The 64,196-nt window shown below is 38.7% G+C and overlaps 2 protein-coding genes across 2 annotated transcripts; both read right to left on the reverse strand.

Moving 5' to 3' along the window:
• Positions 1-28,771: 28,771 nt before the first annotated feature.
• LOC125313965 (protein FAR1-RELATED SEQUENCE 3-like) lies at positions 28,772-30,341 on the reverse strand. Its single transcript, XM_048275366.1, has 2 exons — positions 29,860-30,341; positions 28,772-29,418 (listed from the first exon to the last, which is right to left on the reverse strand). Exons 1-2 carry the CDS (start codon positions 30,214-30,216, stop codon positions 28,957-28,959), a joined length of 819 nt encoding a protein of 272 aa, XP_048131323.1. The 5' UTR covers positions 30,217-30,341; the 3' UTR covers positions 28,772-28,956.
• A 6,167-nt stretch (positions 30,342-36,508) lies between these two features.
• On the reverse strand, positions 36,509-40,258 carry LOC115731423 (serine/threonine-protein phosphatase PP1 isozyme 3-like). The gene is made up of 4 exons (XM_048275403.1): positions 40,031-40,258; positions 38,340-38,899; positions 38,009-38,227; positions 36,509-36,843 (listed from the first exon to the last, which is right to left on the reverse strand). Exons 1-4 carry the CDS (start codon positions 40,203-40,205, stop codon positions 36,784-36,786), a joined length of 1,014 nt encoding a protein of 337 aa, XP_048131360.1. The 5' UTR covers positions 40,206-40,258; the 3' UTR covers positions 36,509-36,783.
• Between the last annotated feature and the right edge of the window lie 23,938 nt (positions 40,259-64,196).

Genomic DNA, 64,196 nt, shown 5'->3' on the forward strand with positions numbered 1-64,196 from the left:
TAGCCGGCAATCGGCGGAGAAACAAGGAAAATGGAAAAAGGGGGAGGGGGGGGAAAGGAAAAGAAAGGAAAAGGGGAAATTTAGAAAATTTGATAAAGATATTACATAAATAGTCAACGTTGACGCCGATCGTGCCATGTAGGGCAGGTGCTACTAACTAGACCACTATTTCAGCGATCTCCAATCAAAAGTGATTGGATTGATTAAATTGATAAACATGAAAAAAAATTAGGATTAAACAAAGGATTAAACCACAAAAAATCTAAAACAGGTACACATGTGATAAATTTACAAAAAATTATTTTTTTGATCACAAAAACCCAAACTAATGCATTTGTGAAAATTTTACCCCAAACTAATTTTTTGACTACGAAAAATCTCAAACTAGTACACCTATGATAAATTTACCCCAAATCAATTTTTGACCATGAAATATCCCAAACTGGTACACTTATAAAAAATTACTCTAAATTAATTTTTTGACCACCAAAAATCTCAAATTGATACGATTGTGAAAAATTCACCCTCTGTTAATGTTTGTTAAAATGGGTTGATATTGCGAATAAACCCAAACCACTATACTTGTGACCAACGGAAGGTAAAACCCAAACTAGTATAGCGTCAACTCCTACATGTCATCAAACTCAGCAATTTGATAGTAAAATTAAACGAAAACTAATGGAGGGTAAATTTACGGGTATATCGGTTTGGGGTTTTGCATGGTTATAACATTAGTTTGGGATAAATTTGTCACATGTGTATCAATTTAGGATTTTTTGTGGTATTAACTCTTAAATAGAAAAAATTGAACAGCACACTATTGGTCGCCATACAATAAGTTTAGAATTTTTTGGATAATTATTCCATTGCATGTGTATACCTTGAACTTGATAACGAAACGGCAAAGGAGCGATGGGTGAAATTATTCTTGACCCCGCCATTTTCGGATGGCCCAAACCGGGTCAATTCTTTAACCCTTTTTCTTCTCTGAACTTTGGTCAAGATGAAAACGTGCTCGGTACTCGTGATTCCCCGTCCCGCATGGACAAATTCTCGTACGCATCGCATGTGAATTCATTTTAACTCCACCATCAAATATTGTCGCTCCACGTGAAATCTACATAATTTAATGATTGAAAACGAGTGAGCTTTCGATATTTCATTATATTTCAATTAGACGTATACCTCGAACTAACAGTTTAGAATTGCTCTCACAAGTCTCTATTGGTGAAAAGTTCTTGACCGACCACCGTGAAATCAATCGAGTTTGGTCACTAATCGAATCAACACATAAAAGGTTCAAGTTACAATATGTTACATTCAACAAGTCTCCAGCACGGATCATGCTTGCCCTACAAATTACCCACATAAAACCCTAAATAGTTCAATGAAGGTTCGCAAATGAATCCAAACCACAAGGAAATAGAAAAAAATTATAATCTGGAGCATAAAAGTTCAACACATCCATGAAATGCAACACGATCGCCTAATCAACGAATATCCAACTTTTGTGCTCAATGAGTTGGTGCCAAAAAGGAAGCAGAGACAAGCCTGAATCAAGAAGTAGATATGCTAATCCCATATCAAGCCCTTCTACGGGCGATTATGAGGGATTTGCCTATTAGCGTCTAGATCCATTCTTAAAGCTCAACCCTCAAGACATTAGATATTTCTGATCCACAGATTCCACAAATGCATTCTGAGAAGAGGATTCCAGGTGAATTTTACAACCTCTAGACCGATCGGTGCAATTTGTACGAGTGTGGCAAGAATTCATTGAAGTGGCAAGTGGAGAGCATCTTGAACCAAATCGTCTTGCTAAATTAAAAAGAGGATTCTAAATCTGAGGAACATTGTTTTGAAGAGAGAAGGAGAAAATTTAGTGACTCATGGTCTTGAAATGACACTAATATTTCCGAAGGAAAGGTAGTGAGCAAGCTTTGCCGAACACATTACATGAGTGGGTGTTTTATAGGCAAAATTACACATAAGATGACAACACACCATATACATAGAATGCTCAGATAATTGAGATCCATTAGTGGTACATAATTGATCACACACATGACAAATAGGTCATACTGACCTTCTAACAACTTTTGACCACAAGCGGTCAATTATTGGAATAAAAAACATACATAGTACACGCGTGACCGACATGATGATCGGGCAGAGTGGACAACTCATTATGAAGGATAATAATTTGCATTATCGCTGTCCGAACTATCTGGGCCATCTTCCCGTTGTTTGAATGCTCTCCATAATTGTGCTTCTTCAAACTCAGATATTTTCCTATCAAGTTCTGGATCATTAGGAATTCCACTGAAACTAGATGGAATATCTCTTGAGCTGGATGGAATATCTTGGCTGGGCATAATTGGCTAGGGAAAATCATAGGGGTCCTGTGACGGTGGTCCACCCCATGGATCTTGAGAGCTTTGAGAGTCCATATCCATTGAGAAGTCTGGTTGATTTCTTCGAAATTCTTCAAGAGCTTCAAAAGTACTAGGATGTGTGCTAGGTCTATCCCGTGAAAAATTGGCTGTATATGGCCAAATTTATGAAGGAATGACTTTGTTCTCCTAGCATAAAATTCTCTAGAGTTCTCTTTACTCATGCGGGATCTGCACAATTGATCTTGGAAGAGTTTGATGAATTCGAGCACCTTGTTCTTGGATGTCAAGCTTGATAGTTGAAGTACCAACTTGAGCCGTGTCCGTCCGTTTATCACCTAAAGGTCCTATGAAAAACCATGGCTTGTAAAAGATCACAACCGTGCGTCTCTCTGATTCTGGTCTACCAATTCGCCGCTGCATTCTGAACAAATCTCTCCATGCTTGGAGTGGTTGGAACCATGTGAGCATGTCCATCACATGTCTCTGGTCATGAGTTTTGTAATCTCCAAAAAGTGCTTGAGAAAACCTTAACGATATTATCTATTGAAAATTCTATGGCAACGTGATAAAGATTGAACATGTACCATAACATCCACTTAAGTTCTTCTGGAAATTCAATATATGGAGACCATTGGAGAGGATGGATAAAGAGATGATTATAATTAAGGTCTGGTTTTAACATTAAACCACCATAATCTCTAAAGATCTAATAATGGTAATGCCAAAATCTGGAGGAGAGGTTTGTAGTGAACTGGTTGTGTTGGGTCCGATCGGGAATATCGGGAGGATATTGGTGTGAAGGCCACTAGTGTTCTCTTATATTAACAGTATGGAAGGTGTTGTCTCAAGCTTGTTTTCTCACATACATGTTAATAGAGGAAGTTGGTTCTTTGGGTCCGGAAAGAAAATCTATAAGAACATTTTTCTTTCTTGAAATATGTTTGGCTTCAAAAGAATATTTGGAAAACCATTCAGCCCATCTCAAATTTGCATTTTAGGGAAAGAAGACATATCCATTTCCACAAGAAAATGGTGGCCGATGAGATGGAATTCAAACTTTTTTATTCCATTTTTAACTGCCAAAATCTCTTTGAAAGTGGAATGATAATGCATTTCTGTATCAATGAACCGTCCACTCTTATAAGTACAAATTTTCTGCTTACCTTTAAATTCTTTAAGTGGAATAGTTGCCCAATATTTGTTACTAGCATCAATCTACAAAATTCTTTTGCCTGTGGAAGGGATTTGTAGAGGGGGAAGGTTCTAAAGGATCTCCTTGTTGAGAAAAATCCCTATATAGTTTTGAAGTTGACAAAACAATCCAAGTACTCTTGTGTTTTGAGATAATGCCGTGATTTGCTTGTTTTGCAGATTATCCTTTGGTGCGGGAATGCACGGGATTGAATCTGGCAAAAGGATTTGGCTCGGATGTTGTTTCTGAGAGTCTCGGATGCTGGTTCGAGCTTAGACAATGAGCGGGGATAGCTCGGACGTTGGAATGACGCTCAAGCTCCGAGAGGAGTACTTCACAAGCACTAATCAGAACTTCAAGAGGAATACAAATTGAGCTAAATTGATGCATATCAACGGACGCCATCGAGCTGGATCATTCTTGAAGATTCTCCGTGATAGAGATCAATCAAGGATGTGGAACCAAGAAGACAAACAAGGACTTTCCAAGTGAAAGAAACCATCTATGGAAACCCGAGATCATAATTGTACGGGCGATTTGATGCAAGCGGGGAAGATTTTCCTTTGGCAATCCCCAACGGCTAAGAGATCTTCTTTTGGCAAACATCTCGTCCAAAAGGGTAGATTTGGAGAGATCTCTTCTGGATGCCTTGCAACGGCTAGATTAAAGACGAAAGAGTATAAAAGACATCTCGAAGGCGAAAGGAAATGAGATCGGCGTAAAGAGGGAAAAATGTTCATAATTCCTAGATAGAGTGTACTCCATTTTAAACACACTTCTTGATCCATCCATTGTAATTGTGAGGAGGTGTACACACGAGTGTTGAGCATTAGGTGTGAATTCCTACGTGTCAAGGAGATCACCGATTTGTAACCTCCGAGCAGCTTACTAGTGGAATCCGGCCGATTGGTCGTTAGCCGAAGAAGTGGACGTAGGCTTAACCAAAGCCGAACTACTATAGTCCCTCTATGCAGTTTTTCTTATCTCTTACTCTGATCATTCTAAATATTTTGTGATAGCTAAAGCGCACACGAACAACACGCATCGATCCTATTACATATCCCGCATCAACCGAATTGCTTGAGCATCCGAGATCTCTATTTTACGTTGTGTGATCTAAATTCTGTCATTGGGACCAAATGGGTCTTCCGGAATAAGTTGGATGACAAAGGAAAAGTAATCGGGAACAAAGCAAGGCTTGTTGCAAAAGGCTACTCATAGGAAGAAGGGATTGATTACGATGAAACCTACGCACCAGTAGCAAGACCGGAGTCTATCAGATTGTTACTTGTTTACGCTTGCCATCATAACTTCAAGTTGTACCGGATGGATATTAAAAGCGCATTTCTCAATGGATATATCAAGGAGGAAGTTCATGTCAAACAACCTCCAGGCTTTGAAGATCCAAAGAACTCGGATCATATGTACAAGTTGAAGAAAGCTCTCTACGGACTGAAACAAGCACCTCGAGCCTGGTATGAAAGGTTAAGTAATTTTCTTACTGAAAAAAGCTTCGAAAAAGGTAAAGTCGATATAACTCTATTTATCAGAAGGGAAGGTAAAGACATTCTACTTATCCAAATATATGTTGATGTTATTATATTTGGCTCATCTAACCAACATCTTTGTAAGAACTTTTCTCGGACCATGCGGAATGAGTTCGAGATGAGTATGATGTGAGAACTCAAATTCTTCCTAGGATTTCAAGTAAATCAGACTAATCGGGGCACATTCATACATCAAGAAAAATATGCCTTTGATCAAAATAACCGCAAGAAAACAGAATCCCCAATGTCTACCTCATCCAAATTGGATAAGGATGAACAAGGCAAACAAAGTTGATCGAAGCTATACGGGAGCATGATTGGTTCCTTGTTACACCTTACTGCTTCTCGACATGATATTATATTCGGTGTGTGCATGTGTGCGAGATTTCAATCTGATCCTAAAGAATCTCATATGTCTGTTGTCAAAAGAATCATCAAGTATATAGGAAATAATCCAAATCTAGGATTATGGTATCCCAAGATATCAAATCTTGTATTACATGGCTATTCGGATGCTGATCTTGCAGGTTGTAAGTTGGATAGAAAAAGTACCTCAAGCACATGTCAACTTCTGGGATCAATGCTGGTGTCTTGGTTCTCCAAAAAAAAGAACAACGTAGCTCTATCAACTGCAGAAGCCGAGTATGTTGCACTAGGAAGCTGTTGCGCTCAAATCATATAGATGAAGCAACAACCGAAGGACTTTGGTGTTGAAGCTCACAACATGGAAATCAAATGTGATAACACAAGTGCTATCAACCTCACAAAGAATCCAGTTTTGCACTCGCGAGCTAAGCATATTGAAATCAAGCATAATTTTGTTCGTGATCATGTGCATAACTGTGATGTTAAAATTAAATTTATTGATTCTAAACATCAATTAGCTGACATATTCACTAAGGCACTTGATAAAACTACATTTGAGTACATTAGACAAGAATTGGGTATAACCATGATTCCCATTTGAGCTGAGATCTAGACAGGAGAAATTTCCTCGGAACTTGAAAGTATCATCTAAAGACCTTCAGCAGCTCCAGAGCTTGAAAGTATCTTCTGAAGGAACTTAAGGATCTCGGAACTTAGAGAATCATCTAAAGACAACATCTTCTGAGCATATACGACAAAAGATTTGATCGTTTGAAATCTTGGCGCATAAGTCGTTTTTATTTTTGGCAACAAATAAGGTACGCATCAACACAATCTTCCTAAATATTCGGCAAATATTATGTGATTGTGTTGATTGTTCCGATTGAATATTTGACTGCTTTGATTGAATATTTGATTACCTTGATTGAAAATTAAATTGATTGAGTTAAAATATTCTCAAATCATTTTCAATAGAATTTCCTATTTTATCAAAATTTGGATCATCTTTTATGGAATCTCTCTTTCTTTCTCGAAGTCATCTCTTCAAATTTAAAAAGGGGTGGTCTTCACACTTATTTTCCTCCAAAGCCTTCTATAGTCTTCCATAATCTCATATTCCTAAAACTATCAATGCCCTTCAATCCTCATGGATCTCAAAAACATCCCATTCTCAACCAAATGCTCTGATCTTTCTCAAAGTGATCTAGAGAATGATGATCACCTTTCCCTCAATGAGTTCATCGAAAAAGTCGAAAAGAAAGAACAAGTAGTGATAAAGGCAAAACATGGAATGCTGGAAGAAGAAGACATCTATCATAAAGAGATGTTGGCAGAATACCATGACACTCCGGTTGAAAATCGCGAAGAAGAAACCGCTGATCCAACGCAAGCGACTAAAAACCAAGGAGAAAAATCTCGGGGGAGGATATGGAAACGAGAACCGGGCATAGGAAGAAAAAATGAGTCAGAATAATGACTACGGCCTGTTGGAGGATGTCATGTACTACCAGACCGAGATGAAGTACCAAATCACTGGAATATACAATTTACTCTTTCGGGACATAGAGAAATGAGAGAAAGGCTGATAGAAGAGTTCAATGCACTGGCACGAGACCTCTCGGAAAAAGCAAGACAAATCCTCTTCAAAATCGACTGATTAACCACGATGGTGGATACACTTTGGGACTCCATCAACCAAAGGCTGGAAGAATTCTCAAAGCTGGTGTTGATGAAATTCCCACAAGAGTTCATACTATCCACAGTACCACCGAGCTTCTCACAACCAACGGGGAAGGAATCGACCCGGCGTTCTGAATCGGTAAGATTTCTCCTTGCTAAAAGGGCTGCTTTTTATCTTGAAAGGAAAATAAGGGTAGCCAAAGTTGTTCGGAAGACAATTCTTACGGCTCGACAGAAAGAAGATGATGAAGAAACTGTGAAAGCTTTGATAAAACACAATGGGTTCGTCTACGAGCAATAAGTGATCGAATATGCAACCAAGCCAACCAAGGAAGAATTAAGGAAGGTCTCACCGCAAGGAGTTTAAAGCGATAACGAGTTGAATCCGAATGATTTCCACGTTCATGATCTTATTTACTTCTGCAAGGAAAATGAGCAAGACTTTGCTCGAGCGAAATGTGCAAGAGCAGTGGTGGAAGAATGCAAATTGGATCCAAGCTACATCTTGACCGGAATACAGGCTCTTGAAAAGCTATCTGTGGAGATGAACGGGGATATCGTCCAAAAGATTCAACAAGATAAACATGATCACACTCAAGGAGATTGATGTCACTACTAGGAAACAAAGAAACCAGAAATCTCTGACACGGACAAACTATGGGATATTCTGTTTAAGCGGGGTAAATGTAAAGATAATCCGAGGAAGTTCAGCACAGAATTCAACATTGAAATGACTACGATCAAAGAACAACTGAGTTTGAAGGGACAGACCCTCAAAGAAAATATCAACAACAAATACCATCTCACGGGCCTCGAACTTGAACAAGCTGAAAAGAATCTGCACAAGATAGCAATCGAAGTCAATGAAAAGTTGTCTCAAATGACATGAGCTGTTGTGTTTCGGATCTACTAAAGAACCCTCCAACACCATAAAAATCCCTTATCCTAGACTTCATCTTGATCTCGTTGCATTGAATAAAATCCTCCTCTATCATACTCCATCCAATCCATTTCTTTTCCGATTCACTTGATTGAATGATTCACCATTTGAATGCTAGCATGTTTTGAGTTTATCGCATAGATGATCCGAATAGGTATTGAATTCAGGGGGAGCAATGTTTTATCTCTACAATTTAAATCTGACTATGCGGGTTACTCCCTTTTGCTGATGACAAAAAGGGGGAGAATGATATATAATGGCATAATTGTGTTGCAAGTGTTATAACTTGTGATGTTGTGATGTGATATGTACGATATATGACTCAGTGATATGTACAATATATGACTCAAAAGATATGTGATGTATGAATCATGTGAAATCAATCGTAATATCTTTGGCAAGTGAACAAGTACAGGATTTCAAGATAAGCATGATCCGAGGAAACATTATCTGAGAAGGAATACCTTTTCCTAAGCCGAGCAGGTGAATAAGTTTCTTTCTTTTAAGATTACATAAGTTTGAAATCTTTGGTTAAACGGGATAAGCTCCGAGCATCTAACGGAATGTGATGCTCTGAAGAGTTACAATTTTCATACTCACATCATATTTGAAACTATCGCACATCTCAATAAGTAGACGCACTTAGAATACAAACTCATCGATTGAGATGGCACAAGTTCTGAGACTGCTCATCATAGTATATAAATACATTCCTTTTCAGAATTTATTCTTGCTAAAAGTATAAAGAACAAATCGCTAAAATTATTCTTTAGCAAGATCCTCACTAGAGTAACTTTGCTGAAGTTGCTCACCTTTTCTAAACTCAATTACTCATTACTATTGTAGATTGTTTTGTCATCATCAAAAAGGGGGAGATTGTTGACAAAAATCCCTATATAGTTTTGAAGTTCACAAAACAATCCAAGTACTCTTGTGTTTTGAGATAATGCTGTGTTTTGCTTGTTTTACAAATTATCCTTTGGTACGGAGATGCACCGGATTGAATCTGGCAAAGGGATTTGGCTCAGATGTTGTTTCCGAGAGTCTCGGATGCTGGTTCGAGCTCGGACGATGAGCGGGGATAGCTCAGACGTTGGAATGACGCTCAAGCTCTGAGAAGAGTACTTCACGTGCACTAATCAGAACTTCAAGAGGAATACAAATTGAGTTAAATTGATGCATATCAACGGACGCCATCGAGTTGGATCATTCTTGAAGATTCTCCATGATAAAGATCAATCAAGGATGTGGAATCAAGAAGACAAACAAGGACTTTCCAAATGGAAGAAATCATCTATGGAAACCCGGGATCATAATTGTATGGGCGATTTGATCCAAGCGGGGAAGACTTTCCTTTGGCAATCCCCAACGGCTAAGAGATCTTCTTTTGGCAAACATCTCGTCCAAAAAGGTAGATTTGGAGAGATCTCTTCTGGATGCTTTGCAATGGCTAGATTGAAGGTGGAAGAGTATAAAAGACATCTCGAAGGCGAAGGGAAATGAGATCGGTGTAAAGAGGGAAAAATGTTCATAATTCCTAGATAGAGTGTACTCCATTTTAAATGCACTTCTTGATCCATCCATTGTAATTGTGAGGAGGTGTACACACGAGTGTTGAGCATTAGATGTGAATTCCTGCGTGTCAAGGAGATCACCGATTTGTAACCTCCGAGCAGCTTACTATTGGAATCCGGCCGATTGGTCGTCGACCGAAGAAGTGGACGTAGGCTTAACCAAAGCCGAACCACTATAATCCCTCTGTGTAGTTTTTCTTATCTCTTACTCTGATCATTCTAAATATTTTGTGATAGCTAAACCGCACACGAATAGCACGCATTGATCCTATTACATATCCTACATCAACCGAATTGCTTGAGCATATGAGATTTCTGTTTTTGGCTGTGTGATCTAAATTCCGAAATAAAATCATAAAATCACACTTTATCACCTATTCACCCCCTTTAGGTGAAATCACTAGCCATCAACACTCCTTGAGATACTTGACGGTTTTAGTTTGCTTGGGTCCCCATAGTGGTGCCTATTTCTTTAGCATTTTTTTTGAAGAGGATGTAATACCTTTGAGACTTTAGGTACAAAATCTCTAAGGTAATTGACAATACCAAGAAAAGCCTGCACCTGGTTGATCGTAAGATTATCATTTGGAAACTTCTATAACATGAGGTCCCGGGCAATAAGTTCTATCTTTAAGATGCATGCCAAGGAATTCAATTTCTTTTTGGGCAATGATAATTTTCTTCTGAGAGAGCATGATGTCATATGCTTTGACAATTTCAGCGAACCGAGTGAGGAGTTTACAGTGAGATTCCTCGTCAACAGAGTAAAGAAGGATGTCATCAATGTAAATCTGGGCATTAGGCAGAATCGGTTGGAAATTTATGTACATAGCCTTTTGAAACAATGAGGGAGATGTTTTTAGTTCAAAAGGAAGGACTTTCCACTAGAAATGCTGATTTAGAATGCAAAATCCGGTTTTGGATCTATCTTTCGGACTAATTCCCAATTGCCAAAAACCCGCTTTGAGATCAAACTTGGAATAGATTTTTGCTTGGGCAAGATTGGAAAATAAGGAGTTTTTATGAGGCAGTGGGAACTTATTATCCTGAAGAAATTGATTCGGAGGCTGTAATTTATGACAAGCCGAAGCTTTCCACGATTTTGCTCCGCTCTTTTGTTGACATAAAAGGCTTCACAAGCCCATTGTGAATTTAATGGCTCAATGAGTCCTTGAGAGAGTAACTCAGAGCATTCTTTCCGGATGAGAATAAGATGTTCGGGATTCATTCCGGAATGATTGGCCTTAGTAGTATTGATATCCTCATCTTTCTTGAATGGAAGGTGGACAAAGAAGTCAGAATTTGTCCAAAGAGGATGGGGACAGTTTTGATAAAACTGGAAATGGGAATATGTACAACAGGATAGGAGAGATTGGGTGATTAGATCAAGGATTTTAGGCTGTATGATAAAGAGTCTTTGAATATCCACAAACTCTTTGAAGTGATCTTTAAATTGAAGTCCATTAGGAACAATTTTGAGTTGTGGAAGTTAGGCTAAAATATTCCAACCTATAATAAGATCTTTATCATGAAAGGGACAACCAAGAATTTTAGTAGTAATTGAACACTGGGGAAAAATCTGAAGGGTGATCGCTTTACTGCGGACTTTTGTGGCAAAAGTATCACCGTAAGCAGAGTTGAAATACCTTGTATAATGCATCCAGAATTCTTCTAGAAGAACTTTGATGTCCATGAGGGATGCAGAAGCACCAGTATCTATGAGTGCAATCACTTGGATGGGTTTCTCTCGTTCAAGAAGGAAGATTTGGACTGGGACGTATGGGGAATGGAAAATAGTGGTCTTGATGTAGAGAGAGTCTGAGACCAGGTTTGGGAAAATGGCGAAGATGTCTCATGGGGATTCATCAGAATAAGAAGAATAAGCTTTTATAGCACAAAGGGTTTCGGATGAGGGTTCATCTTCAATGGAGAAGGTTGATTCAATATCCTCATCACTGATAGAGATTCCAAGACTCTGGGTTATCTTCCGAATCATGTAATTTCCTTGGTGCTTTGCTTGCGGGCAATTCTTTGCAAAGTGTCCCTTCTTGTTATAGATGTAACATATGTTTAACTTGGGCTTTCTTCTGTTCTTGGGAGAATGGGACTTCTTGCGTAAGAATCTCCACTTGCTCTTGCCTTTCCCTTTTCTTCTTGCAAAGGAGAACTTCTTAAAATGGTTCTTCTTTTTGTGACCCGAACAAGATGGATCACCGCAATCCTTCAAGCATTTGATCTTCAAGTATGATTTATCACTATTCTTGTCAAGATTACGATTTTCTTGAAGAAATTTCTTGAAAAGTTACTTTCCGTGGCACATCTCTTCTATGGCTAAATGGATCGCTTGTTGAATCTCTCTAAAAGTGGCGTCTTTGAGTGTATTTAATCGAGCTTGCAGAATCTTTTCTACTTCTTCTGCGATCTCTTTAGGTATGGAGGCCAGGAAAATAGGTTTGAGGTGAATATCTGCTCCAAGGTGGTAAAAGAGTTTGATCATATCATGAAAGTTACGATCAAGGTCTTTTTTTTGGAGATTGAACAACATTTGCGTTCGAAGAATTCTTTCTTTTTGAGTTCTTTGGTGTTTCCAGGTTGGCCAATGAAGTATAGATGTATGACATGAATGGCTTGGGCAAAATTCATTGTTAAAAGAATAATTTGGTCTTGCTCGGATGCCGAATTTCACTAATCTCTTAATGACCCCGTGAGTCTACTGGTAAACTCAAGGATTACCTCATAAGTACTATGCTATTTTAAGTTTCTAGTAGTCATCCAGGCATGAAATTCTTGGAGTCTATTGGGCCATTTGTAGAAAGGAATGTCATCAAAGGTGAAAAACGTCTTAGAAGTTGAAGAAGATGTGTGTTCTGGTGGCATAGTTACATATGGTTCTGACATATCTTCTTCTTTGGGTTCTGTGGGGTTTGCCATCATAATCTCAGTAGGAGATGACTTATCGGGTGGAATTTAATCAAATGAGGAAGAGGAACAAGACTCGGAGAAATCCAAAGGATCCGATATGGATTTGGATCCGAGTTTGATGATTCTTTTGTAGGGTCAACCGAATTGACAACAGAAATGGAAGGAACTTGATTTCTAAGAAAATTTTTGTGACATTCTGAAATTCCCGTCCTTTTTGAGATGTATGAATGAGGAATGATCTATCGGTGTATTTCAGTTATATTTCACTCGGATTTGATCAATCATGAGTTAACCGACCAAAAAGGGAAAGGCTAACGCGACAAGGTACGTGGACCTAGGAAACTTAAATAAGAATTGACATTTTGACCATAAGGATTGTAGAGGAGATATTTAGAGCCAAGAAAGGGCGATCTAAAGACGATTATGGAATTCATTGCTAGTATTGTATGATTGGTACGTGGGTGATTCCGCTTAACCAATGTATAATTTGCGAGCTTTTCCTAAATCGATTTCTGAAGATCGAAACCTATGGACTAGTGATAAACCCTCGCAATTACATGACAACCAAAATGGCCATGACTAGAGTATACCTAAGAGTGATGAAAATCACCGAGTCGATACGCGTAACGTTGCTGTAAAAGCCGCCCGTCGGTTTGAAACAAACTGAAATTTCAATTGATAGAAAATGAATCAAGAAATAAAATCTCAAAATTTGGACAAAGGAATTGAAGAATTCAAATTTTGGTTTTGGATTAGAAGTCGCCTCATTGAAAGCAACTTGTGGTGGAAAAATCAAATTTTCAGCCGACTGAAGTAAAATGACCATTTTGCCCATAGAGTATTAATTTTGTTTAATGTACAAAGAAGGGCAATATGGTCTTTTGGGAATACATCTTAGTCGAAATTACTAGAAAATTAGGGTTAATAATGACTGAAGTAATTTATGTGGTGGGGTATTTACTTGCCAAGTGTCAAATGGGGGTGGTGTGGTATTGACTAATACTTTCTTGAATCCAATAATTTAAGAAATTAAAGGATAATAACAAAGAAGAAAGCTGCTTCAGCTGAGAACCTCCCGTAAGCCTCCCTTCCCCTCCAATTGCAGCTTCTTATTCCCCTTCTTGCGGTTGTAGGCAAACCAGAAACCGCTTCAACCGAACCAGTTTCTGATCACTCCTTCCATCGGTCACTACTCACTCCCCGGCAAACCACTAGCCACAAGCCGACTACCCCCCTGAAATTTCAGTCTCTTGCCGAACTTCTCCAACCAGAAGCACCTCATTTGGTCACCGGAACAGTTCTGGCCGGCAAAAAGAAAATCGGTCGACGGTTTTGGAGTCAGCCGAGGGTAAGTGGCATAACTTCTTCATTTTAGCTCCGTTTGGCATGAAATTTTCGACTATGGCTCAAAGAATGAAAGGACTAGGTTTGGATGATTTAAGACTGCTATGTTATGTTGGAAAAAATTAGAGTTATATAACTGAATTGGAGCTCATTACGCAGTAGTTTTCTGGCCGGTTGATGCTTACCGATTGCTGAACTGTTGGAGGTCCCAAATTGAAGTGAATTGTTGCCAAATTTTTGGTAGACCTCATTAACATGTAGAATGAGGGTTTGGCAAATGCAATTAGTGAAGATTGAGTGATTAGAATTGTTAAATGGATTGAAATTGGCAGATTAATGCAAAATCGAGAATGTCCTATTTCTAAAAAGGAGAAACCGAATTGTTTAAGGGCCAAATTGAAGTCTTTTGGTCTTGAATTTGATTGTGGGATGTCTTAAGATAGTGATTAAGGTGTGGTTAAAAATTGGACGCAAATGGAGTTCGATTTGATTAAGTTTTGGATTGATTTCCATAGGCGCGACTTGAGTTGTTGCTGGCCGGTTAGAGGAAGAGGGAATCCATTTGGCTTGGGCACTTGGAACAATAATTGTGAGTAATTCTTACCCTTCCTAGAACATAGATATGTTCATGGACGTAATAATTGTTGGAATGTAATACAGTGTGATGGGATTTGTGATTGAAATTACTAGATTAGTTATGTATTGTTTGGGCCAATAAGGTGGCATGGGGGACATGAGGTGTAGAATGCGTAGGTTCCACGAATCATTAAGCTTGAGGCGTGTTTACGCGGGCGAGTTTATTGACATTGAGATCATATAGCCTGAGACGTTTTGACGGGGTTAATGTATTGAATTTGAATTAAGCCTGAGGCGTTTTTATGCGGGTTAATGTATTGAAATTGAAATGTAATGCCCGAGGCGTGTTTACGCGGGCAAATGAGAGTGAAACCGATATGATGCCCGAGGCGTTCTTACGCGAGCAACTTGATTTTGTTATTGAAATTCGTGTGATGCTAGTGCGACTACTTAGGTCTTTCTTTTGATAAATTGTTATATTTGAATGACAGTCATGCCGATTTCTCCGAATTGCGTAAAGTTACTAAAGTTGAATTTTTTGCTATGCCATGCTATTACATTTCCTTCTTTTATTTTGTCTTTGAACTGGTGGTCTAGTTAGGGTTAGGATTTACTCACCGAGATGTTAATCTCACCCCTTTGTGGGACCCCCCTTTCTAGAACCCCGACATTGAAGATGGTTCTAATCAGATTAGGTGACCCAAAGGAGAAGACGGTAACTTTTGAGGAGTTTCCAAAAAGTAAAGGTGTAGTATATGTTAGAAAGTGTACTAAGGTTTGGGTAGACTTAAGAGCGGGACAGATGCAGCCTCATCCATTTGAGTCTTGGTTCCTCCACTTGGGAGATGGCGACCTACGGGGTCCTCTCCGACCCGAGGACGTTCCAATAGAGGTTGTTCCAGAGTGGTGCCACCCGACTCGTCCCGAGATACAGATAGGCATGGAGATATCCACGGCTGGATCTAGGAACATATCGTAGAGGAGCCCTACTGCAGTAGACGATCGGCATGTTGTGGTGATCTCGGACTCGAAGGATGAGGAGGACACCGATGGTGAGACAGAGGAGGAGATTGCAGAGACAGACCCATATTATGTACCGACGACCGCCGAGGACGAGAGTGGCGAGGTTATTGGGAGTTCTTCCGTCTAGCTTGGATATTCCGGTTCGCTTTGTTAGATCTTTTGAGGCCCAATGGTTTTCTTTTGGGGCTTGTTCTCTTATTCCTACTTTTGAGCTTTTGTGGGTGCTGCATCCGGTCTCTCTGATGTTTATCGCTTGACCGACGTTGTATATATATGTGAATATTTGGTTCTACTCTTTTGTCCACTTGTTCTCTTGTCGGGGTTTTAGTTACCTTCTGTTTGCGCATTACATGTTTATCGTATGCCGTATGTGGTATCCTGGGTTAGTATTTTACGGTTTAGGTGGATGTACGTTCGAGGAGGATTGCGGGACGTGACAAATTTCCAAAGGATTGGATACCATGTATGAGTGAGTTTGATGAGAAGGAGAATCAGGTAGTGATTCTTTTGGTTTGAGAGGGGCTAAAGGAGATGGAGGAGATTTTCTTTTTTCTCTGGATTTTTCTTTTTCTTTTTCAATTTCTCGCAACTTTGCTTTAAGGGCCAAAACATTGGTCTTAGGCAAAGGTGGTGCGCTAGCAAGAGCAGCAGCAAAAGAGGAAGAAGATCCCGAGAATTTAATTGAAGATTCTGGAACAAAATGAAAGGGAAAGAGTTATGGAAAGAAAAGGCTTGGCTGTGAAAAACAAGATAGAGAGGATGTTCCGGATGAGCTTTCTATTCTTCAAGAAGCTTGATCTGCTTTTTTAGCTTTTTAATCTTTGGTGTTTGGTCCTCCAAATAATGATGTGGGATATGTTGGGTTTCAAGCATATAGAGCCTTTTCTAGAAATCTTCAAGCATCTTCCTTATTAAAGTTGTGGACTGATCTACCCGTTCAACTCAAGTAGATACTTTGTCGAGTGCAACATTTTGAGCCAGGGCATTTTCGGTTTGCCATTTTAGAACCGTCTTTGCTGGAGTTGGATCTTTTCTTCTATCATGTGCATCAACATCATGAGGAGCAGGCACCTTAGGTGCATGGTAGTATCTTTGTTGTGGATCCGAAAATTTCTCCAACATAGGGAATTGAAGGATAGAGGAACTGGACTCGGGCCTCACAGTCTGGAGTGGAGGAAATTCTTTAGGTTGAAACATATAAATGCTTGGTAAAACAGGAGGTGGTACTATTTTAGGAGCACATGTATATGGCTTTGGGAGATCAATTGGGCAAGATGGGTTTTTCTTTACCCATTTCTGGATTGGTTTGTAAAAAGGAGAGGTAACAGGTGTCTTTGGTGGTGGTGGTAGAGGTGCTGGTTCATCCGGTGCACAAGGTGGTGGTACAAAGATCCGGGGAAGTTCAAGCATACTATACTGGACCATGTACTTCCATCCGCCGCCATCTTCACCAAAAGGTCTGATAGTAGGATTGCCGTCGAGATACCTCCGGTATAAGGATTTCTTCTTCTTGTTCTTTTTGGAAGAAGGCCTATCTTCTTCATCTTCATAACTAGTGCAAGTGGGACATGCACAGTCAATATCCTAAAACCAATGTCCAAAAGGGTCCTTATAATAATAGATGGGTTGACCATTGGAATCAAAGGACTGGACGAATTCTTTAGAATCTAGACATTCCATGATAACCGTTTCAGCGGGACACGGAGTAAAGTATAGAATAGTTGGAAAAGAGGGAAATGAATAAGTGGAATCTTCTTTTTCTTTGACAAACTTGACGATAACAGTACCATCCTTCTTTTGTATGAACTGAGGTTTAGAAGACTGACCATATCGAGAATTATGGTGAAGCTTTTCATAGTTGGTTACCCAACTATCCGGGAGAAGCTTAACAAGCTGGTCTCTAGGGATTTGTCGAGGAACATGAACACAAGAAGTTTGGTCATGATCTATCGAGATGATCAAAGCTTCATCTGAAGTGGGAAGATTCAAATCAATAGCATGATTTTCCCGACCCTCGGTGAGGCCATTGTTCCCTAATGAGTTGTCCGGCAAATGATCGTCGTCAGCCATGCGCTAAGGTAGCGCATCATTGCCTCCTACAGCACTTGATGATGCCACAGAAAATCACGGAAACGCTTCAGCTGAATGCTTGTGACTTGCTCATTTTAACTAATACATAATTACGTACATATATTTTAAATACAGGGCCGGAGGTTTAAATGAGGGTGAGAGGGTGTGGAAAACATCGATTATAAGTAGACCTGAAGATAAGGAAGCAAATCTATAGAATATCTTGGATTGAATGGGAAGGGCAGGCTTGCCATGGTTAAATTTTATCATATTTATGTCATCGCTACATGCAAAACAAAAATTGTTCTCCTCAAAGATGGTGACGATGATGACCATTGCCATTGTTAAGCCTTTTATACCGAGAAAATTGTTTGAAAGGGCTTCAACAATAAAGAAAGTAGAATGAAACCTTAAAGTAAACATTAAATAATCTAGAAGGAACTCTTACTATATTGCAGGTGAATCTGATTCACTGTCGAATCAGTGTTTTCATCATTCAGATCCTTGATTTCCTTATGTTTATTATCGACAAATACCTTGAAACGCCCATCAGTTCATCCCAAATATAGACTTCCAATAAAACAATGTATAGAAACTAAAGGTAGATATCAAATTCCTTAAACTCAGAGAAACGTAGAATCACCTCCAATATTGTTAACTCTGTAGCTCTTGCGCTCGATTGAACTCGGGAAAATTTCCCCTTAAGCTCCATCAAAATTACTCCAACCTTTTCATATTCTCCGATTTAGTGGCAGATGCACGCTTCAACATAATTCTAGGAGCAAAAATTGAAAGAAAATGATTTTCACTTCTTTATTTCAAAATTTCGTAAACAAAACAAGGAGACACTAGATTTGGATTAAACTGTAGGATTTCATGGAAAGACACACACTTCAGCATGAAGTCAAGAAAATCCAATCGCATTTTTTTCAATATAAATTGGGAAAAGAGGAGGAAGCGTATTGTAGAACATTACCTATTTGAAAACGAACTCTCAGAGGAATTGTCAAAAATGATGTAGCATACATAAAGAGGATTACTTAGGAAAGGTAATTCAATATAATAAGAAATGGAACATAACAATGGAAAAAGATTTTTTCCCTGTCAACTCCAATGAAAAAGATTTAACCTATCCATATAATGACAGTTACCACACAAAAAGCATGAACATTGTACATTACTTAGAAAATGTGTGGTCAAAGATGTTAAAGTGTTTGACATCGATCATACATAGGATTTTAACATGTCTTATATTCATGTAGTATCCCACCACCTATTGTTTATACATAGGATTTTATTCAAGTCTTATATGAGACGACTCCCCGTTTGTCAATTCTACTTGTTGTTCTTGGTCCGGTTTGCGTGTGAGAATGGGTGTTAAAGTACTCCACATCGTATGTCTAGGATTTCGATGACCCATATAGTCATCTTGTCTCTAGCTACCTATCACCTTAAATTTTTATTTAAACTATTTACGAAAGGGTTAAAATTTTCTTAAGTGGTTGGTCAATAAGTCATGTGGTGGTATTTCTCATTTGGGATAAACAAGTTCGCTTGTGGGAAGTTTAATTTCATGAAATCCAATATATGTTGAAAGAGCTGTAAAAATGCCAATAAGCAAGTGGATTTTGATTATGTTGAATTATATATGTTTGGAGTGGATTTTCACCTCAACTATATTAAGCACCTAATTTGTTTTTCAGCGCATATAAAATGAAATGCAAAAGTACATATTACCACCCGATAATAGTCTACGTATTTAAAAATTTATTAGCTACTATTCCCGAAAGCAAGAATCGCAAGATTTAAGATCTTTGTCAGCTTGATAGCAAGACTCTAGAAGACAGAACAAAAATAAGCATAGAATCCATGATTTTACGTACGAAATGTGTATTTTATTAAAATCTAAATCGGTTGTCTAATTGCTAATGTTTTCCAATTGTTCCTTTCGTTGAAAAAAACTTAAAATGTCTTTCAACTGATAACAATAAAATTATAATTTCCGTCTCTCACCTTTCTTCTACTCCATCTAATTGTTTTTTCATTGACTTCTGAGTACAAGTTTTTATTTTTTTGCACAATTTTTTTTTACTTCTAACGGTGCTTATTAGTAAGTGAAGGAGCCTATAATGGGTACTAATAAAATGCTAGAGCAAACTAGGTGTTGCTTTGACCAAAAAAAAAAAAAAACAAGGTGATGCAAGTAATTCCATATTTTTTTGGATATTGTCACGTTTGTAAGAAATGAAATGAAATTATGGAACCAAACAAAAGTATTAGCATGTACCTCTTTGAACACATTGATTAGGGACGGCTGATTCTTCGACAGCATCGGCGACATGTGTAGGACGTGCACAACAATCGAATCGTCCATTTCTTACTCGAGAATCAAAGACATTTCACAATCCTTTTATTGTTCGAGTTGGTAGAATTTAACGAAGGCTTTGACTCATGAACTTGGAGAAAATTTCGTCTCCTACTAAATCATTGAGTTTATAAAAATATGATAGATCGTGTTCTTCCTCAACATGAGTTTTGTTTTTGTCCATCTCCACCAAACTATTCGCACATACATGGCACAAAAAACAATAGCTGATTTTCTTAGATCCAAAACATAAAGCATGTACGAAAATGTGCCATTTAAATAAATGAAAAGCCAAAAGTCATCACTAGATGATTAGTTTCGACAGGTGAAGTTTTCAAAACAAGTACGAAGTCAGAGAGGTCAAGTGTTATGTATTTGGGTGAGATAGAGAAGGGAACCTGAAAAAAATCGAAGTCAAGAAAGAGAATGAAGTCCTTCCTTGAGTTTTATAAACATGATTAATTTAAATAAGCAGATTTGAGTGTACATTTAATTTGATAAACATGACAAGTGTTCCTATCCTCAAAAAATGATGTGCATGAATTTTTCTTCTAGTGATCTGTAATGTTTTATGTCAATAAGCCACTCTCAACTCACTTGTTCTTTGTCAATTATGTCGGGTAAAAGGAAAAAAGAGTAGAGTGGCTGTTCTTTTCCTTCATCGTTTAAAGTTTAGAAGAATATAGGAAATGAAAAGGTTGAATGTGAGAAAGGATGATTTTCCACTCTATACATAGAGGGCCGAAGAGAGGTTTTAAAGTACTCCACATCACGTGTCTAGGATTTCGATGACCCTTATATTTGCGTTGTCTCCAACTATCTATCTAATTAAACTTTAATCTTGAACTTTTTACAAAAGGGTTAAAAGTTTCGTAAGTGGTTGGTCAATGAGTCATGAGGTGGTTTCTCTCATTCGGAATAATCAAGTTCGCTTGTGTGAAGTTTAGCTTCATGAAATCCAAGATATGTTGAGAGAGATGTAAAAATCCCAATAAGCAAGTAGATTTTGATTGGGGTTAATATTACGAAAAACTCCAAATTGGTACACTTGTGATAAATTTACCCCAAACTAATTTTTTGACTACTAAAAACTTTAAATTGATGTACTTGTGACAAATTTACTCTCTCTTAATTTCCGTTAAATTTTACCATCAAATTACCAAGATAGACGACATGATGCGCTTGAAGGGTATATTAGTTTAGGGTTTTTCTTGTCTTTCTGTCACATATATACCAGTTTGGGATTTTCGTGATATTAACCAAATTTAACGAAAACTAATGGATGACAAATTTGTCACAATACCAATTTGGAGGATTTTTGTGGTCAAAAAATTAATTTAACGTAAATCTGTCATGGGTATACTATTTTGGAGTTTTTCGTGATATTAACCCATTTGATTATGTAGACTTATATATGATTGGAGTGGGTTTTTACCTCAACAATTTGTGGTTTCTTGAAGTCAGCAGGTAACTCCATTCTGTTCAACATCGGCAATGTGGGTGGGAATTGCACAACAACTAAATCATCCATTTCTTGCTCGAGAATCGAAGACATTTCATTAGTCGTGTATTGTTCGAGTTTAGAGAAGTCAATAGGGGGTTGGCTCAAGAAGTTTGAGAAAGTTTCGTCTTCTTCTAAATCATTGAGTTTATTGAAGTACGATGGATCGTCTACTTCCTCAACATGATTTTTGTTTTCATCCATCTCCACCAACCTATTCGCACATATATATCACAAAAAACAACAGCTAATTTTCTTTACGATGAGTGTAAGTTTTTTATCTTTTCCAGAATCCGAGTCATCGGAATCAATGTTAATCTTTTTCAACAACAAAAATTAATATCAAATCATTTTCGTGGACGAAGAATATTTTTTTTTCCTTCATTCATCTTTATAGGATTTGGATTCCCTGCCATAGTTGCTCAATGTCACAGTCACAAGGTAACATTAAATGAATCTACACCATCCATTATTATCCGAGGCTCAATAATCCGCCACGTCATCTAAAGGAGGGGGAGGCAAAAATTGGGTGGCACTTTTGAAATATGGATATTCTCTCTCTCTCTCTCTCTCTCTCTCCTCATTCCTTTTCCTCCTCTGCCCGAATTTCCTTTGCTCTCTCCTCAATTCCTCTCCCAAATTTCCTTTGCTCTCTCGTCGAATCCAAAACGAAATTTCCTCTCTCCTCTTTGCACCTTCACGCTCCGTGTCGCCTCACTCCTCTATCTTCGCCGCTCGCCTCCTTGGCCTCCCTCACATCGTCCATCATCTCCACTTGACGCGTCGCGGCTCTCCACTTCAAGTCCCCCGCCTCCAAGCCGAGATTGGATGGGATCGGCTTCGCCATAGCATTCGCCTGTGCTCCCTCCCGCCGGCGAACATCCCCCATCGCCCTCTACTCACCTCGACACGTCGTGGCTCTCTACTTCAAGGCCGCCGCCTCCAAGCCGAGATTGGATGGGATCAGCTTCGCCTTAGCATTTGCCTATGCTCCCTCCCGCCCGCGAACATCCTCATCATCCTCAACTCCCCTCGACGCGTCGTGGCTCTCCACTTCGAGGTCGCCGGCTTCGTTTTAGCTTGCCCTCTTGCTCGCGTCGCCTCAGCTTGTGTGGTAAAATTTCTGATTTGAGCCTCGATGGTTTTACATGTGCGTATGAACTTGCCCGAGCTTGAATTATATGTACTCCCGAGAGAGAATCGATGGGCCAAAAGACTGCATTCACCTTCAAATCGCCCAATGAATAGCAGAGAAAGATTGCTGCAACAAGAGTTCGATCCTACCAATACTTATACATAACTTGTTTTCTGTCGGACCAAGGAATGACGAAGCCAATGAAAACCTAGCAAGGCTTGAGAGAGATCGCTCGCATCGCCTCCGCTCGCCTCGGCTTCTGTGGTAAAATTTCTGATTTGAGCTGTTTGCCCTACTTTTAAGCTTTGTCTGCGTGCACAACACTTTAGGGCTGCCCAATTTTTTATTTGAGCTTCGTGAGGAACTGTGATGAGGGTTCTTTGTAGTTTTCTGAGAGAATTTGTGCTTGAATTTAGGCCCTGCATTTTCCTTCTATGGAGAATATAGATGGAATGCGATTACCAACTTGTAATCCTTCACTAATCACATTCTGTTTTAATCAATGAGAAAAGCTGCATTTGTGTTACTCCACAAAGAATTTGAAGTGTGTTGTTAACGTCTCCTGTTCAAAGACACACTCATCTACTAGGAGTAGACCTTTTTAAATGAACGAACTGGTTTTTAACTTGGACCCCCACTTAGGACTGTTGATATGATGAATGTGGAAATTAGTGGAATCTTTAGATAAGACAATAAGTTCATAGAAGTGTTTCATCTTCAGTATGTTTCATCTTTTACTGATGATGGAGATATCCTCATGTTGAAGAATCCCAAATAGTTTTCATTTAGATGTTCTGATCGAGTCTTAGTGATATGACTAATACTGGTTGCCTTGCAGCAAGAATACATACGAGGCATCAGCACGTAGAACTTCAACTTGGAGGATTGAAAAAGTCAGGCTGCTCTGGTACATATTCTATAATATCCCGATCAATTCTAATCCTCCTCGTATTAAATTGCAAGATTATCAAGAAAATGACAAATTGGACCCAACATCTCACGTTTTATGTAGAGTTTTCTTTTTTTCTACAAGACCGGAGATGATCCACTGTAGTTGATCATAGCAAAGAACGAAATTAATCTAATATGCAAGTGCTTTGTCCCTTGCCGACAAAGATTGGAGAGATTGAAAATCAAAGAACCCGATCGGACCTCTTCACTACATAAAGTTGAATTCTTCCATATAGCTAGGTTTCTTGTTGGAACGAGGTTATTTGGTTCTTAATTCTTCCCCTAATTCCAAAGAGTTCTAACATGTTATAGATTTGCTGGTTATTCGGTTCTTAATCTAATATGCAAGCTCTCAAGCGAGATCACGTTGACAAGTGATTATTTGGTTATTTGGTTCTTAATTCTTCCCCTAATTCCAAAGAGTTCTGATATTAACTATCTTCACTAGTGTATATTGCTCCATTTGCTTAATCCATTCAAAAGCAAAAAAGAAGTATACAAGTAGCTATAATAAGTATGTTGCATTAGTATTTCTAGTGTATATACGCGGTAAAATGAATACTTTGTAAATTGAATGCTAATGCCCCTTGGTGTTGTATGACTCTTATCTATGCTATTTTAGATTTGTTGAAATGCCGAATGAATACTATGTTGTTTTCAATGGTCATAATATCGGCATATGCGATAGTTGGCCTCAAACTGAAGTCCAAGTAAGTGGTTTTAGTCGTGCTAATTACAAAGGATATAACAATTAGGAAGCCGCAAAACAGGCGTACTTGAATTTTTTCAATATGAAGGAGTTGCCAACGACAATTCATTTTCCGTCACAATTTCGTCCCAATAATGAACATGTGAAGCTGGTATGTTAGTTGCTTACTCTTGTAATAAGACACTTTAATTTTTTTAATGGTTTAGGGATGTAAAAATTATATGGTTTCTTGTTATGTCTAATCAGGATGATGCTTGTCCCAGTGGATGTAGCCGTATAATTAGAGATCTAGAATAGAGTTGGAACAAACTCAATTTGAGCAGCAACAAACCCGAAGGGAGCTGGAACATAGCCAATGTTCGCATCGATTGACTATACAAGAATTGGAACACACCCAAGGTTCGCTTTGATTGACCGTACAGGAGCTACAGAATGCAAGAGAGGTGAATGACAACTTTTGAGATATGATTAGTAAGGAATGTTCCAGTTTCACCAAACCAGGCTTCAATTGATATCTCGCAACCTTCATGCACTCAAGACTCTGGATGTGGTGGACTGTGAAGTTGGAAAGAGAACAGCAACAAAAGAAAAAAAAAGAGAGAATGAGGGAGACCTGAATATAACAGAAGACAAGGAAGGTCCCTACGGTTCCCGATGTCGAGTTCCCCACCATTTGTAGTTGTTCCAGTTTTCAACAGGGAGTATACTCATTGTTGAGTATTTTTGTTTTTTTTTTATTACTTAGTTTCACCGGGCAGAGACCCTTGTTTTCCTCGGTGCGGCGAACTTGTACTCAAGCTGATACCATAGTTCTTGAAAGGTGGAATTTGTTCATGATGCGCTGTGACTTTGTATTGCTTCATTTTCTCTTGGTAATGTTCTGTTTTTGGTTGTTGCGTGTGGTTTTCGCTGCTGCAAATATGCGTTGGAAACTACAGGTTACCTAGTTTCATTCGGATCAAACGTTCTATTTTTTGTGATGCAATATGAAAGATTTTTAACGTGAATCAAGCCTTGTAAACCTGTTCATTTGTCCAGTTTCTAACCCAGCATTATTAAAACCCATTGAACTCACCGCATGAAGATGACTTTTTGTTCCGACTTCGTTCGATATAATTGTAGTTACTTAGCCTAGACCATTCTGTGTTCATACTAATTTGCTTCCATACTCGAACTTATTGTATTTGGTCCTTGAGGTTCAAAGTACATGGCCATGAAAAACATCTTCCAGACCATTTTTAAGCAATTGGTGATTAACAAGTGTTAAGCAAATGTCGAAAAAAGGGAGAGACGGAACTTTTTCTTTTTCGTGCAATCTCGGGTTTTTTTAATTTTATTTTTATACCCGACTTACGTTTTACATCCCTTTTTGTACTTTTCTAATACGAAGCCTTTTTTAGCTAGAATCGGAAACATTTTTTCATAAAAGAAAAGTAAAAACAAAAATCGAAAGGGGACATGAAAAAGAAAAGTAAAAAGAAAGGGTAATCCGCTTTGTGCAAACTCACGTCGTTTTTATAATTCGTACGTGACCTTGGTTTTACATTTTTGTTTCACACTTCTCTAATGTGAAGCCATTTTTTAGTGTAGAATCGGAAACTTTTCTTTATATAAAAGAAAAGTAAAAAAAATTTTGGAAAGGGACAAAAAAAAAATTCGAAAGAACCAAACAATCTTTGCTTTCACATTTCCGCTGAATTAGTTTCTTTTGTCGTTATTTTGCAATGAGGTTGACCAATGTCCATTCTAGTTTACTTTGTTATATACCCGACCATGTTGTGTGTCCGATTATTCGAATTTGCATTTCATTTACATTGATCCGCGTGTTTACTTTTTTGTTAATGAGTAGTCATTTTTTTTCTTTCTTTTAGTTAACGTTCGGCATCTCGCTAAAATTGGTGATTAATAAGTGCTAAGCAAATGTCCAAAAAAGGGAGAGACAGAACCTTTTCTTTTTTGTGCAATCTCGCATTTTTTTATTTTTATTTTCATACCTGACTTAGGTTTTACATCCCTTTTTGCACTTTTCTAATATGAAGCCTTTTTTAGCATACAATCGGAAACCTTTTTTCGTAAAAGAAAAGTTAAAAAATTTATCTCGAAAGGGGACATGAAAAATAAAAGCAAAAAGAAAGGGTAATCCGCTTTGTGCAAACTCACGTTGTTTTTATAATTCGTACGTGACCTTGGTTTTACACTTTTCTAATGCGAAGCCCTTTTTTAGTGTAGAATCGGAAACTTTTCTTTATGTAAAAGGAAAGTAAAAAAAAATCAGAAAGGGACAAAAAAAAATTCGGAAGAGCCAAACAATCTTTGCTTTTGCATTTCCACCGAATTAGTTTCTTTTGTCGTTATTTTGCAATGAGGTTGACCGATGTCCATTCCAGTCTACTTCGCTATATACCCGACCATGTTGCGAGTCCGATTATTCGAATTTGCATTTCATTTACATTGATCCGCGTGTTTACTTTTTTGTTAATGAAGAGTCATTTTTTTTCTTTCTTTTAGTTAACGTTCGGCATCTCGCTAAAATTGGTGATTAACAAGCTTTGAGCAAATGTCCAAAAAAGGGAGAGACGGAACCTTTTCCTTTTTGTGCAATCTCACATTTTTTTTTATTTTTATTTTCATACCTAACTTAGGTTTTACATCCCTTTTTGCACTTTTCTAATACGAAGCCTTTTTTAGCGTACAATCGGAAACCTTTTTTCGTAAAAGGAAAGTTAAAAAATTTATTTCAAAAGGGGACATGAAAAAGAAAAGTAAAAAGAAATGGTAATCCGCTTTATGCAAACTCACATCGTTTTTATAATTCGTACGTGACCTTGGTTTTACATTCCTGTTTCACACTTTTCTAATACGAAGCCCTTTTTTAGTGTAGAATTGAAAACTTTTCTTCATATAAAAGAAAAGTAAAAAAAAAATTCGGAAAGGGACAAAAAAAATTCGGAAGAACCAAACAATCTTTGCTTTTGCGTTTCCGCCGAATTCGTTTCTTTTGTCGTTATTTTACAATGAGGTTGACCGATGTCCATTCCAAGGTCACATACGAATAGTCATGTACAAAAAAAAAATTCGGAAGAACCAAACAATCTTTCATCCATGTGTTTACTTTTTCGTTAATAAATAGTCATTTTTTTTTCCTTTCTTTTAGTTAACATTTGGCATCTTGCTAAAATTGCATCAAGGTTTCCTTTTTGTCAAAGCTCCTTATGAATGTTAGCCTGGAAACTAAATAGATAATTACATGAAAAAAAAAGAGGTCGTTAATACACAAACGAATAAGGAAATGCATCAACCCTTGTTCTTGATGATGGACCTTCATAATTCACTTTGTAACAAAAAAAAAAGGAAAAAAAAAGTCGTGGTCCCGAATTTAGCACCTAATTGAATGTGGATTACATCCGAGAGAACACAGATTGTGAATTCTAACATCTACTTGCTAATTGATAGTTCAAACAAAGAACAAAATACATACAGAAGTAATGAGATGCAAGAACCATAATAAAACACAACATCCATCATTTCCCCGCAATACTTTCATTGGTGGTGACTGAACTTTAGTACATGTTACATTGACGTCACTACGGGTCTCACTAACTTTGAATCCATGCAGTCTCAAGTCTTGAAAAAATGAAAGTGTCACTGCAAGTCTTGAATCCATGCAGTCGCAAGCCATAATGTAGCAAGAAAGAAGAAAGCCGGTAGCTCGAAGCAATAACAGCTGAAAAGAAAAAAAACCAGTAAACTAATGCCGGAAGAGATAACCGATTTCACTTCTAGTAGGAAATAAGAAAACAGAACACTCACACAGAAAAATGCAGATGCATCATCTTCTTCGTCACAATCATGAAAAAATGAGCCATCAATATGATCAAATCTAACCTAGAACAACCAAGCTTCTTCACAAACTTCATGATAAAATATCACTAGACGGACACACACACAATGCATGAAGGCGTTACTAGTCGGTTCTCCTTCTCCATATATCATCACAACAAGCTAAAATGAAGCTAACTAGCTAATTGTGCAAGCGTATTAAAGTAAACTCTTGCCTTATGTCAATTGTAGCATCTTCTAAGTTCGGGGGAGCTGGTACGGCTGTATAGGCAGGCCGATAAGTCTAAACATCCACAATGAAATGTCTCGAGTGTCGATAAATATGAAAAACTTTGCCCCTCGTAAAGTGAAAACCATTAGTCCGGAAAACAGTAACATCAAATAAACCTCTACTCACTAAGTGGAATAGAAAAACAATAAGCACTAAACAAATCCACAACTTCATACTTGCTCGCTTCTCCTTGCCATCCTGGAATTGAAAAAAAGAAATTTAAAAATCCCAAAAGAAGCACTAGACTGAACATCGTTAGAACGACCAGTCATTGACATTGCCAAGTAAGATCTCTACAACGAGAACTTAGGCATTTTAAGAGCACGATAAAATTATAGTCACGTAACGGATACCCGGATAACAATGACACTCAAGTGGACTCCAACCGATGAAGAAGATCTTTTCCAATTCACGTAAGTGTATCGGAATATCTTTTACAACATCCCGATTGTCAAATAGAAGAAATAGAAAGAGTTAATTTAATTAGAAATTAGCATGCATGATAAAATGTACATAATAAAATGAACATAACTTAATGCAAATAGAATAGTGCATTACCCGTCACCAAGCGGTGCTATCATAGAAGACATATTCAATTCTTGTGATGCCTCATACCTACCGAATAGACTACTATAAAAACCCGGAGGCATATTGTAACTTCCAAGAACTTGAGGTGCAGAAGAAGCTTGCGAAGAAGCTTGAGGTGGGTCTCCTTGCTTCTTTCTTTTTGTTTTATTCTTCTCTAGACAATTCTTATGTCGCTTTCCTCCTTTGCGTCCATCTTTCTTCTTGAGGCCCATACATTTTGTAAGGAGACTCGTATCTTCACTTAAGGCTGTCAAATTTCCCCGAGACTCACTTCCAAGTGGTATTTGATCGAGAGATTTGTTTATGGTCAAGATCATCTTCTTGATAAATTCATATCTCTCAATAGTTTGTGAGCCCTTGACTGCTATCTTAACAAACTCGGGACACACCTCTCTATATCTATCGGTTGCATCCATGTCACCATTCCCCCGAACGAATATATAGATTTTAGGGAAAATTACACTAGAAGTGCCATAACTTTTGTACGACGTTCACCCGAGTGCCATAACTTTCAAAACGTTCACTTAAGTGCCATAACTTTTAAAAATCGTTCACTTGAGTGCCATGTTGATGCGGCAGCCGGGAAAGTTACTGTAGACGCCTGAAAAGTTACTGTAGCATGTCGGAAAAGTTCTTGTAGACACCGGAAAGATGACGTGGCATGCCGGAAAAGTTACCGTAGCACCCAAGTGAATGATTTTGCTTCGACGTAGCACTCAAGTAAACGATTTTTGAAAGTTATTGCACTCAAGTGAATGCCGTACACAAGTTATGGCACTTCTAGTGTACTTTTCCTTAGAATTTTTTAGAAGTTGCCAATAAATTCGAACACTAAATTGAGTAAAAAATAGTTTAACGACAACTTATACATGAGTATCTAAACCATGCTTCTCTAGTATTCCATCTCTTGCTTTATGTGTCCATCTCTTCAAAATATAAGCACTAGGAATTAACTTTATGTCCAAGTTATCAAGCACCTTCAACGCATGGCAACATAAAATCCCAACGGTCTCAAAATGATTACAAGCACAATTAACCACGTCATTGCTTGGGCCACCAATGACCTTGTACTCTAATTCATTTGCACCAAATGAACCAACAACATATTCACGCAAGAGACCCATCTCATTACGTTCCTTGATAACCAGGGATAAATTTTTCATCCATTCTGCCTGAAAATTTTCAAACATCAAAGGTGTATAGACCTTACCCGCTTGCTGCAACATAGGTAATGTCTAACACAAAATCGTAGGCAATTTCTCTTTAGCATTAAACTCAGCTTGTAACTCTTTGTACCGCTTATCATTCACCACCTTATCAAATCTCTTGAAAAATCCATTTAGATTTATATTACATGTCGGATAATCCTTGAGATCTCCATTTAAACTCTCACTCAACCGTGTACTACATATCCCCAAGGTCACTGTAGATTTCATATAACATCTAGCCCACTTCTCTTTCAACCTATAACGATTTTGGAGTCAAGAATTGTCACCGGCTTCATATGTTGAAAGTAATGAGTCCTAAGCCTCTTCAAATTTTTTCACTTCTACATATTCGTACACAAGCTTCTTCAAATCAGTCAAAAAATTAGATTCACTCTTCATTAAATGACCAACATTTTTTTATGGCATTTTGCATTAGATGCCATGTACACAATCCATATCTTGTCTCGGGAATCACCTCTTCTAATGCCTTCGACATTGCTGCATCTTGATCAGTAAAAATTGTTGCGGGGCTCTTATATTTGTGTGGCCCCAAGAATGTTTCGAAAAGCCATCCGAATGAATTTGCAGTTTCATCATAAAAAAGTGCAGTCCCAAAAATGACAAGCTCTCTATGGTAATTGAATCCAATAAAGACACCGAGTGGCCTATACTCTTTGTTGGTGGAAAATGTGATGTCAAAAGTCACAACATCACCAAAAAGAGCATAATCAATAACCATCTTAGAATCTGCCCAAAATATGTTTGTTATTTGGTCATTACTATCAAGTTGAACAGCATAGAAGAAAGATGTGTCTAAGATGTGTCGTTTCTCGAAGTACCTCAATAAACATCCCGCATCTCCAAACTCCATGTCTCTCTCTCGTTTAGTGTGAAGATAATTTTTTAGATTAACCCTTGTGCAACCAACATTTTCTCTTCCCCCAACCTATACACTAGACAAGTCATATTGTTGTTTATGTGTGAGGCCTGCATTGTCGACCAACACAATTTATCGAGCTTGGACATCGCTTATTTGCCTATGTGACAAGATCGAGTGAGTACACTCCGCAAAATGGAGTGGATGGGAATGCTTTGGCTCAAAATCATACACACAAAATTTACCGCTCCCTCAAACTAATTTGATTCCCATTCGAGCATGGCAGTCCATCATCGTTTTAGACCTGGGCTTTTTCACTAATTCCATCCGTTTATCTTTTCGTCGATGTCCCTCTTTCGCACAACAAAAACGTGTAGAAGTTATGGAACCATCCTTACTTTTGTTAGTAACTCTCCTACGTACACCAAAACCTATTTTCAATGCATACATCTTCCAAAACTCCCATGTCTCATCAACATCATTAAATTCCATACCCACTTGTGGAGTCCAATCATTATTGCTGATAAAATCACGCACAAAATAGTGGACAAAGTAGCACCATTAGAAGATAAACTTGAACAACAAACAATAAAACAGAAGAAAAACTAACATACTTTCACTTCTACATATTAATTACCTTGGGCCATCATCATCCATTTGAGAGGGAGTCTCCATTTGAGGGATAATTTGACCGCTAGTACTAAGCATGGCAGAGGTTGAAGAGACCCGCATAACTCTATCATAAAACATGAAGTGGATATTATTTGTGTACATTCTAACTTCAGGCTATACATATAGCTAAAAGCTCTCTTGACATAGTGACGCATCATGAGCACATGCATTAAGATCTCGAATAGATTCTGCATTTATGGCTGCGTAATTGTTATAGAAACAATTACTTGTTGACAAAAAAAGTGCGCTTATGCATTATAGCAAGTAATTACAATGTAGAGTCTCCAGACACAACTAGAAATGAAAATATTTGTATGTGAGCTGATTTAGAAGTCAACTGCAAATTAGGTACCTCCCCCGAATCGCAAACAACGGGAACATAGCAAAACTAAATGAAAACGTTTCCCTCAACCTTCACACCTCAACTAGAAAAGAAGGGGAAAAAACCAAAAATTATAGAATGTGCAACATTACAAACTACAGCTCGTGGAAGAAATGATAATCCTGCAATTTAATACGAGGAGGATTAGAATTGATCAGGATAGTATAGAATATGTACCAAAGCAACCTGACTTTTTCAATCCTCCAAGTTGAAGTTCCACGCACCGATGTCTCATATGTATATTTGCTGCAAGGCGACCAGTATTACTCATATCACTAAGACTCGATCGTAACATCTAAATGAAAACTATTTGGGATTCTTCAACATGAGGATATCTCCATCATCGGTAAAAGATGAAACATACTGAAGATGAAACACTTCTATGAACTTATTGTCTTATCTAAAGATTCCACTAATTTCCACATTCATCATATCAACAGTCCTAAGTGGGGGTTCAAGTCAAAAACCAGTTTGTTCATTTAAAAAGGTCTACTCCTAGTAGATGAGTCTGTCTTTGAAGAGGAGACGTTAACAAGACACTTCAAATTCTTTGTGGAGTAACATAAATGCAGCTTTTCTCATTGATTAAAATAGAATGTGATTAGTGAAGGATTACAAGTTGGTAATCGCATTCCATCTATATTCTCCATAGAAGGAAAATGCAGGGCCTAAATTCAAGCACTAATTTCTCTCAGAAAACTACAAAGAACCCTCATCACAGTTCCTCACGAAGCTCATATCCAAAATTGGGTAGCCCTAAAGTGTTGTGCACGCAAACAAAGCTTAAAAGTAAGGCAAACAGCTCAAATCAGAAATTTTACCATAGAAGCCGAGGCGAGCGGAGGTGATGCGAGCAATCTCTCTCAAGCCTTGCTAGGTTTTCATTGGCTTCATCATTCCTTGGTCCGACAGAAAACAAGTTATGTATAAGTATCGGTAGGATCGCACTCTTGTTGCGACAATCTTTCTCTGCTATTCATTGGGCGATTTGAAGGTGAATGCAGTCTTTTGGCCCACCAATTCTCTCTCGGGAGTATATATAATTCAAGCTTAGGCAAGTTCATACGCGCATGTAAAACCATCGAGGCTCAAATCAGAAATTTTACCACACAAGCCAAGGCGACGCGAGTGAGAGGGCAAGCTGAAACGAAGCCGGCGACCTCGAAGTGGAGAGCCATGATGCGTTGAGGGGAGTCGAGGATGATGAGGATGTTCGGGGGCGGGAGGGAGCACAAGCGAATGCTAAGGCAAAGCTAATCCCATCCAATCTCGGCTTGGAGGCGGCGGCCTTGAAGTGGAGAGCCGCGGCACATCAAGGGGAGTAGAGGGCGATGAGGGATGTTCGTCGGCGGGAGGGAGCACATGCAAATGCTATGGCGAAGTTGATCCCATCCAATCTCGGCTTGGAGGCGGCAGACTTGAAGTGGAGAGCTACGACGCGTCGAACGGAGATGACGGACGATGCGAGGGAGGCCAAGGAGGTGAGCGGCGAAGACAAAGGAATGAGGCGACATAGAGCGTGAAGGTGCAAAGAGGAGAGAGGAAATTTCGTTTCGGATTCGACGAGAGAGCAAAGGAAATTTGGGAGAGGAATTGAGGAGAGAGCAAAGGAAATTCGGGCAGAGGAGGAAAAGGAATGAGGGAGAGAGAGAGAGAGAGAGAGAGAGAGAGAGAGAGAGAGAATATCCAGATTTCAAAAGTGCCGCCCAATTTTTGCCTCCCCCTCCTTTAGATGACGTGGTGGATTATTGAGCCTCGGATAAGAATGGACGGTGCAGATTCATTTAATGTTACCCGTGACATTGAGCAACTATGGCAGGGAATCCAAATCCATCTTTATAAGTGATACAAGCAATTAGTTTTTAAACTTTTTTGGTAAATTTATTTATTTTTTGGTGAAACAAACACACCCTTAATTAACAAAGAAAAACCGCTAATATGGATTGTGGAAAATGAAATCGAGAAGGGTAATAATGTAAATCTTCGCGGTTCGATGGCTATGATATTAGGTAGGTCATTCTTCCAATATTTTTAAAAATGAGTTAAAGAAGCATCGTCAATGAAGGTATATCTATCTCCCATTTTTTTCCCCTCTTTCAAATATCCAAAGGAATTTACATGTGCTTATGGTAACCTAATTAAACAAGTGCATGCCTTGAACTTGATAATGGAACGGGGCAAGGAGCAGCGGGCACACGTGAACAAATTCCATCACTGAATGTAATCAGGTTGCGGATTTGGTCAGCAAAGCCCATCGTAACAAAACCTTACCCTGGAATTGGGTCTCTAATCCCCCCCTTAGCCTCTCGAATTTGCTGTGTTCTTCTGCAAATTTTATGTATTCTCGATCTACTTCTTAATAAAAATTTTAAGCTTTTCAGACAAAAAAAAAAAAAAAAAAGGAGCAGTGGGCTGAGTTATGCTGGACCCTGCAATTGTCGGGCTGAGAATGGGCTCGCGCCGGGCCATGTCTGATGACCCAGATTGGCCCCATTTTTTTTTTCAAACCTTTTTCTTCTCTGGACTTTGGTCAAGCCCAAAAATTCATGTATGCATCCAAAGCATGTGAAGTCATTTTATCTCCGCCAGTACTTATTGTCACTCCACGTGGAACCCAGGTAATTTGATAGTTGAGATGGAGTGAGTATTCATACAAAACCAAGCTTGATGTTTCAATATATTTCAATCAAATATGTACCTCGCATTTGTAGAATTGTTCTCCCAAGTCTCTATTTGTGAAAGTGAGGAAAAAAAAAAAAACCCACCTCATTCTTATAAGAGTCATCCACAATAGTCCTTCTAAAGCCTTACCGTTTGACCCTCATGAAATCAACCGAGTATGGTCACAAATCGTATCAACACATAGAAATTTCGAGTCACAATCAACAAGTCTCCTATGCAGATCATGCTTACTAAATAAATAAATCGCATAAAACCTTAAATAGCGACCATTTGAGCCGTCTCAGTCATGGTGATAAGCACCCACATTCATGTGTTACTTGTTCCTTCGCAATTTGGCAAAATAGCTATTACATAGGATATCTTGGAATACTCTCCAATTTTTGTCGAACCAATCAATTTTCCCAACGATATTTGTATATGAACAAGTACTTTTTGTCATTTTCCTCGAGCAATGTTAATCTTCAAAATAAGCTGGGGGAAAATTCCAACAATCCCTATGAAGTCACCGTTGCTTGTCGAAGTTCCCTCTCGACCAAATTTTGTTCGAAAATATTCCATGAGTTTGATCACTTTAACTCAATTTAACCCTGTGAATTTCCCGAAATTTTCCTCCCGAGACTAGACTATGTTCCAAAATAAATCACGAACTCGATCAACTTAGCCCAATAACCCACCTAAATTCCCCAACATTGAGAATAATGGCCGGCCGACAAACATGTACCTATCACGTGCACTTCTTGCGACTTTCCCGCGGCATCTTGATCCAAAAACTACCATAACCTCACAACACTAAATTGAAATTAACTTATTTCGCGCAGGAGACTGCCTAGTTAGATTTTACTTTAGTACCCCGACGGTCTCCATATAGCTATTCATTGGTCAAAACGTGTGCGTGACGAGCACCTATTCATTGGTCAGCCATTATTTCCGACAGTGACGAGATCGGGGGATCATTGAGTCGCAGTGACCAAGTTAGGGTGTTTTAAAACAAGTCAAGTCAGAGAAATTCAAGAAACGAATGACACTTCGGGGAGGTTATCGAGCGGAAGTGTTAAAAGTTCCCAAGTATTTTGAAACAAAGTCAAATTTGGAGCAGACTTTGAAAGTCGAACGACCATTGGGGGCTATTGGAAATTTTCCCAAATAACATGCGATACCAGAATTACTACCGTGCACACCTCAAAACTCCAAAGTCCTAACATTATATGTGAGAAATGCACACCTATGTTGCCTTCCAAACATGTGAGCTAAACCTCCAAAGTTCGGAGGTTTCCACGCTACGAAGGACTGTGAATGATTCGAAAAGACCAAACTAGTCTCCTAAGATTTCTTGAGTTCTCTAGAATATTTCTAAAGGCGTGCGATATCATAAATGTACCCTATTCTAGAGCCTTCATGCAATTAGTGAGGATAGTTGATAGCTGGAGAGATAGAATTTTCTTAAGGATCTTCTTCTACTTATTTGTATCATATCACGGGTAACACAAATTTTTAGCTTCTCTCTAAGAGAGTTTCTCTCTACGATCCTTGTGTGTGGCAAAAGGCTGACTTGGAAAGAAATCCCTAAGGCCGCACGGGTACGAAATGCTAACATTGGTACACTGCTCTTACTAAAATTCATTTGTATGGACTTACCATAGGTGATACCGCTGCATCGGGAAACGAAAAATAAAGAAAAGAAAACTGCGGCATTGGAAAACATTAAGCAAGCATGTACATCATCCCCTTAACCATATGAACCCAATGATTGATATCTCAACCCCTCGATATCAATCCTTCAAGAGCAATCAAGTGCTCTTAGTAAAGTATAGGCTGTAATTCTTTCTCAACAAGCAAAAAGGAGCGGCAGTTCAACAATGCGGCTTCATAATCTTTGAACAACCTTAGCAAGTAGCATCACTCTGCAATTAGCCATCCTTGGCCGTTCACTCAATTTTTTGTACATTGCAGAAGAAGATACACCCTCCTGCCGTCAGAAGAAATCTTTCGACATTCTTATCGGAAGAACTAAACACAGAGACAAAGTTGTGACCTTTCCCTCGAATAGAAATGATCCTCTATGCAAGATCCGTTATCCAGAGACTTGGAATGATTGTCTATATCTTCCATTATTTAAGGGCCAGCAGTTACTTACGCTTTTGTTCCAAGAAATGTCTGCCGAGGAAACGAAAAATGTTGCTGTGAGAAAAGTAAGACACAGACAAAGAAACAGACCAATAAAAAGATGAGCGTGAAGGCCCACAAAAAAATGCCGTGTTAGCATTCTTCGATGCCAATACTCAGAAATCATTATCGGTTGCAACACCAAATATTTGGTTTACGACAGTTGCGCAGATCGGTTCCAATAATTAGCTAAAGCTAGTCTAACCAGTAATCAATAGATGCTTCAGTTATGTGATTCATTCAGAGCATTTACCACCATCCAAGACAATCATAAGATCTGTAGAATTCTGTAGAATGAGGTAGATAAAATGATAAGGTAATCGACCTTCCAATATGATTCTGCATTGAAAGTTGACACCTAGAACACTTGATTTTTGTTCAAGTTTGTGTTTAGACTATAAAGTTTTAGTCCATAATGCTTTACCATCTCGGACTAGATGCACTTTCATAGTGAAATATTGCAGCCTACACACATTTGGTATATCTCTCTTTCAGAACCAACAAGCTTTTCAATCTACACGGACAAAATCAAAGCAAAATGGACCCTAATGACTGCACAAATGGATCAATTAGGCCATATCTCTTGTGGACGTTCCCCTTTTCGGAATGCCATCGTAGCTTGATTTTCATTTTTGTCAAAGATGTGACCTCATCTTCTTCTTCACAATTTTTCATGTATGTCCCACTGACAATGACCAAATTTACTCCATCTCAAACAGTCCTATTCCTTTCTTTCTGAATGTTTCTGTATTTCTTGCAAGGCCATTCAAAGAAAAGTCAATTATAGAAACCTTATAAATACCTGATGCCTCGCTATTCGCCACAGGAATATGTATCATCAGAAAGGAAGCTTCTTTCCCTCTGTTCTATATATTCCACGACAATGACAGTGAAGAATTATCAACCAGTGCCTTGTTTCACTTTTATCCTTGTTCACTCGTCACAAATAAAACTGAAAATCCGAAATTTTATAACACAGACTAAGGTAAAGGGCCATAAAAGTACGGTTCAGCAAGTCATAAGATTGCACCGACCTTGACTTTATTTGTAAACGCAGTAGATTTAGCCGTCGCAGTGCCCTCGATGCTGAATTTCAGATTCTTATCAGCAGGACTGAGTATTTGGAAAGAGCACAAAAGGTTCTCATCAATTGTCATCACAGCACCAGCATTAAACTCCCCACAATAATTAGGCGCCGAAAATATGGTCACGAGTTGCTTGTTGGCGAAAAACTTATACCCATCTTCAACAACCTGACATGCCAATAATGAGGTGAATGAATCGTACAAGTGAATATCGACCATCTTGAATTCGAAATAATCGATTCCAGGGTTAACTATTCTTTTGCTCAAAGCAATCCCAAACCTCGTGAGCACGGCAAATCAAGTCAAGATCCAGCCTCCTAAGAAAATCCATCACTCTGTCAGGGCCAAAATAATAGGAGACTCCCCTGTCGTTCGGCCCCCATCCTCGAATGTCCTTATTAGGATCGGACCAGAGAAGATCGCATAGCAAACCCTCCTCTGGAACATTGGTGGGCCGAGGTAACCTTTTGATCTGGTTCAAATTGTTGAGATCAGGAGAGAGTCCGCCGTGCATGCACAGTATCTTATCGTCAATAAGAGCTGCCACAGGGAGGCAGTTGAAACAATCGTTGAATATCTTCCAGAGCTTGACATTGAATCTCCGTTTACACTCGTCGTAAAATCCGTGAATGCAGTTCACAGATGCACATTCATGGTTGCCCCTCAAGAGGAAGAAGTTTTGTGGGTACTTGATTTTGTAGGCGAGGAGAAGGCAAATTGTTTCCAGGCTTTGCTGTCCACGATCAACATAATCTCCCAGGAACAAGTAGTTTGAACGAGGTGGGAGTCCACTGAACTCAAAAATCCTTAGGAGATCACTATACTGGCCGTGGATATCTCCTGTTAGACAAAAAGAGATATTACCCAATGGCATACTTCGCAGTAATTAGATGTGTATCATCTATGGTGCTGGAACCAAATTTCTGTAAGGCGAATTGTCAGCTGCAGGATAGTACAGCAGTACAAGTGATGCTATTAGAGAATGAGATGGTTCGAACCTTTCATCTTCCAAGGACAAAAAGACGACGGACATAAATATTTTACTGACACTAGCAGACCTTCAGTTCAAATAATGCAAAACTTCATAGTTTCAAGACTGATGAAATCGACATGTGAATACATAGCAACAAAATAACATTAGGACAGCATACTGGGAAATGAAACAGCAATATTGTATCACATTCTGGTACACAAACCATAATGATGCCTCATTTACTGAAAGCAGACCATGCGGAGTGCCAGTCATTTGCAGAAAGAAGGATTGATCAGCCAATAAGTCTGTGATATGGAAAAAGAGAATAACAAGTGGCTATCGTTGAAAAAGGAATTGAAGAGACCATATTTTCAGAATCATCATCCAGGAATCTGCTCTATGTCAGAAAGTGCAACCATCTCCTCTCTCTGAAGGGATATGACGGAAAAAGGCCTTGTCACAAGCTGGACTCGAACCAGGGGATCAAAAGACAGGCCCAGCGAACTACCATTTCTTCTGATAGTGATTTATGTAACCCAGTTCGTCATGCTCGGTAATTGTTGCTTGATTCTTCCATTCAACAAATCGTCGCCCACACCAATCTATTTTGAGTTAAGCAATCAATGCAAGCAAACATATTCTTCCACTCAAAACAACTGAGGCTAGGAAACTTCCCCTGCCACGGAATTCACATACCAGACAACTGAAACTTAGTTTGGACTCCCCCAAACTCATCATTCAATCCAGCAGTTTAACATACCATCTATTTCCTTGATATTCAATCTAGGAAGCATCTACTTCTGTTTCGTGAACATATAGCAACAGAAAAGGAGAAGAAACGTGGACAACATGATATACCTGTTCCTCAATTATGATGTTAAAGCATGCTTAAATTTAAAAGACAGACTCTAGTGATTGCTAACATGCAGTCAGTCCTTGAACTTGAAAACGAACCACAGACTCGAATAATACAGGGATTAGAGCGAAGAGTAAAGTACCGCAAACTTTCATGGGTGCTTCAAGCTCCAAGAGATTGGGCTGGCTCATGAAGACGTCCCTGGACACGAAACAGAGCTGCTTGATTTCTTCTTCTGAGAGCTGCACTTGCTTCCCTGGCTTGCCTCTGACACTGAGAAGCCTCTCGATTATGGAGTTCAGAACAGATGTTTCCATCTCTCTCTGCCCAACCCAAAAGACTTCCCTTCGACGTGGAAGGAGCACAAACCAAAGCGAACAACAAAGAGAAGATGATGATCAAGAATACCCACTTTAATAGTCCGCCTGCAGTTCTGCTTGGGTCCAATATATTCTCATCATGCTTGAGAGACAGAGACAGAAAGAGAGGGAGAAATTTGGCTTTTAGGAATGGAGGGCCTGGGTTTGAAGTGGGAAAGAGGGGAGAATCATATTCGAAAAAAATCATGGATAGAGAGGCGCGCGTTCAGATTCCGAGTCGAGCAGAGAGAGAGAGAGAGAGAGAGAGAGAGAGAGAGAGCCATGGAATTCCTCTGTTTTCTCACCAACCATACTCAAAAGAAAATCAAGAAGCTGCGCATCATCCCTAGAGCTCGCAGAATATCAGAGTTGACTTCCACTCGCTTTAATAGTCCGTCTGCAGTTCTACTTGGGTCCAATATATTCTCATCATGCTTGAGAGACAGAGACAGAGAGAGAGAGAGAGAAATTTGGCTTTTAGGAATGGAGGGCCTGGGTGAAAAAGTCTTAAACCTATCATACAGAGGTCAATTTAGTCTTCAACTTATAATTTTACCAATTTAGTCTTAAACATTAAGACGATTTTTCAATGTTGTCAATTTGGTCAGCTTTGGCCGAAGATTATTGGCTTGGCCCAACTGTCCTACATGGCAAGTGCCGACAACCGGTGCCGACATGGATGATTATTGCAATTTTTTTGTTTTATGATTTTTTCTTTTTTTCTTTTCTTTTTTTTTTCTTTTTCTTGTTTCTCGGTCGATCGCCAGCCACAAGCAAGGGCATCGCGGCGCTCGCTAGATGTTCCCGACATAGATCTAGGCCAGGGCGAGGGTGTCGTGGCTCTCGTATGTAGCCGGTGATCAATGACTGGTGGAGAAATAATAAAAATGAAAGAAAAAGGAAAGGAAAGGAAAAAGGGAAAATTTAGAAAATTTAATAATGAAATTACAAAAATAGTCAACGTCAATGCCGATCGTGCCATGTAAGGCGGGCGGTGCTAACTAGACCCCCGGGTTTCAGTGATCTTCGACCAAAATTGATTGGATGGATTAAATTGATAAACATGAAAAAAAAGTTTAGGATTAAATAGAGGGTTAATACCACGAAAAATTCTAAATAGGTATACATGTGATAAATTTACCAAAAATTAATTTTTTAATTACAAAAATCTCAAACCGATGCATCCGTGAGAATTTTACCCCAAACTAATTTTTTGACAATGAAAAATTTCAAATTGATACAACTATGATAAATTTACCCCAAATCAATTTTTTACCGTGAAAAATCTCAAACTAGTACACCTGTGAAAAATTAACCCAAATTAATTTTTTGACCACTAAAAATCTCAAATGGGTATAGTTGTGAAAAATTCACCCTTCGTTGGTATCCATTAAAATGGGTTAATACTCCGAATAAGCCCAAACCACTACACTTATGACAAATAGAGGGTGAAAACCTCAAACCGATAAATTTGTCAACTCTTACATGTTTTCGACTAAAACAAAAAAAAACTCATACATGTTATCCAACTCAGCAATTTGACAATAAAATTAAATGAAAACTAACGTGGGATAAATTTATTGCGGGTGTACAGGTTTGGGATTTTGCACGGTCAAAAAATTAGTTTAGGGTAATTTGTCACATGTGTATCAATTTGGGATTCCTCGTGATATTAACCCTTAAATAGAAAAAATTGAAAAGCACATAATTGATTGCCTGCCGTACAATAAATTTATAATTTTTTGGATAATCATTTCATTGCATGTGTATGCCTTGAACTTGATGACAAAGGGCAAGGAGCAATGAATTGAGTTATGCTAGACCCTGCCATTGTCAAGCTGAGAAAGGGCTTGGGGCCGGGGCCCCGTCAGATGGCCCAAATTGGGTCAACTCCTTTAACCCTTTTTCTTCCCTTAACTTTGGTCAAGCTGAAAACATGCTCGGTACGCGTGATTCCCTGTCCTGCATGGTACTTTTACACTGAAAAATTTCACGTGTGCATCGCGCGTGAGTTCTAACTCCAACATCAAATATTGTCGCCCCACCTGAAATCTATATAATCCAATGGTTTAGAACGAGAGAGCTTCCGATGTTTCAATATATTTCAATCAAACGCATATCTCGCATATAACAATTTAGAATTGTTCTCACAAATTTCTATCTATGAAAAGTTCTTGATCGACTGCCATGAAATCAATCTAGTCCGGTCACTAGTTGAATCAACACATAAAAGGTTTAAGCTACAATCAACTAGTCTCCAGCATGGATCATGCTTGCCCGATAGATTATCCACATAAAACCCTAAATAGTTCAATCAAGGTCAGCAAATTAATCCAAACCATAAGGAAATAGAAAAATTATAATCCGGCGCATAAAAGTTCTACACATCCATGAAATGAAACTGCGACAGCAACACGATTGCCTAATCAAACATGTACCCGACTTTTGTGCTCAATGAATTGGTGTCAGATCAGCAGGTTCTCCCAAGCCCTTGGTGAGGCCGTTGTTCCCTGATGAGTTGTCTGGCAAATGATCGTCGTCAGCCGTGCACTGAGGCAGTGCCCCATCGCCTCCTACAGCACTCAATAACGCCCCAAAAAACCATGAAAGTGCTTCAGCTGAATGCTTGTGACTTGCTCATTTTGACTAATACATAATTATGTACATATATTTTAAATACAACGTTGGAGGTTTAAATGAGGATGAGAGGGTGAGGAAAACATCGATTATATGTAGACCTGAAGATAAGGAAGCAAATCTGTAGAATATCTTGCATTGAATGGGAAGGGCAGGCTTGTCATGGTTAGATTTTATCATGTTTAAGGCATCGATACATGCAAAACGAAAACTGTTTCCTCAAAGATGGTGACGACGATGACCATTGCCACCGTCAAGCCTTTTATACCGAGAAAATTGTTTGAAAGGGCTTCAACAATAAAGAAAGTAGAATCAAACCTTAAAGTAAATACTAAATAATCTCGAAGGATCTCTTACTATACTGCAGGTGAATCCGATTCATCATCGAATCAGTGTTTTCATCGTTCAAATCCTTGGTTTTCTTATGTTTATTATCGACAAATACCTTGAAACGCCCGTCAATTCATCCCAAATATAGAGTTCAAATAAAACCATGTCTAGAAACTAAAGGTAGTGTTGCGCGTCGAAATCCTTCGACAGGGCTTTGCCTGTTATAGGTTCTAGGCCCAAATTGACTATGGCCCAAAAAGAGTTACTTACGCGAGAATCTTTTATCGAACTTAATTCGTTCGTTTTCCGAAAAGGAGTTCTGGGTCGGTTTTGGACAGAGAGTGTCAAATGCAGTAGATTTACACAAAAGGCGCGTTACAAACAGGCTTTTGACAACTTCGACGGCCCAATATGCGCGATAGTAAAAGTATGCGACCCTGGAATTGAATCGACGGGATCGGGGATGATGTAGGACACAATGCTGGAATTTAATCAACAGCACTGGACGGGGGATTGTAAGACACAATACCGGAATTGAATCGACGATGCTGGACAAGATGGGTGAAGAGTGCAATACCGGAATTCAATCGACGGCATTGAACCTGGTGAGTAGACGTCGGAATCTAATCGACGACACCTAACTCTGGATATGATGCTCGCCGGAATTGAATCGACGACGGGAATCTAAAAGCTATAACTAGGCTAGGCTAAAGGCTAAAGGCTAAGAGCTTAGTTGAAAATGCAAGTGTTTTGGATTTGTTGTGTGTGTGTGTATCTTGCTACTGCGAGGTATTTATAGGCAAGCTCTTTGGTAACCGCCGAACGGTTTCTTCCTTTGGCCCCACGCTTTGCGCTTTTCCATAAGCCACGTGGATGACGGTTTCCCGGTCTTCGCGCCTTTTCTTTTTACCTCGTGGGGATTATCGCCAACCGCCTCGATCGTGGCCTCCCTCCGCGCGCTTTTTCTTGCTCTAGAAGGAAGTGGCGCCCGAGTTTACCCCAACACGTGGCACCTTTCTGATTGGTACGTACCTGGCTTCGGTGTTCCTTCCTGTAGCTGATTATCGCTCCCTCACGTGCTCGTCACGAGTCTTTCTTGGATTACTTTTAAGTGTCAACAGGTAGATATCAAATTCCTTAAACTCGGAGAAACGTAGTATCACCTCCAATATTGTTAATTGTGTAGCTCTTGCCCTCGTTTGAACTCGCAAAGATTTCCCCTTAAACTCCATCAAAATTACTCCAGCCTTTTCATATTCTCCGATTTAGTGGCAGATGCACGCTTCAACATAATTCTAGGAGCAAAAATTAAAAGAAAATGATTTTCACTGCTTTATTTCAAAATTTCGAAAACAAAAGAAGGAGACACTAGATTTGGGTTAAACTATAGGATTTCATGGAAAGACACACTTCAGCATGAAGTCAAGAAAATTCAATCGCATTTTTTTCAATATAAATTGGGAAAAGAGAAGGAAGCATATTGTAGAACATTACCTAGTTGAAAACGAATTCTCAGAGGAATTGTCAAAAATGATGTAGCATTTATAAATAGGATTACTGAGGAGAGGTAATTCAATATAATAAGAAATGGAACATAACAATGGAAAAAGATTTTTTTTCCAATTCAACTCCAATGAAAAATATTTAACCTATCCATATAATGAAAGTTACCACACAAAAAGCATGAAAATTGTACATTACTTAGAAAATGTGTGGTCAAAGATGTTAAAGTATTTGACATCGATCATACATAGGCTTTTAACATGTCTTATATTCATGTAGTATCCCACTACGTATTGTTTATACATAGGATTTTATTCAAGTCTTATATGAGACGACTCCCCATTTGTCAATTCTACTTGTTGTTCTTAGTCCGGTTTGCGTGTGAGAACGGGTGTTAAAGTACTCCACATCGTATGTCTAGGATTTCGATGACCCTTATATTCATCTTGTCTCTAGCTACCTATCGCCTTAAATTTTTATTTAAACTATTTACAAAAGGGTTAAAATTTTCTTAAGTGGTTGGTCAATAAGTCATGTGGTGGTATTTCTCATTTGGGATAAACAAGTTCGCTTGTGTGAAGTTTAATTTCATGAAATCCAATACATGTTGAGAGAGCTGTAAAAATGCCAATAAGCAAGTGGATTTTGATTATGTTGAGTTACATATGTTTGGAGTGGATTTTCACCTCAACTATCTTAAGCACCTAAATTTTTTTTTTCAGCCCATATAAAATGAAATGCAAAAGTACATATTACCACCAGATATTAGTCTGCAAATTTAAAATTTTATTAGCTACTATTCCCCAAAGCAAGAATTGCAAGATTTAAGATCTTTGTCAACTTGATAGCAAGACACTGGAAGACAGAACAAAAATAAGCATAGAATCCATGATTTTACGTACGAAATGTGTGTTTTATTAAAATCTAAATCGGTTGTCTAATTTGCTAATGTTTTCCAATTGTTCCTTTCGTTCAAAAAAAGCTTAAAATGTCTTTCAACTGATAACAATAAAATTATAATTTCCGTCTCTCACCTTTCTTCTACTCCATGTAATTGTTTTTTCATTGACTTCTTATTCAGGAGTACAAGTTTTTATTTTTTTGCACTTTTTTTTTTTTACTTCTAACGGTGCTTATAAGTAAGTGAAGGAGCCTATAATGGGTACTAATAAAATGCTAGAGCAAACTAGGTGTTGCTTTGACCCCCAAAAAAAAAAAGTTGTTGCAAGTAATTCCATATTTTTTTGGATATTGTCGTCTTTGTAAGAAATGAAATGAAATGATGGAATCAAACAAAAGCATCAGCATGTACCTCTTTGAACGCCTTGATTAGGGACGGCTGATTCTTCGACAGCATATTTTGATTGCTTCTTTCATGGCTTCTTGAAATCAGTAGGCAGCTCTATTGTGGTCGGCATCGGCGACGTGTGTAGGACGTGCACAACAATCGAATCGTCCATTTCTTACTCGAGAATCGAACACATTTCATGATCCTTTTATTGTTCGAGTTGGTAGAATTTAACAAGGCTTTGACTCATGAACCGGAGAAAATTTCATCTCCTACTAAATCATTGAGTTTATAAAAATATGATAGATCGTGTTCTTCCTCAACATGAGTTTTGTTTTCGTCCATCTCCATCAAACTATTCACACATACATAGCACAAAAAACAATAGCTGATTTTCTTAGATCCAAAACATAAAGCATGTATGAAAATGTGCCATTTAAATAAATGAAAAGCCAAAAGTCATCACCTGATGATTAGCTTCGACAAGTGAAGTTTTCAAAACAAGTGCGAAGTCAGAGAGGTCAAGTGTTATGTATTTGGGTGGGATAGAAAAGGGAACGTGAAAAAAATGGAAGTCAAGAAAGAGAATGAAATCCTTCCTTGAGTTTTCTAAACATGATTAATTTAAATAAGTAGATTTGAGTGTACATTTAATTTGATAAACATGACAGGTGTTCCTATCCTCAAAAAATGATGTTCATGAATTTTTGTTCTAGTGATATGTAATGTTTTATGTCAATAAGCCACTCTCAACTCACTCGTTCTTCGTCAATTATGTCGGGTAAAGGAAAAAAGAGTAGAGTAGCTGTTCTTTTCCTTCATCGTTTAAAGTTTAGAAGAATATAGGAAATGAAAAGGTTGAATGTGAGAAAGGATGATTTTCCACTCTATACATAGATGGCCGAAGAGATGTTTTAAAGTACTCCACATTGTGTGTCTAGGATTTCAACGACCCTTATATTCGCGTTGTCTCCAACTATCTATCTACTTAAACTTTAATGTTGAACTTTTTACAAAAGGGTTAAAATTTTCGTAAGTGGTTGGTCAATGAGTCATGAGGTGGTTTCTCTCATTCGGATTAATCAAGTTCACTTGTGTGAAGTTTAGCTTCATGAAAACCAAGATATGTTGAGAGAGATGTAAAAATCCCAATAAGCAAGTAGATTTTGATTGGGGTTGATATTATGAACAACTCCAAATTAGTACACTGGTAATAAATTTACCGCAAACTAATTTTTAAATTGATGCACCTATGACAAATCTACCCTTTCTTAATTTCCGTTAAATTTTACCGTCAAATTACCAAGATAGATGACATGTAGCAGTTGACGGGTATATTAGTTTAGGGTTTTTACTCTCTTTTTGTCACATATATACTGGTTTGGAATTTTTGTGATATTAACCCAATTTAACGAAAATTAGCGGTGGATAAATTTGTCACAATACCAGTTTGGAGGATTTTTGTGGTCAAAAAATTAATTTGACGTAAATCTGTCACGGGTATACTATTTTGGAGTTTTTCGTGATATTGACCCATTTGATTATGTAGACTTATATATGATTGGAGTGTGTTTTTACCTCAACAATTGGTGGTTTCTTGAAGTTAGCAAGTAACTCCATTCTGCTCAACATTGGCAATGCGGGTGGGAATTGCACAACAACAGAATCATCTATTTCTTGCTCGAGAATCGAAGACATTTCATTATTCGTGTATTGTTCGAGTTTAGAGAAGTCAACAGGGCTTTGGCTCATGAACTTTGAGAAAGTTTCATCTTCGTCTGAATCATTGAGTTTATTGAAGTACGATAGATCGTCTACTTCCTCAACATGATTTTTGTTTTCATCCATCTCCACCAACCTATTCGCACATATATAGCACAAAAAACAACAGCTAATTTTCTTTACAATGAGTGTAAGTTTTTTATCTTCTTCAGAATCTAAGTCATCACAATCAATGTTAATATTTTTCAACAACAAAAATTAATATCAAATCATTTTCGTGGATGAAGAATTTTTTTTTCCTTCATTCATCTTTATAAGTGATACAAGCAATTAGTTTTTAAACTTTTTTGGTAAAATTATTTATTTTTTCGTGAAACAAACACATCCTTAATTAACAAAGAAAAACCGCTAATATGGATTGTGGAAAATGAAATAGAGAAGGGTAATAATATAAATCTTCGCGGTCCGATGGCTATGATATTAGGTAAGTCATTCTTCCAATATTTTTAAAAATGAGTTAAAGAAGCATCGCCAATGAAGGTATATCTATCTCCCATTTTTTTCCCTCTTTCAAATAGCCAAAGGAATTTACATGTGCTTATGGTAACCTCATTAAACAAGTGCATGCCTTGAACTTGATAATGGAACGGGGCAAGGAGCAGCGGGCACACGTGAACAAATTCCATCACTAAATGTAATCAGATTGCGGATTGGGTCGGCAAAGCCCATCGTAACAAAACCCTACCCTGGAATTGGGTCTCTAATGCCCCCCTCAGCCTCTCGAATTTGCTGTGTTCTTCTGCAAATTTTATGTATTCTCGATCTACTTCTTAATAAAAATTTTAAGCTTTTCAGACAAAAAATAAAATAAAAGGGAGCAGTGGGCTGAGTTATGCTGAACCCTGTAATTGTCGGGCTGGGAATGGGCTCACGCCGGGCCATGTCTGATGATCCAGATTGGCCCCTTTTTTTTTTAAAACCTTTTTCTTCTCTAAACTTTGGTCAAGCCCAAAAATTCATGTGTGCATCCAAAGCATGGGAAGTCATTTTTTTATCTCTGCCAGTTCTTATTGTCACTCTACGTGGAACCCAGGTATTTTGATAGTTGAGATGGAGTGAGTTTTCATGCAAAACCGAGCTTGATGTTTCAATATATTTCAATCAACTGTGTACCTCGCGTTTATAGAATTGTTCTCTCAAGTCTCTATTTGTGAAAGTGGGAACAAAAAAAAAAAAAATCCACCTCATTCTTATAAGAGTCATCCACTATAGTCCTTCTAAACCCTTACCGTTTGGCCCCCATGAAATCGACCGAGTATGGTCACAAATCGTATCAACACATAGAAATTTGGAGTCATAATCAACAAGTCTTTGTTCGCACCTAAATTTTGATTTTTAGAAAATCATTCATATAAGCATAAAATGAGAGTTATTCATAATTCTCACAAAAAATAAAATTTTATGCATTGCATATTTAATTTTCATCGGTCAAGTGTGCGTCATGTCAGCTAGGGCTAGAGATGAGTCAATTGGGCATGATTCCAACGGACGACCGAGTTAAAATCGACTTGAAAGTCACTAGAGAGGGTGCATAAATTTTTTTACTATAATTTTGTACTCAAAACAGCCCGTTTGAGATCTTAAAATTGCAAAAATGCCTTATTTAATTACCCATTTTATTAATTAAGGTCCAAGTGAGTCCGAAATCACAAAACGAGCCCATAAAACATTGAAAAATAGCCCATTTCGCCCTCCTCATTCATTTGGCCGAAAATTGTAAGAGTCTAAATTCAATAGGACTTCTCAAGATCAGAATTTTCGATCTAACAATCGACATCTAATTGGAGCTTTTGATCTAATGGTTTAAATAAACCCTACAACTCAAAGCCCTACTTTTCTCTATAAATACATCTTTATGCCTAGGGTTAAGGGGTTGGCAAAAAAATTTCTGCTCATACACAGAAATATTCGTGAGGAAATAGAGGGCGAGAGAGGAAAATTTTTGGCATCAAGAGAGAGCTTTGAGAGCAGAAAATTCAGAGGTGTCTCTTGGGTTGCCAAAGGCGTCTAAATCGAATGGTTTCTCCGTTTGTGTCACTGGCCACCCTTCTCTTCCGTCACTGATCGAGCATCCCAACCGAGCTACCAATTGAGCGTGTTTGGTGCTGTTTCCAGCTCTATTCATGTGCAAATTACTCAGTGCAGAATTCACCGCTGTTCGGAAGGTAATTGAGCCGCTATCCAGAAGAGTTTTTGCATCGAATCAGTCCAAGTTTTGTGGTACGAATCAAAGTAACTTCGAGCACAATTGATGAGTACTTCAAGCATGTTTTCTGTGCAATTTGATTGTTGTTTCAATGCTGTTTCCACACTATGTACATGTTGTTTGGGGATCAAATTCGTTGTTGTTGGGGGAACAAATTTGCTACCGTATGAGTCCAAAACAGCGTTGCCTTGGATAATTTTACTTATTAAATAGTACAGTTTTTGCAGTAGCTTTTAGGGCGATTTCCCTATTATTTTGTGGGCGATTCCTTTTATGTTTGGTGCTGATTTTTTCAAACAATTGGTGCTCAAATTATTGCTGCAAATTAAGCCTTGACGAGCTACAAAAATTGTTTTTTTTTCTTTTCACCGAACTCTTCGGGCCGTGCTAAATCCCACTAGCTGTCCAAGTAACCTTGCTCGTTCATCAATCTTCTTGGGTTTGAAGTTCAAATTAAGTGATTCTTCCATCTTGTGATATTCTAAATCGTATTTATGTGATTGAATATTTGATGAATATTGCATGCTTTCCAAATAGATTATAGTTACTCAATTTGAAATCTTGAATCTAGAATATATATTTTCGAATCACTATGAGCATATCCTTGAACAATTTTGTTGCCTAATCTTTCATGTTCGAAATGTCTGAGTGAATCTTGAGATATGATGTTTATCTTTTTGGATCCTTTACATATCTCCTGGTGATGGATTTTTTAGGTAATCTGAATTTCAATCACATCTTGTAAGATATCGACACATTTTTGAAATATTAGAACAATATCTTATGGCCTAATTAAAAAATTTGAAAAGATTGAAGAAATCTTTAAGATTTGGACGTTATCTCAATTATCTTGAAAATCCTAAGCGATAATCTTTCCAATTTATAAAAGATATCAATCCTTTGTGGATAGGAGTTTATCTCCTTGAAAGTTTCGAAATCTTTTAGAGATTTTTTAAAAAATTCAATAAATGTTTGAACATTTTTAAATAAAACTACCCATAATATATGCTCCATTGTGCTTGACCCTTCGGAATATTAAATTGCAAGCCTTAACCATGATCTTATGGGATGGGACGGCAATTTAGTATAAGATTTCGTATTCTGCCCTTTGGCGAGAAGGGATGATGACATCTTATACCATTATCCGCATACTAGCTCGAATCTCTGAGAATGTAGCGAATAAAATCTCGCTCTAGCTCAAATCTTCGGGAATGAGAAGATTCATCGGAAAACTCGGAAAATAAAGGTATATTATGGGTATTTTTATTTAATTTTGTTCAAATTTACGTTTAAATAAAATAAAAAAAAACATTTAAATCACGAACATCGGTCAAGAAGACATGTTTCATGGAATTGGGTACCGAAACGGTGTTAATTAAAAATATTAATTAACATAATCAAATCCTCGAGCCTTAAATTTTTGGTTAGCAGAAAATAAAGTATTCTCATGTACTTTATTTAGGTATCTAATCTACCTACCAAAAAAGATTAGTGGCGGCTCCTAAAAAAATCAGACCTAAGTTGCGAATTGGTAGAGCTTGGGAGAGTCCGTATTAGGTTAGTTAATTCACTTAATTAACCTAATAATCCATTAACCTAAATTAATTTTTTAGGTCGCGACAACTTGGCGACTCCACTGGGACTTTATGAATTTGCTCGAAAATTTAATTGGTGAACAGAACTTGCAAATCAATGATCGAAAATTGATCTTAAATTTTCGGAATTTATTAATTCAACATTAATTAATTTTCAGACGAATTTAAAATTTATGGATTTAAGCAGTGGATTTCATGATAGATGTCTTAGTTGGTCGTTTGTGATTATTTGTGGTGATTGGATCATTTTTTTTGGGCCATTTTGCCCTCCGTTCGGTTTTGCCGGGCGACACTGAATTAGTAGTTGGCGAGCTCAGAATAAGCTCAAATTTTGTGGGCCACACGGAAATGGCGTTTTGAACATAAGTCATCGCTATTAGCGATGAGGTACGATGGATTTTAGCGATTCGGGATCGTCTTGATGAGTTTCCGGGCATTTCTTTGTATTTTTAGTTATTTTTTGTCATTATTTTTTATGCTTTTTATAACATGTTTGATCTGATGGATTATACTCATTATGCATGATTCATGACATTACATTTGACCTTAAAATGTTAGACGACCTAGGATGCTGTCGACGTAAGAATCTGCCTGGCCTTAGGATGGAGGAATGGACGTTCTTACCCTTGACCCCGATCGTGTTAAGATTCCCCGTTCGGGCATGAATCTGTGGGCACGAGGGGCTTTTCTTAACATTCCCTAAGCTCAAAAGGGCGAAAACAAGGCTTAAATCGTTAAGTCGGGCTCACTCTTGAAGGCTCTAAAAATCCGGCTAATAAAACATGCGTATGCCATCTTGCTTGTCTTTGATATCATGAGTATCTTTTCGTCTATGCGTTTTTTATGAGTCAATCCATGGCTATTAGGCATCTTGTCTTATTATGTGTGTCGTCTTGTAAGTCTATCACTTCATGGGGCACGACAATATTCGTATTGTCATGGTGGCAAAGAAGGATTTGGTTGACTGGCTCCCACAACTTGATGAGGTTACACGCCATTACGTGGAGAGTCGACAGGGGAAGCTCATTCATCTTCTTGATATTCATGTTCGCATCGGTATGATCCAGGCCCTTGCTCACTGTTGGGTCCCTCGGACGGCTACTTTCTTGCTCGGTAACCATGAGCTCACCCCTACATTGGAAGAGTATAACGTGCTCATTGGTAAGTCTCTCGACGCCGAACTCATTAGCCTATACCTAAAAGCGGATGCCTCACAAGTTCTAGCTGAATTTTTTATGGTCGATCTATCTATCGTGCAAAGAATTTTAAAAGTAAATTATGGATATTGCTCTTTCACTTTCCTCACAGATTGCTTTAACAAAGCCCGATCACCGCAAAAGGGCAAGATCTTTTTTCGGCTTTCTTTGGTCTCGCTCATTTTTCCTCATTATAAAAATTCTATAATTCCTCGTTTAGCACACTTTGTCCAATAGGTTTGTGAGGAAAGAAATTTTGTGAATACCATATTGGCTGAAACCGTCATTTCTCCGAATAATTTTACATGGGGCAAGTCTAAAGTCGTTAGGGCCCCTGTTGAGCTTTTGCAAGTATGGTTTCTGTCGCATATTAAGGAATGTAAGGAGCTTGTGTCAAGCGATGTCTTGAGAAACTTCGCACCTCCATTGGTTATTTACAAAAAAAAAAGCAATCTAATACCCCTGACTATAATTTTTCTGAATGGATAAAACTCATGATGGCTCCATCCGCTAAGTTTCTCCAATGGCATGCTAGCTGGTTCCAATATAAGGAGGCTCGTCTTGCCTCTAGTCGCGTCGGGCCGGTCCCCCTTCTAGGTTTTACGGGGATAGCCGAGTATTATCCACCCCGAGTTGTTCGCCGGTTCAAATGCGTTCAGAAGATGCCTCCGCCTTTACCGTCCGTCTAGACCCAACTGAACCTTGAAGACTTGATGATGGATCATGAGTAGACAGTTGTCACCACCCGTTACCTGTGGGCCGCGAGTCAACCAATCAAGCTTAGTTTTCCAAGGAAGCCTTTGGAGCCCGCTGAAGAAGCTTACCGATCTACCGGAGAATATCGGTTGTGACATTCCATTCCCGAAGATTGGCGTCCGAAGCTTCCCGATGTCACTCCAACCAGTTACACAAACAATGAGCTGAGGCGTTCGTTAGCCGAGGCCCATGAAGAGATTGCCGTGGCACAGAAAACAATCAAGTGTCCGAAGGCTCAAGTCGGTTCCCAACCAAAGCGATTAAAGAATGGAACCAGGCCCTCGAAGTGATAGGCTTTTGTCGAGTCGCATCATTATGTTATTTCTTGCTTTCCTAGGTCTCAAGTTATGAATTTTTGTCAAATTTTGGGTTTGATCATACTTTCGTCCAGTTATTCAGTTCTGTTTTAGTCTGACCTGCAGGAGGTTTTCGAATTTTTACACCCTTTTCAAGATGGATTTAGTCTTCGAATCTCAAATGAAAGATGTTCACAGGATTCTGATCTATCATGTCGGAAAATTTCGTGGCGATCCGGTGCATTTCCTATTTAATATCGAATTAATAGTCAGGATGGAGCAGGCTGGAATTTCACACGTTTTCAGACTCCATAACCATTTCGCGATTTACCCTCAATGAACGGCTTCCTCTGTTAAATCACCAAACATGAAAGTTGTAGGTTGTTGTCTCGAATAATAGCCTGCAAAATTTCGGAATTAAATTCTCAGTTTACAGGATCCCTTAGTTCTTTTAACAGCAGGTAGACGAAACAGTTTTCTGAACGTAATTTTTTGTAAAGATACATTAAAATGATTTGATCTGCTCATATCTAACTCGATCGTCCAACACAAAAGTTGTTTATCAGCCTCTTGGCTATAAGATGGTAAATTTTCACACCATTTTCACTATCGGATGATTTTTCATGAATAATTTCCCGAAACCCGACGAGGCTGGAACCTGCAGGTCAGGGTCACGAGTCAAGTGCTCATGAGTCTAGTATAGCCATGGATCGACTTGACATCTCTCACGCATTATACTCATCATATGACCATTCTTTGCAGGTAATCTATCACACGTTCCCCACGAGTTACCCGATCTCCGGCTAAGAAAATGGCATACAAGGCTGAAATCAACAACGCAGTCTAGGAAGCTCTACGAGAGCAATTCGAGGCTATGAACCAAAGGTTTGAGGATATGATGAGCCAGATGATAGAACGTATGATGGCCATTACTGTTGCTTCTACTAAACACCTGACCGGTCCAACACTTCAAAACGTCGTCTCTCTGACCATTCCCGCAAGCAATCCTAAGAAGGCTTCCGAGCATGTACCTGGTTACACCAAGCCGCTAGAGGATGTTGTCATTTCGGGCGCTAGCTCGAGCGCCCCATCATCAGCTCTCATCTCCCAAGCCAGCCCCGTGACTATGAGACCGTCCGATAAAATGGCCAAGTTATTGGCCCAAATGGAGCAGCGGATCCGTGAGGTGGAAGGAACGCACATCATACCCCCGATTGACCTGTCTGTCTTTTCAAAAATCACGGTGCCAGAGAAGTTCAAGATGCATTGTCGCGACCCCAAAAAAAATAAACGAGTTAATTTTCGGGCTAATGGATTATTAGGTTAATTAATTAACTAACCTAACTCGGACTCTCCCAAGTCCATACCAAATCGCAACTTAAGGTTCAAATAATTAACATGCAACGTGTTTTGAATTTGGAGTCGCCACTAATCATTTTCGGTAGGTTGATTAGAAACCTAAATAAAATAGCGGGAGAAAACTATCTTATTTCCGCGAACCGGAGATTTTGAATTCGGGGATTTGGTTACGTCAGATTTCTCTAACGCCCTTTCGGTACCATTTTCATGAAAAATATTTGATTTGGCAATTTTGATGGATTTTACTCGAAATTCAAAGATGCAATTTTTTGGTTTTTTCTTCTTTTTTATGGGGATGTAAAACATTGAACTTTGTACGATATACACCATGGGTGATTTAGAAAGAAAGAAAATGCAGCCGATCACGAGTATTTATAAAAATAAATTAACATGTAATAATGCTAAAATTTGAAACACGTGGCATGTCTAAAATAAACAAACAAATATTCAAACCAAACGATTACATTTTTGTAGATCGAGATGGAAAGGATTACCTTCTATTACACAAAATCTTACTCACATATACGTTATAGTTCCCTTCAAGATCTCGGAGTTGGAAGAACGCGGCTGTCGTCGAAAATGGCAAGCAATGGCCTTGTTGGGTTGCGAGGGGCGAAATATGTGTCGGGACTCGTCGAAGATGATGCTCGACTAAAACACTTTTCTTCACTCTCGAATTTTCTCTTCTGATTTTTCTCAAGAACTCTCTTTTTCCTCTCTAAAAATTCCTCTCAAAAACTCTCTCAAAACTCTCTCAATTCTCTTCCACTCTTCCTAAAAAAACTCTCTCAATTCTCTTCTACTCTCTCTCTCAATTCTCTTCCACTTCCCCCTTCTAAAACTCTTCTCAAGAGCTCTCTCTTTTATAGGCAAAGTTCTTCATCCTTCATTCTTCACCTTCATTTCTTCACCTTCCATCTTCATCTTCTCTTCTTCATCTTCATTTCTTCACCTTCCATTTTCATCTTCCCTTCTTCATCTTCATTTCTTCACCTTCCATTTTCATCTTCCCTTCATTATCTTCCCTTCATCATCTTCCCTTCTTCATCTTCTTTTCATTATCTTCCCTTCATCATCTTCCCTTCTTCATCTTCTTTTGGTATTTGCAATACAGTCCCCGAAGTTCCAAGTATTTGCAATACAGTCCCTGAAATTTTAAGTATTTGCAATACAGTCCTTGAAGTTTCAAATCTTCTCGGTGTATTTTTCCATCCCGTGCCTAGTCTAGACGCATGCTAAATTAAGTGTTCTGCTTGCCCGATTATATGCCAATGCAATGTACGCTAAAAATAAATATGTGAGATGATTTTTTTATAATTTTTATGCAAAAAATAGATTAATCAAAATTTAGGCGTCAACAGCTGCCCCTCTTTGAGTGGAGGCTCGTAGAGGTTCCGCTCAAAGACAAAATTGAATCCTAAATTTTGATAGTGCAAATTATGGATGAACTTTTTTGGCGGGAGTTTTAATCCCATTTTTTTAATGTAATGAAGTGATGCATGATATGCAAGACCGTAAATAACATGTGTCATAATTCCTCTTTTCCATGTTAGAGAAACATGCACATGGATCGCATACAAGAATACCTGTTTTACCAAATTTCTCGTAAGCTAATGGTTCTCTTAATTTCCAAGTTTCTTTTTGCAGATGCAAGGATTTTAAGGTATTTGGCCTATCTGTTATCAGAGACTTCTCCCTAATGCAAGACAGCGCAAGATATGTGTGTCGTTTGAGATCACAAGAGCTACGTCGTTGTGAGTCGAAAGAAGTGGGATCAAGTTCACAAGAGCTACGTCGTTGTGAGTTGATTAAATGTCGAAATCGCCAGTGCATATGTCTTCACGATTCGATAAAGGGGAACCAAAATCATAAGAGCTACGTCGTTATGATTTGGTTTGGATAAAAAATATGGGTGCTTATGTCTTCATGATTTGATAAAAGAGCCGAAAATCATAAGAGCTATGTCATTATGAGTCGACTAAAGGTCAAGATCACCAGTGCATACGTCTTCGTGATTCGATACCGAAATCATAAGAGCTACGTCGTTATGATTTGAAGAGATGTCAAGATCGCCGGTGCATATGTCTTCACGTCCCGAGATTGAAACCATAAGAGCTACGTCGTTATGATTTGATAAGATGTCAAGATCGCCAGTGCATATGTCTTCACGTCCCGAGATTGAAACCATAAGAGCTACGTCGTTATGATTTGATAAGATGTCAAGATCGCCGGTGCATATGTCTACACGACTTGACGAAGAGGCATATTGCCCGAATTGAACAATATTTGATAGGAGCACCATCGAATGGAATCGATAAGTACAAAAGGGGCATATTGCACGAATTGAATCATAACAACTATCATGAGAAGAGTTGTTAATTTGAAAAGGGGTTCGGAAAACTTACCCGGGTTCTCCAAACGATTAATCAAGGAACGAAGCAGATTGCTGTATCGTACCTGGTAGGCATTTGCCAGCAAAACTTGCTCATTCAATAATCCTTGGAAGAATTTCGAGACCTTGGGAGGGAACTCGAACATCGGGAATGTATTACCTATCATAGAATGTCAGAGGTAACACACACAAACATATTCAACAATGAGTATAATGCAATCACTCATACTATGGTTCATGCATAACCATTCCTGTCAAGTTTGCATTACCAATTTTGTCTAGGGAGGTTCTCACATTACGAATACCTCGAATGTGAGCTGAATGGGGGGACTTCGGTCCGAAAGGGCTTTCTCTCACTCTCGAGAAAAGCTATTTATCCTGTCTGCAGGATTCAAGAGAAATCACTCAATCTTTCCATCATCGCATTCGATAAGGATCCAAGTAATCTCGCAATTGATACGACCGAGTCGATCCGGAGGTCTTGATTAGGACCGTAATGAGAGCTAGGTCAAAGGTTTACAAAGGGGACTCCAGGTTGAGTCAAGGTTCTTTGAAATGAATTTCTTCATCATTTGCTCCGGATTTACAAGTCAAGAATCCTGCAAAAATGAGAGAGAAATAATCTTGCTCGAACTTCTTCGAGTGATGCTTAAAATCATTTAACTCTACGTTAACTCAAGTGCCCTAATCGGAAGAGACTTTGGAGGGTTATAACGTAGGCTAGGATTGGGGACCGAGGAACGAAAAGGCTCGTTTTGGCTCAGAAATTAAATGAGAAGGGGCTTGACGTTGGTGATCATCGTTGACTAGTCACCGATCTTGGTCTTCTGGAAATGTCTTCGTAAAGAATACCATCATTGAATGAGGGATGGTAGATTTCTACCGAAAATTGCACTTTGCAAACCGATTTCTTGGGGAGTCTTCTTCATAACAAGTGTCTGTCAAGGATTTGCAAGAGACACAATGCAAACATGTACATGGAATTTACAACTTAACGGGCAAAAACGTACATTCAAAATTCGAAGTACTTTACAAATGAATGTGCATTGGCCTTACTTTTGGTAGGCACTTTGCTTTTCCTATGCTTGAAATTTTCGTATGAGATCGTCTTTGCTTTTCTTACTCCCGACTCTCATTTTTCTTTTTTTCTCCTTTTTTTTTTTTTCGAGAAGAGATTTCTTTTCCTTTTTCTTTGAGAGCTCTTCGACATCTCTTTATTTTACTTTTTTTTTTTTTATTTTATTTTATTTTTTTTTTTTTTTTTTTTTTTTTTTTTTTTTTCGAGAGCGGGCCCTTCTCCTTTAAGCTGAGTTTGCCTCTCCTTTTTTTACAATCCCATGATTTTGAACCAGGAATTACAACAAACATAAACATTTACAAAGAAAAATTATGTAAACATAAAAAATCTAGCATACAAGAAATGAGTCCATTCGGGAATTGTCCATTGACCCGACCATCTCCAATTCTAATCCTTGGGAAAATGCTATCTTCGTCTTTGGAATGAGCAAATGATCACCAACAGGGGTTTAAGAAATGAATTTGCAGGCTCAAGTGGGCTATGCAAAGAATGAAGTGTATAGGATAGAGAAGTGAATGCTCTTCATCATCCTAAGACACTTGAATTAAAATTCGAGTATAAATGTAAAGAAACACCCGAAGATTAATGTTAGTCCAAGCAAGAAAATTTCTAACCATTTACCTCGTGTTGCTGCTGGAATTAACTCGTCTGGACCCCGATGTGGGGTGGTTCTTGACAGGGGTAAAGAAATGAAATCACCGCTCAAAAGGGGTAATCAATGGATCACCTGTAGTGTTTGAGATAGAGAACCGAATGCCTCTGTCATTTCGGCTATCGTACCTTTCTCGAGAAAACTCTTTACCTCGGGGAATGCAGAATTTAGCCATCGTTCAACTCTCCTGAAAAAATGGGACGTGTTTGGGAAAGGATTGCCTTTCATCATCCCGCCCTGCCCCATTCTATACATTTGATGTATCTTATGTAGTTCATGTTCCTTATTCAGAGTTGGTAAATTAAACATGAGGAACAGTCATGCGCAAACTATGCAATGTATGAGTGTTTTTGAGCATACAAAATGCAGCAACTTTTTATCTTGGTGGATAGAATTTGCAAGCACATAAGAAACTTCTTAGGGGCGTGGATCGTGAGTTGCCCCTGCTCATGCAAATGAGTTGCCAAACTTCATTATCTGGTTCGAGACATGAGATTGTCAAATGCTCCAGGAATTTCTTATTTCATTAATTTTTCGGGGAGAATGGATACTTCCCTATCCGGAAAGGCAGTAACCCCTGTAAAAATCAAAAGGGAAAGCGTCAATGTACGTTCTCATGTTCTAAACGAGTTGAAACGATACCGATTTACCCTTGTACGAATTTCTTGTGAACTTTGAATTGAAAAGATCAACTCATCTGGATCGGATTGTATGTCCGGGATGTTATCTCTCCGCTTTTGTAACCATCCGGGCTGAGCTTCAATCGGCATTGAACTGCGAAGCAAAAAGGTTTTTATTAATCTTTGTACATTGATGCCAAATCCCGGGATCGAACCTGGAACGCCTCGGACCACCGTCATTCCCCCAATCACTAGGCTGTGGTGATGTTGGCGTCCACGGTTGGTTCGCTTTTTGCTATATTGTTCTCAAAACAGTTGGCAATCCCCCGTTGAGAATGAAATAAGATTAAATTAGAGTTTGAAATGACTGAGAGCCAATTGGGACGATACGGAGTTACCCATCTTTGAGCTCGCTTGGTCTTTTACTCGTATTCTCTCAAGTAAGGCTATTTAGAATCTCTCTTTACGGGCGTTTAGGGGCGTCGTCCACAAATTGATTTGCTACAGGCCTAGCTTAACAAGGAACTCACGCATTTGATAAGGGAGGAGAAAATTCGCCCTTTAACTCTAGGCAAATTCTAGACAGCCAGAAAGTAAAAAAAATATCCCACGCAGGGGAACTATACATGGAATTAAAGGAGTATTCATGCAAGATTGGTTCCACCTCTTTTGTTGGCCATTCCAATGATCGACTGATTTTGTCTTGGATCATACACCAACGATCGTTGTTTGAGGATCCATAATCACTTGATTCGGATCATAACTCTGGAGGTCCTTCAGCTCCGAACCGGCTGATCAAGGTAGTGAGCTCATCATCAAAGTAATCTTCTGATTTTTCGAGCAATTGATACTCGAATTGGGCATTGTTACTTGCTAACACCGGCGACAGATTTCCCACTTTGTTTTCGCCATGAGCGATCTGACTCCTTGAGCTTGAGCTTTCGTTGTTGCCCACAATTATCTTAGCCACCATAAGAGAAGTGGTTAACATTTCGGGAACCGGCAAAGGACTTTCCAGTGATGCATGAATGGTGTGTACTATCTCAAAAGTGTGGTAGCAATCTTCTTCATCATGAGCCGGCTCGATGTAAGGAATGACCGTTTCATTGAAAATCTGGTAATCTTCCTCCATGGACAATCACCAACTTCTGTTCGACCACGAACTTAATTTCTCCGATGAAGGCTTAATGGGACTATTGGCAATAATTTTCTCAAGACCAAGTCATTGATCTGAAAATATCGAGGCCGAACTTTTTTGCTGAATGAATTAGCAACCCTCTGCTGATAACACCGGCCATGACATATAACCTTAAGTCTCTTTTCGTCGATCAGATTCAATTGGGCCGCCCTCTGCTGGATCCATTCGGCTTCAGTCAACTTAGCTTGAGATAGTATACGTAAGGAAGGAATTTCCACTTCAACCGGTAGAACAGCCTCTGCTCCATATACAAGAGAATACGGGGTTGCCCCGGTAGATGTCCGGATCGAGGTTCGATACACCATAAGTGCAAATGGCAACCTCTCATGCCAATCGCGATAATTTTCAGCCGTCTTCGCTAAGATTTTCTTAATGTTCTTATTGGCGGCTTCTCTTGCTCCATTCATCCGAGGACGATATGGGGAAGAGTTCGGATGCTTGATCTTGAATTCCTTGAATAATTCGTCCATTAGCTTGTTGTTCAAGTTTGAGCCATTGTCGGTGATTATGGCTTCAGGTGAACCATATCGAGCGATGATATCTCGACGGATAAATTTCACGATATTTCGTGCTGTGACCGCTAAATAAGATGCGGCTTCGATCCATTTAGAGAAATAGTCAATTGCTACCAAGATGAATCGATGCCCATTGGATGCTTTAGGATTGATAGGGCCGATAACATCAATGCCCCACATAGAAAATGGACATGGTTCGGATAATCGATGCAACTCATTTGGAGGGACATTAATCTTGTCACCATGAATCTGACATTTGTGACAACTCCGGACATTTGTGACAACTCTGGCATTGTGACCTTTGAAAAGATAGACGAGTCAATCTGGGTATGTTGTGAGTCCCCTCAACCTCTCGGATCCTCTGTTCCATTTGGGCCAACAGCTTGGCCGCATCACCATTCAATCCGGGGGTCATAGGGCTGGCTTGAGGGATTGGGACTACGGGTGGCATGCTCGAGTTCATGCCTGTGATGATCACATCTTCTAGCGGCATTATCTGATAGGGAGCAGCTTCCGGGGCTTTACTGGAGTTATCCGCGGGAGGAACTAGAGCAGGAAGAGGCGGGCTGGCGGCGGATGATTGAAGTTTGGCGGTGAAGGCGGCCATCATTTCTTCCATCTTTCGGGACATCATCCCTTCAAAGCGCTCGGTCAAGGAGCCAAGTTTCTCGTCTAGGGCAGCACTAACGGCGGCATTAATGTCGGTCATCCTCTTTGCGATCGATCGAGTAATATGTGAAGGATCCGTGATAAATTACCTGTACACAGTAACAAACCCAAAATTAGTACAGGGAGCAAGAATAGCGAGCCGGCCCATGGCATCCCTCTAGACTCAAATGAACAAAGTGATTATGACAAAAGGATTGAAACATGTAATTTTCAGTTTGTCCGCTTTTACGAAAAAATTCGTATTAATTCGTACGTTGATCAAAACATGTCCAAATTTTACGAGCTTGTAGTTGAGAAGATGATGAACAACTTTTATGTTGGCCAATCGGACTAGAAATGCATGGATCAAATCAGTTTAATGTGTCTTTCCAAAAAAATCACGTTCAGAAAACTGTTATAACCGCATGTTGTTGAAAAAACGAAGGGCCATCTTAAAATATGAATTTAATTCTGAAATTTTGCAAGATATTAGTTGAAACATAGGTCTACAACTTTCGTGTTTGGTACTTACTCAAAGCTCGATCGTAGAATTTAGTAAAAATCGCACAACAAGAACAAGCCAAATCAGAAATGAGGACAACTGATGAAATTGTAAAAGCTACGGAAGCAAAGTGCGAAATTGGAAATAAGACAACGATACTCCTAAACCATGGACCAGCTCAAAATAAAAATGAGATAACAGGGTACAAGAGACAAGAAATTACCTCTCATACGAAGAAAATGCCAATCACAAAGACATGCGCATGAATTGTGAGTTTAAATCTTATTCTATCTATCCAAAAGGCTTTTGCAAAGTGAAATGATGAACGAAACGACATGTCGCAGCCTCGCGCACAGTCATCATGACTAGTCGCAACCTCGCGTACAATAGTCATAACTAGTCGGGTCCAATCACTTCGGCTTGGTTCGGTCGACAAGGGCAATTCTCATGCATCGTAGCCTCACGTGTATGAGAACGACTCTTGAGCCATTTTTTGGAAAAATTTTCGGGATCCAGATGGGATAACCTTTAGCGAAACCTTACCACCAAGGTTAAAGAACCATCTAAATACCATCTTAAAACTATTAGTGTGACCCAGGTCCGGTCACGGGTTATGTGCAGTGTAGTGCAAATACGATAAATCATGCACAACAATTAAAGGCAAACATCGCTTCAATGATTCAAAAGTTAAATCACAATTCCAATTCACCAAGTCTGCAAAACAAAGGGTTAGCCGATCACTCCTCCCCTTATAACTTCCAATCTGCAAAAGCATTTAACACCTAAGAATGAGAATTCAACCAAAGTTTGCCAAATCAAGTGATTCCTTTTTCATGAAATTATCTGGCCTAAGTCCTCTTAAAGTCCCCAGTGGAGTCGCCAAGCTGTCGCGACCTAAAAAAAAATAAACGAGTTAATTTTCGGGCTAATGGATTATTAGGTTAATTAATTAACTAACCTAACTCGGACTCTCCCAAGTCCATACCAAATCGCAACTTAAGGTTCAAATAATTAACATGCAACGTGTTTTGAATTTGGAGTCGCCACTAATCATTTTCGGTAGGTTGATTAGAAACCTAAATAAAATAGCGGGAGAAAACTATCTTATTTCCGCGAACCGGAGATTTTGAATTCGGGGATTTGGTTACGTCGGATTTCTCTAACGCCCTTTCGGTACCATTTTCATGAAAAATATTTGATTTGGCAATTTTGATGGATTTTACTCGAAATTCAAAGATGCAATTTTTTTGGTTTTTTCTTCTTTTTTATGGGGATGTAAAACATTGAACTTTGTACGATATACACCATGGGTGATTTAGAAAGAAAGAAAATGCAGCCGATCACGAGTATTTATAAAAATAAATTAACATGTAATAATGCTAAAATTTGAAACACG

The sequence above is a fragment of the Rhodamnia argentea genome, chromosome 1, assembly GCF_020921035.1.
Source record: "Rhodamnia argentea isolate NSW1041297 chromosome 1, ASM2092103v1, whole genome shotgun sequence".
NCBI lineage: Eukaryota > Viridiplantae > Streptophyta > Magnoliopsida > Myrtales > Myrtaceae > Rhodamnia > Rhodamnia argentea.

Coding starts and splice junctions, on each gene's coding strand:
- LOC125313965 (XM_048275366.1), bottom strand. CDS start 30,216: ATGTTGCAGCAAGCGGGTAAGGTCTATACACCTTTGATGTTTGAAAAT. Junction 29,419..29,859: donor AGCATGGTTTAGATACTCAT/GTATAAGTTGTC, acceptor ATATTCGTTCGG/GGGAATGGTGACATGGATGC.
- LOC115731423 (XM_048275403.1), bottom strand. CDS start 40,205: ATGGAAACATCTGTTCTGAACTCCATAATCGAGAGGCTTCTCAGTGTC. Junction 38,900..40,030: donor AGCACCCATGAAAGTTTGCG/GTACTTTACTCT, acceptor TTTGTCTAACAG/GAGATATCCACGGCCAGTAT. Junction 38,228..38,339: donor TGATTTGCCGTGCTCACGAG/GTTTGGGATTGC, acceptor TTGGCATGTCAG/GTTGTTGAAGATGGGTATAA.